We start from the raw sequence: 72,089 nt of genomic DNA, 5'->3' as shown, positions 1-72,089 counted from the left end.
ATTGGTTAAGAACTTGGGGTTTGGAATCAGGATTTGGTTTGGAGAACATGCATAAACTATTTAAAATTCTTTGTCTCATTTTCTTTGTCTTTTCCTGTGAACCTGGACCTCTTCTGGTGTGCCTTTTCTTCGTAATTACTACCATATACTAGTCAGTTGCTCAAACCAGAATCCTAGGGTTATGTATTAGCTGAGGATGTCATACCGAAATGCTATGGACTGGGTGGCTGAAATAATAGATATTTGTTTCTCACAGTTCTGGAGGCTAGAAATCTGAGCTCAAGGGCCTGGCAGCTTTGGTTTCTCCTGAAGCCTCTTTCCTTGACTTCCAAATGATTGCCTTCTCTCTGTCCTCACATGGTTGTCCTTCTGTGCACACACATGCATGGTGTCTCTTCCTCTTCTTATAAGGACACTAGTCCTTTTGGATTAGGACCCCACCCTTATGACTTCATTTAATCTTAATTACCTCTTTAAAGATCTCATCTCCAAATATAACCATACTGGGGGTAAGGGCATCAACCTATGGATTTGGGGAGGACATAATTTGGTTCAGAACAAAGTAATTATTAATATTTATTCCATGAATTTAATGGCTAATTAATTTAGTGGCTAATGAGAACTTTCTGTGTTCTGTTGTGCATCACCAAGACCTGTCCTTTGTAATGAATTAAATTTATCTTGAGTCAAATTCACTCCACATCTACCACAACCAGTTCATCCAAATTCTCACGGTCACCTTTGGCCTGAATGAATATAATCATCTCCTAAATGGTCTCCCTGCAACTACTCTCTTCCTCCTCTAATATATTCTCCAATCAGCCAGAATGATTGCTTTAAAATATGCATTTGAACAGGTCATTCTCCTCTAAAATAATTCACTGGCCTCTTATGGCCCCAAATCCTTTACACACTTGGCACATGATCTGACCCTTCCTTAACCATCCAGCCTCCATATACAACAAGCTCATGTTTATTCTTTCTGCTCCCACCACACTGGCCTACTTTCACAGTTTTCCAAAAGCTCCATGCTCCCTCCCCTACAAGCTTTTGCACATGTTATTCCCCACTCTCACTCCCTCAGGGAAGTCTTCCTTGATCTTTATGACTAGGGCAATCCCCCTAATTATACATTCTTGTAGCCATTTTTAAGACTTGTCACAGTGGCAATTTTAATTTATTTATGAGATTATTTGATTATTATCTGCTTCTCCCACCAGATTGTAAGTTCCTTCAAAGAATTGCTGTGAAGATTGAATGAGATAATGAATATAAAATACTTTATTCAGAGCCTGGCACTTAGTAAGTGCTAAATTGATTTTAGCTTTTATCATTATTATTGGAGTGTGGAGATTCTTAGCCATCGCATATATTCTATTGGTTGAGCTTAGTTTTCAACCTATTTTCATCACCTGGTTTTTATCTTTTTTGAAAAGCTACCACAGTATCTAGTATCTAGTATATGGTTAGCTCTCAAAAATTGTTTGCTAGTATTGTTATTATTATGTATTCTCTGACTCTCTTTTATGTAGTATTCTATCTTTGCCACTTACTGGTTCTGCGACCTTGGGCAATTTGCCTAACTTCCCTGATGATAACGAGGCCTACTTTAGCCAGCTGCTATAAAAATTAGCCAAGTACATTGACCTGGAGAGAATGGGTGCTGAGATATATTATTTTGCTTCTCTTATGGTCTATGTAGAGGATTTATGCCTTCCTTTTTTGTAGACCTGAAAAGCAAAACAATCTTAGAAAAAATATTTTATACTCAAATAAAACAAACCATTGCTTTTACTATAACAGAGCTGATTTCAGACTTACTTTGGGAGTCAACACAATTCTATCTTCCTCAAGTGCCAGGAGGATATTCATAAACATACTTTCTTTCAGTGATGTGGGTAAAAGGAGAGTGAATAAGCACACAGGCCCAAATGCATTCACCTCTATTTCCAGTTTGACTTTGTCTTTTCTATGGTTGACAGCTGGGCCTTCAACACAGACTGCAGATGGGGCTGCTTTAAGACAATAATATACCAAAATATCCAAATTTCAAAAACACCAATTTGGGAGTGATTAGTCCCATTACTGGATTCTGTCTTGACAAAAAGATTAACCACAGGATAACTTTAAATAGTGATCTCTCCCAGTGAATTGAAGTGTTCACTCACAGATCACTGACTGAAAAAGAGGACTTGGGGGAGAAGGTAGCCAACAGAGAGGAAAGAGCAAAATTACTCAAGTTGCAGCTTTAGGAACTATGTCATGACAAAATGATATAAATAAAAAGTAAGCAACTCTGAAATCATGAGTATGTGGAGGAATGGGAAATGACTTCCAAACCCTCCATTTGTAGACATCTTTTCAGGAGTTGCTGTAGATGCCTTCTTAGAATTAAAGAATGTCAAAGCTGAGAGGAACCACATACAGACACATACACAAACATGAACACACCACAGTGGAATTAGAAATAGATTTCTCTATCATTTGAGAACATGATTGTAACATGGCAAGTGCTCAAAGGTGGAATGTACATGGCTCCACAGGAGGGGAAACATGGAAGAATTGTGGAATCTGTCAGCTCTCAGTTGCATACCTGTTCTCTGACTTCCTCTTCACTATGTGAAGCAGCTTATGATATAGTGTAGTAGCTAGGACTACAGTTTGCCAACATTGGAATCCTTACTTACATTTTGCTTACTAGCTATGTAAACTTGGGTAAGTGATTTAACTTAATGATCTCAGTTTTCTCATCTTTAATAGGTATATAAATAGTATGTGTAGTATGCTTGCAAGGATTAAATCTATGTAAAACACTTAGTACACTACCTGGTACATAGTAGGTACTCAACAATATGTATTATTTATTAGTATTAAATACTCTGAGTATTATTAATATTAAATACTAACTTCCTGAATGTCGCCAGAGTCACAATACAAGTTAAATGCAATATGTCTATATAAAATGTCTCCAATACTGTGATTAAGTATTAAAGAAGGGCATAGTTGCAGTAGAAATTTCTTACTTCCTTGGGAAAGTTCATTTAGTAAATCAAAAGCAAAATGAATGGTAGTTACATAAAGGGAATGTTAAAATGTGAGAGAAGTGTATTCATACCGTCAAACAATGGAATACAAGGCATTATGCAAAAGGTCTGTGGAGGAATGGGAAATGATTTATCTATTGAGAAAGAATAGTTAATGATATAAAGATAAGAACAATAGATAATTAAGTAAAACAAAGGTGATAAAATAGTATGCACAGTATGATCTATCCCACATGTACATCACAGGCTGATACACAAACATTTTGTTTAATTTGGAAAAGAAGAGATACACAAAGTCATTAGCATAACTATGACTTTAAAATTTTTTAATCCATATTTTAAAAATTTCTCTGCATGGAGAAATCATCTGGTTGTTTCATTTCTGTCTCCTCAAGTGTCTGCCAAATTCTCATTGAGGATTTGAAAGAGAAAAGAGTGAACACTAATTAGATGCTTCCTATGTATCAGGCAAATATATATATGTACATATATATATATATACACACACACATATATATGGATATCTGTATATATGTACATGTGGATATTTGTGTTTATATATTTATACACATATATATCTAAATTAAATTACATAAAACTTTTCAAATTAAGAACTAGTATCTGAATTTTAAATATGTCAAGAAGTGACAGGAACAGGGACTGTGTCTCAGATTTCATATGCTAAGTTTTAGAGTCTAGCCCCAGACTGGATATTCACTGGTAGCTCATGGTAGAAATGGACTAATTAGTTTCCAAATATTATTTGAAACTTATCATAATGTAACATAGTCCATACCCACTCCATATACATGTAACAATCGATTACAAATTTCACGGAGTGAGATTTTCTTCTATTTTGAAGGATAAGTTTAAAAATTATAGAATTATGTGGAGCAAATGTAATTATGAATAGGAATGAAAATAGAGTGGGATTTCAAATTGCTTGGCCCCAATCTCCCAGAGATGAACTTCTACATCTTTCTAGATATGAGTAAAACAAAATATTGTTTCTTAGTATTTACCCAGTGAATCTTTGTTTCAATTCATGCAACCAAGACAGACTACTGTGGTTGTCAATTTGGCTCAAATATTTGTCAAAATATAAATTCATTTAATCTGATAAATGATCTGCCTGATGTTGTAATGTAAGAAACAGTTTTTTAACTAAGTTGATCAAAATAAATTCAGTCAAGTAGGTGGACATTCAGGCTGTCAGACAGCAAATAAAAAATCGATATCTATCACATAGCTTGCACTGCACAGATCTAAACCTACCACTAAGAAAATCATGTCTCTGAAATAGAATTTCCCACAATAAGAGCCCAATCATGAGTTCTCCCAGTAGGCAGCCACTATCACTACTGTGTATCTATTCATCCACATTAGTCTGCTCTGGGGCACATACTAAGGAAATAACGTGTTTCCTGCCCTCACAGAGCCTGTATGCCAACAAACTTTACTTTTAGCACTTACTGTTATTTGTGATGGTAGATTGTCACCACTTCATTTAAACATGCACTTATTGTATGCATGCATTCATGTAACCCCCATTCTTCAAAGCCTTCATTGGTTCTCGATTGCCTTCAAGAAAAATCCACATTTCCCTCAAATTCATTACAAGGCCCTTCATGACCTGCCCTTTATCTATGACTCAAGTCTTATGTGCCCCTCACTGAGCCTTAACAAAATTCTTCCAGCTTCCCAAGTATGCCTCATCATTTTTGCACATGTGTTTTTCCCTTTTTGGAAAGCCAGGTCTAGCTATAATTTCCTGACTGCTTTCCTTTTTGATTATGAAAGGTTAACTTCTTGCTAGACACATCTCCAAAGGCAAGAGGAACAAAAGCAAAAATGAACTATTGGAACTTCATCAAGATAAAAAGCTTTTGCACAGCAAAGGAAACAGTCAACAAAATTAAAAAGCAACCCATGGAATGGGAGAAGATATTTGCAAATGTCTTATCAGATAAAGGGCTAGTATCCAAAATCGATAAAGAACTTACCAACTCAGCACCCAAAAAACAAATAATCCAGTCAAGAAATGGGCAGAACACATGAATAGACATTTCTCCAAGGAAGACATACAAATGAACAACAGACCCATGAAAAAATGCTCCGCATCACTCGGCATCAGGGAAATACAAATCAAAACCACAATGAGATACCACCTCACACCAGTCAAAACGGCTACAATTAACAACTCAGGAAATGATAGATGATGGTGAGGATGTGGAGAAAGGGGAACCCTCTTACACTGTTGGTGGGAATGCAAACTGGTGCAGCCACTCTGAAAAATAATAGGGAGGTTATTTAAAAAGTTAAAAATAGAACTACCCTGTGACCCAGCAACTGAACTACTAGGTATTTATCCAAAGGGTACAAATGTAGTGATTCAAAGGGGCACCTGCACCCCAATGTTTATAGCAGCAATGTCCACAATAGCCAAACTATGGAAAGAGCCCAGATGTCCATCAACAAATGAATGGATAAAGAAGATTTGGTATATATATATATATAATGGAATATTACTGGGCCATCAAAAAGAATGAAATCTTGCCATTTGCAATGGTGTGGATGGAACTAGAGGGCATTATGCTAAGCGAAATAAGTCAGTCAGAGAAAGACAAATGCCATACGATTTTACTCATATGTGGAATTTAAGAAACAAAACAGATGAACGTATCAGAAAGGAAGGAAAAATAAAATAAGATGAAAATTGAGAGGGAGGCAAACCATAAGAGATGCTGAACTCTAGGGAACAAGCTGAGGGTTGCTGGAGGGGAGGTGAGTGTGGGGCAGCGGTAATTGGGTGATGGGCACTAAGGAGGGCAGTTGATGTAATGAGCACTGGGTGTTATATACAACTGATGAATCACTAAATTCTACCTCTAAAACTAATAAAAAAAAAAAAAGAAAGGTAAAAACAGATTATAGAGAGTAACATAGAAAATGTCTATGAATCTAAAACCTAGGGAAAAAATGTTAAAAAGAAGAGATCCTTTGTGTTCAAGTTCCTTAAACTGTTCTTCTCAGACAAGAGGCAGCCACATGTAAATTCCAGATGTATTTTTCATTCAAGACTTTATACATGTATTACATACATTAGTGTCCATAAAACTAGCTATGGAATTCTTTTGTGTGATCTAAAATTTATATAGTTAGTATAATTTGTATATATAACTCTACAACTAACCTTTTTTCACTCAACAAGTTTTAAATTTCAATTTATAGGCTAATTGGATGTAACTATGCAATATATTACAATTCATCTAATATCCTATTGATGGACATTTTAGATTTTTTCCAGTTTCTGTCTGTTACAAATAGTGCTATATTAAACATCCTTGTACACATCTCCTTCTATACATTTACAGGACACTTTCTAGGGCATCTAGAAGTAAAAATGCATGTTTTCAATTTTACTCAAATTTAACTTTATTCCATTTGTTTCCCCAGCAATTATAACAATTTCTATTTCTACCAGTGCATCTAAATGTTCCTTTTTCCCTCCACCTTTTTTCACATTTGATATTACCGGACATATCTTTTAATTTTAAATAATATTCAACATTATTCATATATCATTATTCCTTCACATTGATGGGCACTTGGTAGGTTCTTTTTTTTTTTGCCCCTTATGAATAAAGATGCTATGGAGATTCACGCATAAGTCTTTGTGTGGACATGTTTTCATTTATCTTAAGCAAATACCTAACAGTAAAATTGCTGGGTCAACTCCATGTCCAGAAATATGGAGTAGATGTACTCTCCCCTATTATTTCCACCAAGCACAACTAAAAATGTTGGACATTAATTATATATAAAACAAGCATAAGAAGTCTATAAAAGGTGGAGAGAAGAAGACAAACTAGCTGCTTATCTCAGGACACAAGGAATAACATAGTGGTCAATTATCTATTCTTTTGTTTCATGTATCCTGAGTTGGAGATGAAGAGACTGGCAATACGTTAACACCAACAGGCACAAATAAAAAATGTATCTCACCTCTCCACCCAAAGCCTGCTCTCTCTAACCAAAGGACTAGGAACAGCCTAGATGGAACACTATTGGGCAATAACCACTCTACTCCAGCCAGGTACCCCAGAGAACACTGTGCCCCCCCCACTACTGACATCAGCAAAATTTGAGTGGGAAGCCTGGATTTTTACCCTTGCTGTGATGTAACAAGATGTCCCAACACCCCTACTGGAGTGATATCAGAGAAGGTCAAGTAGAGAGCCTGGACTTTCATCCCCACCACTGGTAGTAAGCCCATTCCATGGTGTCAATGGAAACCAAGGGAGACCCTCCCACCCTTGAGTGTCAATAGAAACCAAGTGGGGAATCTAGACTTATACCTTTACCCAACAGTAATAAGGTGGCACCCATCTGTCCTATGCCAGAGCAGTGTAAAAAAAAAAAAAAAATCCAATTCAATAAAACAACTAAAGAAAAATTAAAGAATATTGGAGTCTCAAAATATAATACACAAAGAATCCAGATTTCAATTTAAAAAATCACCTATAATACCAAGAACCAGGAATATTGAAATGAATGAAAAAAGATCATTAATAGATATCAATATTGAAATGATAAAAATGTTAGAATTATATGACAAAGACTCTAAGACAGTCCTAATAAAAATACTTCATCAAACAATTATGAATATATTTGAAAAGATGAAAGATGAAGACTTTTAGTGAAGAAATAGAAAGTATCAGTAAAAAAATACAAAATATAAAGAACTTAATGAAAATTTTAGAACTGAAAAATGCAGTAACTGAAATAAAAGTCTCAGTAGAAGAAAATCTTAAGGATCTGAGCTAGGCAGAAAGTTCTTAGATTTGTCACCTAAAGCACAATTCATTAAAGGAAACATTGATAAATTGAATTTTATCAAAATTTAAAACTTTTGCCCTGTGAAAGAACCAGTTAAGAGGATGAAAACACAAGCTACAGCCTTGGAGAGTATATTATAAAACCACATATCAGACAAAGGATTAGTATCTAAAATATATAAAGAACACTCAAAAGTTAACAGTAAAAAAACAATCCAATTAGAAAATGAGCAAAGGACATGACCAAACATTTCACTGCAGAGGATGTATAGACACATAGCAAATAAACACATGGAAAGATATTCAGCATCATTAGCCAATGGGGAAGTGCAAATTAAACCTACCACAAGATCACTACACACATATAAAGAATGGATAAAATAAAAAATAGTTACAACACCAAATGCTGGCAAGGGCATAGAGAAACTGGATTCATTTCCAGTGGAAGCACAGAATGGCACAGTCACTCCAGAAAATAGCTTTTTCAGTTTCTTAAAAAACAAAATATGCAACTAACATACCACCCATCAATTACATTCCTGGACATTTATCCCCCAAAAATGAAGATTTATGTTTATGCAGAAATTTGTACACATATGTTTATCACAAACTGGAAGTAACCCAGATGACACCCAATTGGTGAATGGTTAAACAAACTGTGGTACATTCAGAATACTGCTCTACAATAAAAAGGAATAAACTATTGATACACACAACAACCTGGATTATTCTTTTTTCCTGGTTTCTAATTTTAAAGGGCATATTCTTTTTTATTGAAGTATAATTAACATACCATATCCTGTTAGTTTCAGGTGTACATCATAGTAATTCAATATTTTTACATATTATGATATGATCTCCATTATAAGTATAGTTACTGTCATCATACAAAATTATCACAATGCTATTGACTATATTCCCTGTGCTGTACATTACAGCCCCATGACTTACTTATTTTATACCTGGAAGTTTGTACTTCTTAATCCCCTTCACCTATTTTGCCTGCATCCCCCCACCACTGGTAACCAACAGTTTGTTTCATGTATCTGAGTCTGTTTCTGTTCTGTTTTGTTTGTTTTGTTTTTTAGATTTCATGTAGAAGTGAAATCATACAGTATTTGCCTTTCTTAGGTTTATTTTACTTAGCATAATACCCTCTAGGTCCATCCATGTTGCAAATGGCAATATTTCATTCTTTTTATGGCTGAGTAATATTCCACTGTGTATGTATATCATGTCTTCTTTATCTCAGCATCTATTGATAGACACTTAGGCTGGTTTCATATCTTGGCTATTGTAGATAATGCTGCAGTGGACATAGGGGTGTGTATATCTTTTTGAAGTGGTGTTTTCATTTTCTTCAGATAGATGCCCAGAAGTAGAGTTACTGGACTGTATGGTGGTTCTAGTTTTAATTTTTTGAGGAATTTCCATACTGTTTATATAATGGCTGCACCAATTGACATTCCCACTAACAGTACACAAGAGTTTCCTGTCTCCCACATCATTACCAACATTGTTATTTTTTTCTTTTTGATAAAAGTCAATCTGATAGGTGTGAGATGATATCTCATTGTGGTTTTGACTTGCATTTCCCTGATGATTAGTGATGTTGAACATCATTTTATGTACCTATTGGCCACCTGGATGTCTTCTTTGTAAAAATGTCTATTCAAACCTGGATTACTCTTAAGAGAGTAATATGGAGGGCGGGAGAGAGCATAAAAGGCTATATTCTCTATGATTTAATTTGTATAACATTTTTTATATGACAAAATTATAGAAATGAAAAATATATTAGTGACTGTCATGGGTAGAGGGATGAATGTGTGCATGCCCAAAGCTACATCTGAGAAACAACATCAAGGGTTTCAAATTGCTGGGGAATTAAACTTCATTCAAATATCTAAGTCATTAAGCAAAGAATAAAACAATGAATACAAGCCACCAAAAGTGGGGAGAAAAATGATTAGCCAGAGTTGCTATAATATATTGCCTAAAATATCCAAATTTCAACAAAAAATTACAAGACACATGAAGTCCACTTTATAATGAAAATGGGCTCACCATTTTTGCAAGGATCAGCTTCCTGAGACTAAATGAACTTCCAAAAACATGTAGGTAATTATTATAACAAACAAACAAAAAACTTGCTGTACTGGGATTGGGAAAAGCTATTAAGAGAGCCTAGTAAATTAATGCCAAGTAAATTAATATGACAACAACAAGTCTATCTTCTGGTGGCAAGTATTAAGATTTTTTATTTTAAGTCAGTGGTTCCTCAACTTTGCTACACATTGTAATGGCCTGGCTCCTACCTCGAGCTATTCTGATTTAATTAATATGGAATACATCTTGGGCATCAGGAATTTTTAAAGCTCCCTATATAATTCTCATGAGCAACAAAGTTTGAGAACCACTGTTTTATGTTATTATTATTATTTAGAATAGTAATAATACATAGTTTTTTGTGCAACTATTTCTGTCTGAGAATATAGAACTCTTTGTGTTATGCTTACTATTATAAAGCTTATTTTATAGATAAACAAAATGAGCTCAGAGTGGTTAAATGACTTTCCCAAAGTCACATCCCTAGGAAATACCAGATTCAAGACTCAAAATCAAGTATATTTAATTTGATAATGCACTATGCATAATGTACAATGCACTATATTAAGGTAGTAATGATGCAGTGATCATATTATTGAAAATTTGTATGGATATCATATCTTGGTATTGAATGAAATTTTAAATGCACCAGAGAGCCTGTTATTTATAACATCCCTGTAGTGAATACACATTCATCTTCTACATTACTTTCAGGAACATGGCTTAACAACAGTAGCTCTTGTAAAGGAGCCTTTGGGATTTAATAGACAATAACATCAGAATGATTCAGTAAATGTGATATAAACACCAAAACAAGTATTCTTAGGTTGCATTAATAAAAGTATGATATCTAGACTGGGGGAGGTGATTAACTGAGCTCTGCTGTAATCAGAACATGCTGAAGTATTATGCACAGTTTCTGGGCTTTGCCATTCTTTTTTATTATTACAAGAAAGTATTATAGGCTTACAATACCATATCTAAAACACTTAAGGCCAGATATGTTTCAAAAATTCAAAATTTTTCAGGATTTAGAAAGATAATGCAGTGCTATACACTGTATATTATTTAGCACGCCCAGTGGGTCTGGGACAGCACCCCCAAATCAAACATTAATATTTTTGGAGCAAAATCTGTGAATATACAACTACATTGCAATAATGAAGATTATTAAAAAAAAATAATGAAGATTATAAACAGCTTTACATCAGTTCAGATTTTGCTGAAGAATTACCAAATTATTCAGATTAAGTCAGGCTTAGTAGCCAAATGATATGAAAAACATTTTCTCTCTCAGAGTTTTTTGGGCTTCTGAATTATATATAAGGCACCATAGAAATGTAAATGCCCATAGTAATAAAGATTCAAACAATACAGAAAAGCTCAAAAGGAGAAAAGAACTCTCTCTTCATCCCTAGTCTCAGTTTCAGAACAGTGACTACTCTTAATCATTTCTCTTTGGGGGTTTCCTGCTGGTTATCACCACAACATAAAATACATGTTTATACCAATCTTTCTGGATTTATAAACTTTTAAAATAACATAGTAGCTTCCTGCCAATAAATAATTAGTTCATTCTCCGCCCCCACTTCCTCCCTAATCACACTGCAAACCCTGCTAGTCACATTTTTATCTTTAGATATAACAGTGTATACTATATTTAAATTTATTTTCTTAACCTTTCCATTTTAGATGGTATCTTTACCTTCCCCTTTATATAGAATGGAATACCAGGCCCTGTGCTTTTAAAAGGGAATAACCACAAGTATCACAGAGACATAAAACACCATCATATAAAAAACATAAAGCCTAAAGAAGAGGTGACCCAAGAAAAAGATGGAAGTTGTCATCAAATAGTTGAAGGACTATCATGAAGATGAAAGAACAGAGTGTTCTGTGTACCTTCAAGAGGATAGGACTAGAAATAATAGATGGAATCTACAGAACAGATTTTTGGATCAGTGTGAGCAAAATTTTACAAGGATGAACAAAGGCAATCCAGAGAAGGTATAGACAACTTCATTAGGTAATGAGTTCCTTATCACTAAAGGTGTTTACACAGGAGCTTAGTAACCTCTTGTCTGGGAAGTTATAGAGGAGTTCAAGCATCCATTGGGTAATATGGACTAGATGACATATAAGATCCTTTCCCACTCTGGGAGCCTATGATAGAGGCCCCTCCAGGGTCTCTTACAGTTTAAAAATATCTATAATCCCATTAATCTCAATAGCATTATGGCTGAAACTCATTAGCTAGTTTTCCAAAAAGTTAACAATCTGCCATATATTGAATCAGAGCCCTAAACTCAGAATTCTATACTTTTCTTTCAGGAAGTCTCACCGGATTCTTCCTGATGTGATTTTTGCCCTAGGACACAATTAGTTCTTTGGAGACACCAAAGGAATTAAAAAATGATGATAGCCATTTCTTTTATGAGCCAAAGTCAGGAGACTGGAAAAGGGAGAAAGGAGAAAGAGGAAAGAAAAAGAATCAAGGTGGGGCGAGAGTGATTTTGTTTGAGGGCTAGAGATTTGGACGTGAAGGAGAAGGAAGGTAAATTGTTAAGACCTCAAGAGGATCCTAAGAGTCCTCATTGATCCAATGTTTGCCTATTGGGAAAAAAAAAATGGTTCCAAATTTAAACCCCAGGCCTCCAATTTATTATTTTTCATTCTTGATGAGAAGACAGCTATTCACAGGAGAAACACTGTGTGCAGGGACTTTCCCTAACATGCTCAACTTTGAAAATTACAGAGATGGATGGAGATATCTCAGGAACATTTACTAGTAAAGGGAAGTTTAAAAGGGGAGAGAGATCTTAATATTTGCTGCCCAACCAGCCCCGTTAAAGAATTCTTTTCTTCCTTGTTTTCCTTATTTTTATTTTCATTAAAAAGCTTTAAGTAAAGTCTAATTTAGCCTCAAATCTCAATGAAATAGCAAATAGTGTTGTCCCTCTTATTTTTTTCTTGCAGGCTTGTTTATGGTAAAATTCAAGAGAAAATATTATTTTGCATATTCTCACCTCATCTCCCCAGTACTTAATATTATGGAATCACAGGAAGTGATGCCTACCACTGAATGACTGACTCACCCATGTATATGTATGCACTCATGAAAAGCCTCCAAATTTGTCATGAATACAAATTTATGCATACCTTCAAATGCATGAGTGAAAATTAAATATGTACAGTGAAAAATTTTCAAACTTTTTGAATAATTCCAAAGAAATAGTATATTTTCAGCAGAATAACAGAGAATCCAAAGCATTTTTCTACTTTTTTGTATTTCCCCTGAGTAACCAGAATGTTTTATTTAAATGGGGACATTTATATTAAGTTCCCCACCACCATAACTACCTCCCCACACTACATATACATGTACACACACACACACACACACACACTTCTGCTCATATTCAAAACACTTCTCCACCCACAGATTTGGAGCCAAGGAGCAAATGTACAATACATCTATTTCTGGAAGCAGGGGTGGTTATAAATTGGTTGAAGTAGGTCTAGAGAAATATATCTAAGTTGACCAAAAAAGAGCCTATTCACCAAGACAGATTAATAAGATGAACCCTAGAATTAATAAGATCAATAAACCACTGGCCAGACTTATCCAAAAGAAAAGGGAGAGGACCCAAATTAATAAAATCATGAATGAGGGGGGAGAGATCATGACTAACACCAAGGAAACAGAAACAATTATTAGAAATTATTACCAGCAACTATATGCCAACAAATTAAGCAATCTAGAAGAAATGGATGCATTCCTGGAAACTTATAAACTACCAATACTGAAACAGGAAGAAATAGACAATCTGAACAGACCAATAACCAGCAAGGAAATTGAAGCAGTAATCAAAAACCTCCCAAAAAAAAAGAGTCCAGGGCCAGATGGCTTCCCAGGGGAATTCTACCAAGCATTCAAAGAAGAAATAATACCTATTCTACTGAAGCTGTTTCAAAAACTAGAAATAGAAGGAAAACTTCCAAAGTTGTTCTATGAGGCCAGCATTACCCTGATCCCAAAACCAGACAAAGATCCCATCAAAAAGGAGAATTACAAACCATTATCCCTGATGAACATGGATGCCAAAATACTCAACAAGATTCTAGCCAATAGGATCCAACAGTACATTAAGAGGAGTATTCACCACGACTGGGTGGGATTTATTCCTGGGATGCAAGGGTGGTTCAACATTCGCAAATCAATCAATGTGATGGAGCACATTAATAAAAGAAAAGACAAGAACCACATGATCCTCTCAATCAATGCAGAGAAAGCATTTGACAAAATACACCATCCTTTCCTGATTAAAACTCTTCAAAGTACAGGGATAGAGGGAAAATACCTCAATATCATAAAAGCCATATATGAAAAGCCCACAGTGAATATCATTCTCAATGGGGAAAAACAGAGCTTTTCCCTTAAGGTCAGGAACATGACAAGATGCCCACTCTCACCGTTATTGTTCAACATAGTACTAGAAGTCCTAGCCTAAGCAATCAGACAACATAAAGAAATAAAAGGCATTCAAACTAGCAAAGAAGAAGTCAAACTCTCTCTCTTTGCAGATGACATGATACTTTATGTGGAAAACCCAAAAGACTCCACCTCCAAGTTATTAGAACTCATACAGCAATTCAACAACATGGCAGGATACAAAATCAATGCACACGAATCAGTTGTATTTCTATACACTAACAATGTAACTGAAGAAAGATAAATTAAGGAATCAATTCCATTTGTAATAGCTCCAAAAACCATAAGATACCTAGGAATAAACCTAACCAAAAAGGTAAAGGATCTATACTCTAGATACTACAGAACACTTATGAAAGAAATTGAGGAAGACACAAAGAAATGGAAAAACATTCCATGCTCGTGGATTGGAAGAATAAACATCATTAAAATGTCTGCTGCCCAAAGCAATTTACACTTTCAAAGCAATCCCTGTCAAAATACCATTGACATTTTTCAAAGAGCTGGAACAAACAATCCTAAAATTTGTATGGAACCAGAAAAGACCCTGAATCACAAGGGGAATGTTGAAAAAGAAAGCCAAACCTGGTGGCATCACAATGCCAGACTTCAAGCTATATGACAAATCTGTAGTCATCAAGACAGTATGGTACTGGCACAAAAACCAACACATTGATCAATGGAACAGAATAGAGACCCCAGAAATGGACCCTCAACTCTATGGTCAACTAATCTTCAACAAAGCAGAAAAGAACATCCAATGGAAAAAAGACAGTCTCTTCAATAAATGGTGCTGGGAAAACTGGACAACCACATGAAGAAGAATGAAACTAGACCATTCTTTTACAGCATACAGAAAGATAAACTCAAAATGGATGAAAGACATCAAGGTGAGACAGGAATCCATGAAAATCCTAGAGGAGAACATAGGCAGTAACCTCTTCGACATTGGCCACAGCAACTTCTTTCAAGACACATCTCTAAAGGCTAATGAAACAAAAGCAAAAATGAACTTTTGGAACTTCATCAAGATAAAAAGCTTTTGCACAGCAAAGGAAACAGTCAACAAAACTAAGAGGCAACCTACAGAATGGGAGAAGATATTTGCAAATGACATTTCAGATAAAGGGCTGGTATCCAAGATGTATAAAGAAATTCTCAAACTCAACACCCAAAAACAAATAATCCAGTCAAGAAATGGGCAGAAGACATGAACAGATACTTCTCCAAAGAAGACATACGGATGGCTAACAGACACATGAAAAAATGTTCAACATCATTAGCCATCAGGGAAATTCAAATCAAAACCACATTGAGACACCACCTTACACCAGTTAGAATGGCCAAAATTAACAGGACAGGAAACAAGTGTTGGTGAGGATGTGGAGAAAGGGGAACCCTCCTACACTGTTGGTGGGAATGCAAGCTGGTACAGCCACTCTTGAAAACAGTATGGAGGTTCCTCAAGATGTTAAAAATTGAACTACCCTATGACCCAGCAATTGCATTACTAGGTATTTACTCCAAAGATACAGATGTGGTGAAAATAAGGGGCACATGCACCCCAATGTTCACAGCAGCAATGTCCACAATAGCCAAACTGTGGAAGGAGCTGAGATGCCCTTCAAGAGATGAATGGATAAAGAAAATGTGGTCCATATATACAATGGAATATTACTCAGCCTTCAGAAAGGTTGAATACCCACCATTTGCATCAACATGGATGGAACTGGAGGGGATTATGCTAAGTGAAATAAGTCAAGCAGAGAAAGACAATTATCATATGGTTTCACTCATATGTGGAACATAAGGAATAAAATGGAGGACCACAGGGGAAGGGAGGGAAAACAGAAGGGGAAGAAATCAGAGAGGGAGACAAACCATGAGAGACTCTGGACTCTGGGAAACAAACTGAGGGTTACAGAAGGGAGGGGGATGGGGAAATGGGGTAACTGGGTGATGGGTATTAAGGAGGGCATGTGTTGTGATGAGCACTGGGTGTTGTAAGCAACTAATGAGTTGTTGAACACTACATCAAAAACTTATGATGTACTACATGCTGGCTAACTGAACATAATAAAAAAAATACAAAAAAAAAAAAATAGGATGAACCCTATTTAATCTAGGAAAACAAAGATTGAGAGAGTGAAGTGGTAGATAGTCCTAAATGCATAAAAGGAGATAGGGAGAATGATCTTGATTGTCAAGCTTCACAATATGGAATTAGAGGAGAGATGCACAAACGTAAATAAGAAATTTTAGAATGCTGTCACCAAGGAAAGGAATCTTGTATTACATAACAATAAGGGGCTGCTTAATAGGATTTCTTACTTTAAGAGTCTGTATCATCCTGAGTTTCAAAAATTATTTCAGTTATGCCTTAGATAACAGTCACAATGATGTGTAAGCCACTCACATGAGGTATACGTTAAGATTTCATGGAACATAATCCTCTTTGAAAACTCTCACCCTCAAGGTAGTTCTTATATTTCTGTGTGTTCTTTCCTTTATTGCTATCTCTTTATGAACTGAAGTCATAAGATAACTTAAAGATATGTAGTGGGTAGTATTAATGAAATATTAGGCGATTACATATACACTAATATTTTGGAATGCCCTATGTCATATAAGTGTTCCCAAATGCCATGTGCAAGGTGTATTAGGGGAATGAGGCAGTCAAGATGTCTTGTATCAAATAAATGTGACTAATAGCAGGAAAAAAATCAATCTACAGTTGGGGGAAACTGGATGAAAGTACATGTTATCTCTCTGTACATTTTTTGCAAATTCCTGTGAATTTCTATAATTATTTCAAAGTAAAAACTTCACAAAAAATCCACAATGAGCAAACATGTGAGCAAACATGAAGAAACTGATAGAATTTGGGAACTAAGAAACAAGGAAAATCCTAGCTTAGAGGGTGACAGAATTTACAAATCAACCACGCTGGAACTGTTTTCAATCTCTGCACAGTAGTCCCCCACTTATCCTTGGTTTTGCTTTGTACTGTTTCAGTTACTGGTGGTCAACCATAGTCAGGAAGCAGATGGTCCTCCTTCTGACGTATGGTCAGAAAGTCAATAGTAGCCTAAAACTACATCATCATGCTTATGTCATTCACCTCACTTCATCTTATCAGGCAGGCATTTTATCGTTTCACATTATCACAAGAAGGGTAAGTGCACTACAATAAGATTTTGAGAGAAAGAGACCACATTCACATGACTTTTATTACAGTATTTGCTATTCTATTTATTATTAGTTATTGTTCTTAATCTTTTACTGTGCCTAATTTATAAATTAAACTTTATCATAGGTACGTATGTATAGGAAAAAAAACCAGTATAATAGGGTTCAGTACTACCCACAGTTGCAGGCATCCACAGAGATAAGGGGAGACTACTGTACACGATCCAGAGAATGAATGGCATAATAGGAGTTTTTTCCAATTCTTAGCTCAAGAAGTAAGCAAGTATGGCAAGACTAACTGTTGTCTAAATTTCTGCTACTTAGAAGATGAGATCTGTTTTGGAGGCCCATGACAGAAGCAGAACATGGGTTGTCCCCATGCACGTACTAGTCCCTCACTCACCTCCTTCCATGACCAAACCCAACTAAGCAATTACTGTGCTCTAATGCTCTAATGTATAATGATTCCTATATACTTTCACAATAGCTAGGGGTTATGAAGAGATTCTTCCATGTGAACACCTACCCCTAAGTAGAATTATCTTGAAAGGATTTCCCAAAATCCTTTTTGCATCACAGATGATCCCATCAGTCCCACCTAGAGCCTTCCTCAGAAATAAGTGGACTATCTCCTCCCATAAAAAAAGAAAGGTGATAGGGGCGCCCGGGTGGCTCAGACAGTTGGGTGTCTGCCTTTGGCTCGGGTCGTGATTCCAAGGTCCTGGGATTGAGTCCCGCGTTGGGCTCCTTGCTTGGTGGGGGTGTGCTTCTCCCTCTGCCTGCTGCTCCCCCTGCTCGTTCTCTCTCTCTCTCTCTAATAAATACATAAATAAAAAAAAGAGAAAAGAAGGTGATATACAAAATTATTTTTCCCATGACAGTGGGCTATGCATGGCTAAATCCAACAAACTAAACAGGATGCTTCCCCTACATTCCTGGGGGCTTCTTTTTGAATGCCAATTCTTTGCACCCCCAATACTACTGATTCTTGTAAATACAAATGCATTACTTGTATGTGGGATGGAAAGGCATGTCTGTTAATATATAAGCCCTCAATATAGGCCTTGTAATTGGATCAATTTTGTAGTGAATGTTTCCAGTAGGTGTTGAGTGCTAATTTTTATTTGTTAGTGGAGATAAAAACTGCCAGGGAGAGAGGGGGTGGGATAGGGAGGCGGGGATAAAGGAGGGATGAAGCCTTCAGTCTATTGTCCTGGGCCATATTGGGATTCAGATGGTCTAATGACAAGAAGTTCGCTCCAGGTGTTAGTGAGTCACCTGAGAAGCTGGCAATCACTCCCACAGCCTCTTCAAGTCTGTTTTTCAATGAAATATTCCTTAAACCCCTCACCTCTTCTTCTCATGTCAATCGCAGCAAGATAAATGTTACATTAGATCCCACCACATACTTTCAATTAAAGAGGTTTTGGAGCATGTTCGTGTAATTTGAATGCAGGCGTTTCAGTTTTTGAAGCTGGGGAAACAATAAAACTTGTTTCTTTGGTGCCCGATGAACAGCCTGAGTCATTAACCAGGTGAATAAAGACTGAGGATGTGGATGGGCCTCCTCCTCCTCCCTATCCTTTTTAAATTTTAATTCGGGATTCAAACTAATGCCTTCTTGCAGGGAGCAATTCTGCTACTGACAGCACATTTCCTATCCCTCCTGCCTGAGTCACCAACTGACAAGGAGAAAGTTTGCCAAGTCACAGTGAATATCTTTACCATTAGCTTGTCCCGTATCTAGATTTTGGCTATGACATCAAAAGAAGTTTACAAAAAGGTCACTAAGAGGAAAAAAGGAAATTGAATTCAGAAAAGGAGCCAAGGGTAGAAAAAATTCAGTGACCAATAAAGTTCCTTTAGGGCCCTGATGGCACGAGGTTTTCGGGGTATACAGTTTGGATGGTCAAGAAGGAATCATGAATTTATACAAATATCTGAAGGCTGAAAAAATAGAGGATGGCCTTTCATGGATGCAGCATGCAAATCCAGAGAGATGTGGTTTTAAGAGGTACTCTAGAAAGCCTACTGCCCCAACCTCCTTCACACTCATTAGACAATACTCTTTTCTCCTCACTGAGAGAAAAGTTCAAATGTAGAGAGCCCCGGATGAAGCAACACATTGGCTTGAATTCTCTCAAAGGTGGCCATGCTGCCTGTTTTATTCTTAACTGCAAATCTTCCTACAAAGAAGGTCATAGTGCCTGCAGGCAGGTGAGAGATAGAGAAATCACTAAGGAATGTGCAAAAGACACTAAAGGTAAGAAGACACACTCAGCAGTGTTGCCTTAAACAAGTTCAACAGCAATTAGCCATTTATATAGAATTTCTGGGCTTTTTGTGGTCCATATTATTGAGAGAGACTGGGCTCTTATCCACATATGGATATCCAGGTTTGGAAGACTTCCTTTGCCCCTATTCCTACCAATGTCTCAGAAATCAGCCAAGTACCATCTTGCCATGGTTCAAAATAGGAAAATGCAGAAACAGGCCAGATATCTACCAATGCACCTATTAACAGCAGAACCCCACTTATAATATACTCTGAAGCACAGAATTTCTTCAAGTATCTTCACCACATTTTTGGCCTGAGTACACATATAAAGGGCTCAGGTATGGCTAAGGTCAGGCAGTGGGAAAACAAAGTCAAGTATAAGACAAAACCAGCTACATAATTTGTAGGTCCCCATTGCAAAGTTAAAATGTGAGACCCTTGTTCAAAAATTAAGAATTTCAAGACAATGACAGCAGAGCATTAAGCCAACAGTGGGATTCTTCTGAGCATATTGCCCTGTTGGATAACGTAAGACTCAGGCTCATGAAGTGGATTCTGGTGCAACATATGGGGTTTTTTTAAGTTTTTTTTTTAAGATTTTATTTATTTATTTGACAGAGAGAGAGAAAGAGGGAACACAAGCAGGGACAGTGGGGGAGGGAGAAGCAGACTCCCTGCTGAGCAGGAAGCCTGATGCGGGGCTCGATCCCAGGACCCCGGGATCATGACCTGAGCTGAAGGCAGATGCTTAACGACTGAGCCACCCAGGTGCCCCAACATATGGGTTTTTAAAGGAGATGCCTCTGAACAAGTTCATATATCAGACAAATATTTTTCTTCGGATCATCTATTTGCAGTGAATCACAGTGTGAAAGGGCCATGAGGAGGAGCAAACTACAAAGCAAAAACAAAAAAATAAAAACCCCACATTGCGTTGTCATCATTGGAGTTTTAGTATTGGTTTGGTTTTTTATTACTGTTGTTCTTCATTCCTTAAATGGTATTTTTCTGAAGAAGGTAGTGAGAAGATCAAATATTTTTGACAGGAGTAAGTTTGAACTCGGGTACCTGGCCCACAGCCACTCCTGAGAGGCGGAAAAAGCTCCATTTTTGCACATCTTGAGGATTAATCACTATACTGCATTAGCAATCCTAGATTCAACTACAGTTAAACTGCAATGCTCAAATAATTTATGGCCTTCCCATGGCATACTGAATAATTCATACCATTGTTTCTCTCAGAGGAAAAAAAAAAAGGCCTTGAGATACTGAGCTTGCCACCGGTTCCTGTGAAATCTTGGTAGAAACAGTAAAGGCTTTGGTTCTCTTTCTGAGAGGAAGCTCCCCAGTCCCAAATAGAGTCCCACATGACCTGGAAATAGTAAGCAGCCTGGTCCTACCGTGAAGACATGTCGTGCAATGTTATAGGGAGAAATAGATCTGTTGCTTAAAAGATCAAGGTCACAGATATTATCCCAGGTGTGCCCATTAACTTTGTTTTTATGTAGTCATAGAATGAATACAAACCTGGTTTCAGACTGAGCCCTGACCTTGGTGAGCCATCTTATAGCTCTAACACTAATCATAGTAAGATTTCTGAGAGGATAGATGATTCAGTATAATTTATTCTGCTGTATCTCCAGCCCAGATCTCTTTCCTGAGCTTTATAACTATCTACCCACCTGCCTGTATAACATCTCCACCTGGATTTTTCCAGGGAAACAACTGGAAACTCAACATGTCTAGTATTAAACTTCTCTCTCATTCTAGTCCTTATCCCATTCCTGCATCAGCTCTTAACCTGTTTATCCTCCTTCCATCCAGTAGTACAAGCTAAGTCCTTGGAGTTATGCTTGATTCTTCTTTTTCTCATTGCCAGTCCCTTGGGGCTAAGGTGAGACTAGTGGGAGAAGTTAGGTATTAGGGGACAAGTAATATAAGTTATTCCCCCAAAGACATGCCAATATTGAGCCAGAAAAATGACTCCAGAATGGGTTGTCAATCCATATGGTGTGTGATGTGGGTAAATCAACAGGAGAACTATAATAATGGAAGTACAGGACCAAATGTAGATCAAAGAACCTGTGACAATAAAAGCAAGAAACAGGGAATAGCATCAAAAACAGAACTGGCTTCAAATCCCAACAACACTGCCGACCAGTGTTTTTACTTTTCCTTGTTTGTTAATTAGGACAGAGGTCAGCAAAGTTTTCTTTTGTTTGTTTTGTTTTTGTAAGGGGCCACATAGCAAATATTTTAGGTTTTGCAGGCCAGTCTCTGTAGCAACTATTTAACTCTGTAACTGTAGCATGAAAGTAGTCATAGGGACATTATGTAAATGTTTGGGTGTGGCTTTACTTACAAAAACAGGTGGCCGGTCATTTTTGACCCACTGGCTGTAATTTGGCAAGCCCTGGAATAGCCTCTGTGGTAACAAATTAACTCTCTAATCTTAGAGATTGAACATAAAGATTATTTCTTGCTCATATTATACACATGATAGATGGGGATGGACTCCTCCATCTTGTACATATTGTCATATGGAATAGGTGGCCTCCAAGGTGACACAGAAGGGAAAAGGAGCCCTGAAGGATCCCATTAGTACAGGAAGTAGCTTACATATTTTTAGTGCATATCCCATTGGCCAAAACCCAGTCTCATGGCCCAAATCCACTGAAAGGGAAGCTAAATAATGTAGTGAAGCATATTAGTATTTGGTGAGCAACTCAGTCATTGCCATAGGAAGCAACAATAATTTCAGTCTTGTATAGTTATTAGGATAAAATATGTGTAAAACATTTAGCACAGTGTGTCACACATAAGCAGCACTCAATAAATATTCAATTGTTCCCAACCCTCCCTTCTAGTGCTCGCTTCGGCAGCACATATACCAACCCTCCCTTCTAATTATTCCACTCTTTGGCATGCTATGAAATGCCCTTCACACTCAGACAGACATCCACTTGCCTTTTCTTATTCTGTTTCCTCTACTCTTCCCTCTTTGTTATTTCCACCCTACTAACACATATTCACTTATCTTTCCTATTCCTGTTCAAATGACATTTGACATTTCCTTCATTTAACTTTTCCAGGCAGAGTGACTTGGGTTCCTCCCCTTGTGCCACCACACTTACTACAAACCATGAGTGATGAGCATGTTGTAATGTCCCTAATTTTATATGTTTGTCTCTTCCATCAGACTGTGAGCTCCATGAGGACAGAGCAATGTCATATTCTTATCTGTACCTTAGTATTTACCATAGAGTCTTAAATATTGACTGACAGTCCATAAGTGTTCATTAAACTCAACTGGTTAATCTTAATGGTAGGAATTTCAGGTCCTAGATAGCCTATACTCATAGTAGGAGCAACTTGAGACACATGAAGAGCTTTTCTTGTTTATGCCAGCTATAGATCCAGTGCCTTATTGGTAGCTCCACAAAATGAGGTTTGGCAGAGAAGAAGCACTTAAAACTTCGCTAAAACCTACAAAGAAGAGAAAAGCAAAAAAAGGTCACTATGTAGGACCCCAAAATCTTTATTTTTTTATGAAATCCACTCCATTGAGGGGAAGAGTTGACTAAATTCAAGCAAAACAATTGGTGTGAATAGTGTATACGTCCCAGAGCATATTCATTGTCATTTCAGAATGGGTCCATAAAGAATACTTGTGAAACTACATTGAGCCAGCCATCTGTAGCTCAGGATCAAGTGACCCTGGCACCTGGGACTTATCACTGCTGAGTGCTGAGCATTTCTATTTAGAGAGACTCCCAGAGCAGCATCAGCACCATCTATCTTGCTATGCGTCTCGATCTCAGTGGAAATCAACAAAAAAATACTGATTAAAAAAAAAAACACCTACGTATCCCTACATATCCTAGTCTGGCTTTGGTTTCTCTGCTCACCTTTTCTGAAGCCATATCAAATAATGCCTTTTATTTTTTTAAATCATTGATTGCATTCAGCACTTCTTTCTTTTTTTTTTTTTTCAGGAGTAGAATTTAGTGATTTATCGCTTACATATAACACTCAGTGCTCATCATAACAAGTGCCCTCCTTAATGCGCATCACCCATTTAACCCATCTCCCCACCCACCCCCCTCCATCAACCCTCAATTTGTGCTCTATCATTAAGAATCTCTTTCGGTTTGCCTACCCCTCTCTCCTTCTCTCTCTCTTTTTTTTCCCTTCCAAAACATTCACCTGTTTTGTTTCCTAAATTCTACATATGAGTGAAATCATATGGTATTTGTCTTTTTCTCTGACTGACTTATTTTGCTCAGCATAATACACTCTAGCTCCATCCATGTCACTGCAACTGGCAAGATTTCATTCTTTTAGATGGCTGAGTAATATTCCAGTATGTGTGTGTGTGTGTGTGTGTGTGTGTGTGTGTGTGTGTGTGTATACCACAACTTCTTTATCCATTCCTCAGTCGATGGATACTTGGGCCCTTTCCATAGTTTGGCTATTGTTGATAATGCTGCTGTAAACATCATGGTGCATATACCCCTTTGAATCTGTATTTTTGTATCCTTTGGGTAAATACCTCATAGTGCAATTGCTGGATCTTAGGGTAGTTCCATTTTTAACTTTTTGAGGAACTTCCAAACTGTTTTCCAGAGTGGCTGCACCAGTTTGCATCCCCACCAACAGTGTAAGAGGGTTCCCCACTCTCTGCATCCTCGCCAACATCTGTTGTTTCCTGAGATGTTAATTGTAGACATTCTGACTGGTGTGAGGTGGTATCTCATGGTTTTGATTTGTATTACCCTGATGATGAGTGATATTGAGCATCTTTTCATGGGTCTGTTAGCCATCTGGATGTCTTCTTTGGAAAAATGTTTTTTCACATTTCTGCCCATTTCTTAAATGATTTATTTGCTTTTTGGGTGTTGAGCTTCATAAGTTCTTTCTAGATTTTGGATATTAGCCCTTCATCAGATAGGCCATTTGCAACTAACTTCTCCCATTCCATAGGGTGCCTTTTAGTTTTGTTGATTGTTTCCTTCATTGTGCAGAAGGAAGTCCCAATAGTTCATTTTTGCTTTTGTTTCCCTTGCCTCTGGTGGAGGTTGCTGTCTGTGTTCTCTAGGATTTTGATGGTCTCCTGTCTCACATTTAGGTCTTTCATCCATTTGGAATTTATTTTTGTGTATTTTGTGTATCCAGTTTTCCCAACACCATTTGTTGAGGAGACTGTCTTTTTTCCATTGGATATTCTTTCCTGCTTTGTAGAAAATTAGTTGACCATATAGTTGTGGGCCCATTTCTGGGTTTTCTATTCTATGCCATTGATCTATTTTGTCTGATATAAATATTGCTACTCCAGCTTTCTTTTGACATCAATTTGCATGATAGATGTTTCTCCGTCCCCTCACTTTCAATCTGCAGATGTCTTTAGGTCTAAAATGAGTCTCCTGTGGGCAGCATATAAATGGGTCTTGTTTTTTTATCCATTCTGATACCCTATGTCTTTTGATTGAAGTATTTAGTCCATTTACATTCAGAGTGATTATTGAAAGATATGAATTTAGTGCCATTGTGTTACCTGTAAAGTTGGTGTTTCTGGTGATGTTCTCTGTTCCTTTCTAGTCTTTGTTGCTTTTGGTCTTTTTTTTCCCCACTCAAAGATTCCCCTTTAATATTTCTTGCAGGGCTGGTTTAGTGGTCATGGAGTACTTTGGTTTTTATTTGCCTGGGAAATGCTCTATCCTTATTTCTATTTTTTTTTAAGGTTATTTATTTATCTGAGAGAGAAAGAGAGAGAGAGCACAAGTGGGGGGAGGGGGAGGGGGAGAAGGAGAAGCAGACTCCTTGCTGAGCACAGAGCCTGATACAGGACCAGATCTCAGGACCCTGAGATCATGACCTGAGCCGAAGTCAGATGCCCAACCTACTGAGCCATCCAGGCACACCTATAGCTCCTTCTAGTCTTAATGACAGCCTTGCTGGATAGAATATTCTTGGCTGTAGATTTTTCCCATGTGGCACTTTGAATATATCATGCCACTCTTTTCTGGCTTGCAAAGTTTCTGCTGAAAAATCCCCTGCTAGCCTTATGGGTTTTCCATTATCAACGACTGTCTCCTTTTTCTTGCTTCTTTAAAACTTTTTTTCTCTATCACTAGATTTTGCAAATTTAATTACAATATGTTTTGGTGTGGATCTACTTTTGTTGATTTTTATGAGGGTTCTCTGTGCCTTCCGAATCTGGATATCTATTTCTTTCCCCAGATTAGGGATGTTTTCAGATATTATTTCTTCAAATAAATTTCCTGCCCCTTTTTCTCCCTCTTCTTCTGGGACTCCTACAATATGAATGTTATTACATTTGATGGAGCCATTGTGTTTCCTAAGTCTATTCTCATTTTGCATAATTCTTTTTTCTCTCTTTTGTTCAGCTTGATTACTTTCCATTACTCAGGCTTCTAGGTCATTATTTCTTTCCTCTGCTTCTCCCAGCCTGCTGCTGCTCATTCCATCAAGTGTGTTTCTCATTTTGTTTATTGAGCCCTTATCTCTGCTATGTTATTCTTTCTCTCTCCGTTAAGGGTCTCACTCATGTCTTCCACTCTTTTCTTAAGCCCAGTGAGTATCCTTATGATCATTACCTTAAATTTTCTATTAGGCATGTCACTTATATCTCTTTTGCTCAGATCTCTGGCTGTGGCTTTGTCCCGTACTTCCTTTTGGGATAAATTTCTCTGTCTTATTTTGTCTAAGTCTCTGTGCCTGTTTCTATGTGTTAGGAAAGTCAGCTATGACTCCTGTTCTTGAGTGTGATGGCCTTATGAAGAAGAGGTCCTGTAGTGCCCTACTGTATAGTGTCCCCTCTTCCCCCAGAGCCTGGCCCTTCTAAGATTGTCTCCAGTGTGTGTTACAAATGCTCTGCTGTTTTGTCCTGGATGCTTTATCCTTCAGGCCCGTTGTCTGCAGAGGCTCTCTTTGCCTATTGTGGGCAGTGTTTTGTCCCTGGCCTGAATGTGGCACCTTTTAACTAGGTGTGCTTTGGTCTGTTTGTGAGAAGAGACCTGTCACCATTACTGCCAGAACCAATGCTCTGAAAAACTTCTGGCTTGGGAGATGCAGTGTAGGCAGGGGAAGGGGTTTGGGCCAGTCTTCTGAGGAAGGAGGCCTGTCTTGCTGGGACTGAGGCAGGAGTGACTGGGAGTGGCAGTTCCACCAGAGCACAAGTGGGAGAGGCTTGGTGTAAACAAGTTAGGTAGCAACTGTGGGCACTGCAGTTGGCCCTGTGCTTATGCTGAGGGGCAGGGGAGGCAAATGGTGCCCACCACTTCCTTTGTTCCTGGAGGGTTTCTTCATGAATGCTGTCTCTCTGGTATGTGCTCCAAGATGAGTGAATAACCTCCCCACTGTGTACTACAGGTACTCTTCCAATCACTATTTCCATGATTTATGTCCATGGGTTGTTTGCCTGCCTTCTCTCCAAGAGCAATGCAATGCTTTCTGGGCTCTATCCAAGTCACACCCACTGACCTTTTTTTTATTTTATTTTATTATGTTAATCACCATACATTACATCATTAGTTTTTGATGTAGTGTTCCCACTGACCTTTAAAACTCTAGGCTTTAAGCCCTGCTGGTTGCAAGAACTCATGAAATTCGGCCCCTCTCTCTTTCCAAACCAATTGCTATGGTGATTCATTTTCCCCATATGCTCCCCTATGTGCTAGTCTCTCTCTCATTCTTCTTTGTGGCTGTGGCTCCCTCCCTACCACAGTAGCCATGATCTGTTTCTCTCTCAAACCGTGTCTCCATATGGCTTACCTTATTCAATGTGGATTGAATCTTCTCTACCTTTAGTTGTGGAGTTTGTTCTGCCAGTCTTCAGGTCAATTTCTGGGGTATTTAGGATTATTTCATAGTTGTCTAGTTGTATTCATGGGATGAGGTGAGCCTAGGGTCCTCCTACTACACTGCCATCTTCCCAAGATCCTTATGGTGACCTCCTCTTAGAGTGAGCTAGTATTCATTTGGGTTTCATTGAAGCAGAAGAATTCCCTGACTCTGAATGCTTACCATTTCTTTGACAAAAGCCAGGACTGAACTTGATGTTCAGCTTCTCTGTAGTGTTGAAAATTTTAAAAACATGAGAACAGTTGATTGTTCAGAGACAGAATCCATTGAATATATAACATATGCCAACTACCTCATATCTTCTCTGGCTAACTAGTACCTTCCTTGAGAATGAGCAGTAGAACAATCTCTATATAGAACCACATTTTTAGTGCAAATGGAGCAATAAGCACAAAGCAGCATCTTTACATTTCTGAGGTGCACATATAACAGCCTAAATTTGTAGTGGTGTCCCATTGGGTTGTGGGGAGGCAGAGCAGAAGGAACTGGAATGAGTTCAGCTACACTTATGTGACTCAAGATTATAAGGGATGTATATAAGAATCCAACCTCTGCTGAAAGGAATGAATGCTTAAATAAAAACTTGGCTTAAAATACCTGTTCCACCTCTGAAATCTTCACTTTCTTGTATGTAAAATGGGACAATAATTCTTACCTCACATGGCTGATATGAAGATTCACAGTAGATGCTCGATGAATGTTTCTTCATATACACATTCAACCTTCTTAGCATAGGACAAGGGAGTTAGAAAAAATTGGACAGAGAGAATTTTCAGGGACCTAGCACTGACTCTTTAATTGTTAATGTTGTTAATGGGCCACTCTTTTAAATAAAGAAGTGAAGGGTTTTCAACAATAAAGGATATATGGCTGGTTCTTGCAAGAGGTGATGAGTAAATTCTTCCCAGGAATACTATGGGGACATGAAAGTGGCAACTATTATGTATGTATAACTGGATTTTAATCATGAGAAAACATCAGGAAACCCAAATAGATGCCCATTATACAATGTAACTGGCCTGTACTCTTAAAAAATATTAAGGTCAGGAAAGACAAAGGCTTAGGAACTGTTCCAAATTAAAGCAGTCTAAAAAGATATGACATCTAAATGCAATATGTGATCTTGGAATGGAGCCTGGACTGGTAAAAATAACTACAAAGGCATTACTTAAATTATTGACAAAATTTGGTTATGGACTATGAATTAGATAATAGAATTCTATCAAAATTAAGTTTCCTAACTTTTATAATTATACTATATTTATGTAAAAGAATGTATTGTTCTTTAGAAATATATAGTAAAGTATTTATGGGTAAAAGGGAACAATGTTGGCAACTTAATCTCAAATAGCAGAGAGAGAGAGAATGGTAAAATAAATAGGGCAAAATGTAAATTAATTGGTCAATATGGGTAAAGTGTGAATCATTGCACCTTTTCTCTAAGTTTTAAACTAAATAAAATTTTAAAAAATTAAAAAAAGGATGAGAAACATAAAGAGGACAGTACAGAGCTGTAATAAGGGGTACATAACAGGGTTACCCGTTGTCTTGAATGGAAAAAAGAGTCAGAGAAGATTCAACAGAGGAACTGATGTCTAAGCTGTGATATGAAGAGTAAGTCATTTTTTTAGGTGAAGTGGTATGGTGGGTGGAAAATGTTACAAAGAGAGCAGCATATATGAAGGCCTGAAGGCAAGTAAGAGGAGTACAATGGATTTGAGTAACTGAGTATACAAACGGGACAGTGATGAGCAACAAAGCTGGACATGTAGGCTGGATTCAGATTATAGTGGGAATTCTAGGGAATAAATATTTGAGATGAGGCTTGTAAAGACCCATAGGATATGAGGGAAAATTAGTGGTTTTGTTGTCTGTGGTTTTCTGACAAAGGGTTTTTAGGAGATTTTCTGGCTAAGGATTTTTAGATTATCTGGCTATAGGGTTTTTGGGGTGAGGGGTTGGGGAGTTTTCATGTTACTTATGGATACAATTGACTAAGAAAAGAGAGTAGGGAAAATCCCAAACATTGCTTTGCACATAAACTCTAAATATTTGGAAGTGCTCTGCTACATAGCACAGTACCATATCACCAGTGACAGAAGACATCGTTCTCAAGACAAAACTCTGTTCTCAGGGAAATCACAGAACCAATATCTGGATTAGGCTGGAGAAGTCAGGGTTGGGATATATGCTCCTCAGCATAGCAAGCACTTTGGTGTACAGATTTTTGTCTTTTGGATAGAGTTTAGTACAGAGGGTAAAAATTAGAATGGCCATAGATACTGGGAAGGTTAACATATATAAGTAAAGTGGATCAGATATAAGAAAAGCAATGTGCAGTCCAGACAAGATGGCATAGACTCATCTCTCCCTGTTTTTCCATCTACATACCTTGGACAAGGTGCACACTAAGTACAGCTATAAACCTTAGAATCGATGTAAGATGGAACCCAAAGAGAAATCTGAATTGTGGAAAGAAGAAGGTGGACTGGTTGGGGACAGTAAGATTAAAGAAACAAATAGCAGCAAAATGCCTTAAGACACCATTCAACAGGGGCGCCTGGGTGGCTCAGTTGGTTAAGCTTCTGACTCTTGGCTTTGGCTCGGGTCATGGTCTCAGGGTTGTGGGATCAAGCCCTGCATCTGGCTTCATGTTTAGTGTGGAGTCTGCTTGAGATTCTTTCCCCCTCCCTCCTCCTCCCCTCTGTCCCTCCTCCTGCTCCCACTTGCTTTCTCTCTCTCTCTCTCTCTCTCTAAAATAAATAAATAAATAAACAAATAAATAAATAAAATCTTAAAAAAAAAAAAAACCAAAACACCACTCAATAGAAAAAGGCAATCCAGGTCCAGCATCTTTCAACTCTTTACCTAGAAACAGCAAGTAGTTCAAATAGGCTCATTTCTCCCCTGCATGATGGAACAGTAGTCCTAACAATAGCAGGCACTCCCACTGGTACCAGAAAGGGGGATAGATCAAGAACCCCACTGACAATAAGCATCCAGGGGAAGCACTCTCTTACCCTGCTGGGCCAGATATTCCCCTCTCTTGCACAGAGACACCTGGAAGCTGGGCAGCACAAGCAGGGGGAATCCTGCCACAACAACACCCAGGTAGGCAGTGGTCTTTGTGTAAATAAATCAGACAACTCCTTCTCCTACTGAAAAACACTGGACATCTGAGTGGCACTGGCAGTGGGGATCCCACCATAATAAGTGGTCCAGTCCATGAAGCTGTCCCTGTACCCGCTGACCCTGAGACTATCCTTCCCGACCTAGAGACTCTGAGTGATACTGACAGGGAAGTTCTCTTTATCTCTGCAGGGTGGAGATTCCCTTCAGACAAACCGAACAAACCAAAATAGCATTGCAAAGGCTCAGAAAATTAAATTGTCATTGGAACTACAACCCACAAAAGTAGGCCAGGACCTGTGCGCTAAACATAAACAGAGTGGCTTCCTGCTACAATAAAAGATTAAAATAGCACCAAGAGTCTTCTAACATAATAATCAAAATATCTAGGATACAATAGAAAATGAGCCATCATACCAAAAAACCAGGAAAATCACAAATTGAGTGAGAAAAGAAAATGAACTGATACCAACACCCAAAATGAACCAGATGCTGGAATTCTGGCAAGGATTTTAAAGCAGCCGTCATAAAAATGCTTCAAAAAGCAATTACAAATCCTCTTAAAATAAATGTTAAAATAGAAAATCTCACCCAAAAAATGGAATTTATTTTTAAAAGTGGAAATTATACCAAAAATGAAAAAATACAGTAACTGGAAGAAAAAACTCATTGGATTGGCTCAATAAAAGAGTGAAGATGACCCAGGATAAAGTCACTGATCTTATAGTCAGAATTTATCCAATCTGAACAACAGAGAGAAAATAGACTGGAGGGAAAATAAACAGATCCTCAGGGGTCTGACAGATAATGCAAGAGATTTAAAGTTCCTATTATCAGAGTTCCAAAAGGAGAGGAAAGAGTGGAGCCGAAAACTTCCTGAATTTGGCAAAATACATAAGCTTTCAGATTCAATAAGCTAAATAATATCTCAAACAAAATTTTGAAAAACAATGACACACATGTGAATATAAATTTCAAGTGATACTCTGCTGTAGTGTCAAGAGTAATAAGGAGTAGTGGGGACTGTGGTGAACTGGAGAGTACATGTATTGTCTAGAAGGGCAGCTCCTGTTCAGCACTAGTTGGTTATACGTATGGGAATTTAGACCTGATTTCTTTGTGTAATCTCTTAAGTGTAAGCAACTATTTCTTTACATTTTAAATCAGTCTGCCGGTTTTGTACTGAAGAGAAGTAGTGACTTTGGAACTAGACCTGAGTTTGAATCCTTACTCTACCACCATACAATCTTGGACAATTCCATAAACTCTCTGAGTCTCAGGGTCCTCATTTATGAAATATTTTGATAAAGAGTCTGACTTCATTTTTTGATGTTTGAGTGCTGACCCTTTCTTCCCCTTCTGTCCCACATCTGGAAAAGCTAATAAGAAAGCCAAAGTGCTCCCTCCTTTGGTGCCTTGGGAAAGTGAAACCATGCGATCCCCTGCCCATGAGTTGGAACATTGACACAAGCCCACCCCTAACCACAATAAAAATCCAAACCCCAGTCTCCTTTCCCGACTCCCAGGTGATTTTCAGACCAGCTTGGGAAGCCTGCCCTACTGTCCTTAGAAGCCTCATTATGTAACTAATAAACCTTTTCATAACCTCTTGGAATATGTGTGTCAGTCTCTACACCTGGACAGAATTTTGGGTGAGGGTTTACCCTTTATCTGTAAAATGCCACAACAAATAGAAATTGTAATATTTACACTATAAAGTTTCTGTGAGGAACAACTAATGTCTGAAAGATATCCTGGCCACAATACATGCTCAACAAATAGCAATTACCACGGTGATTAGTATTAGTGAATAGAAGCTTTCCCAGGCATCTCTCTTCTCTTTTCAAAAATGTGCCCTTTCCTTTCTTTCAAGAACAAGTGGACATTTCAATGAGTCCTGGGCCCAGGGACTGGATAAAAGCAAGACCAGCCACTAGGGATTACAACTGGTATGGTTTGCTTGCAATCCTTATATGTTTCTAATACACGCCCTCAAACTTGTTCTGGTATATTCATTCAGAATGCTTAAAGAAAACTTGAAACAAAACTGACACACAGTTGGGTTTTGTTCAGCTTACACAGTGTTTTTTAAAAATATTTTTTATTAGCCGACAATATTTTAAAATCAGGAGATGCCATATAAAAATCTGGGTTTCTAGTTCTCTTGAAAATTTGGAAGATCTGGCATCACTTATATTCCTGCTTAGCTGAATAGTAGCTGCCACCTTTAGATAGAATGTGAGCTCTCCATTCCACTTGAGTCCCCACCATTTCTTACTATTTTTATCACTAAGGCTCCAATGTCAAATGCCATTTATCATTATAATTTCACTGTTGATTTTTTCTAATAACTGAGAATTATTTATCTACACCAGTTTATAATAAAGGTAGGAAATGACAGATTGATCAGGAAAGTTACAGTTTTGAGAAAATTAGAAAAGCAGTTGAAACCATCCTGCTATACCAATGATATAGTTTTCCTGGCCCCCATTATCACATAAGGATATTTGTTTTGCTCCTTCATTTATGGATGAAGATTCTCAGATTTCATGAGGCAATTTCATACAAATTTTTATTCTCTTCTTGCACATTGAGATTTTAGGAGGAACCTGTACACTGAAATAGTTGGTGGAGCCAAAGCTGTTTTTTCCTTTTTTAATGAGAGTTATCAGAGAAACTCAAGGTTACTTTTTTTTATATAATAAGGCTATAGTTCAAATAGAAGATCCAACAGGGCATTAGTGAAATAAGGGTCTCCTCCAATATGTACTTAATTACTGTACAATCAACTGTTATGAGATGTTTCAAAGGATAAAAGGTAAATTCTTTTCATTGTTCCTTAGACACCTTATTTATGACTTAACTTTATTTAATCCATTGCTCAACACCCAAACATATATCCACTATATTTCACTGTTTCATTTTATATCAAATTTTGGGCTGAAGGAAGTTTCATATAAAAATGGGAAAATTTAAGATTCTTGGATTTCTTATCCAGAGGATATAATTTTCTAGGTGCTGCAGGGAAGCCCCAGTACAAGACCTGTCTAAAATATGACTTTCAACAGCCTGCTATAATAGATGGAATGCTGCATTTCAGCTTTTCTTTCAGATTAAAACATAGAAGTTACCTACAAAATATAAACCTAATAAGGTTAGGAATCAATGGGTATCCTTTTAGAACCATACATCCTAAATTGATATGACCTAGCACCTGTGATAGCACTAGTTGGATAGCAATTTTTATGTGAATTATGGGAAGAGCTAAGAAAAGAGATTTTAAATCTAGAATCTTACAGTTAAGAAAAACCATAAAAGGCATCTAGTCTTGCCCCATTCCTAATGCAGGTAGATTGTCCTCTACAGCATACCTAAAATGGGATCACAAAGCCTCCAGCCTCTGCTTCAACACCTCCAATGGCAGAAAGCCTACCGCTTCAAGAAGTATTCCCATTTCATTGGTCTCAATTCTAATCATCAAGTAATTTTTCTCTTTATTGAGCCAAAATACAGTTCTCTCTATGTTACATTCACTGATTCTATTTCAAAATTTTGGAAAAACAAAAAACAAGACTTATTTAAAAAAATTTTCCATATGAGAGTTTACTCCCACGTTTTTAAATAAACATGACATTAAACTGACTAGAATCACATTTATAGCAGAGTACTCCTCTCCCATTTTCATTTTCCCTGTGATTAATTTTCAAAGTATAGAAAGATATCTTTTTTCAATGAGCTTCTTAGAGAACAGAATGAGTTAGAGTCAAGTGCAAGTCAAATAATCAGACAATCAAAAAGGAAAAATTCAGGAGTTTGAACCTAAGCTATTAACAATTTCTGATTCTTGACTGGGTTACAAGTGGTGATAATTATTTCTCCATGAACAAATCTGAGGATTGAGCAAGACTGCTGAGATTAGGAAATGGGAAATTCTCACAGCGATTATTATTTCATCATGATTAACGAAAAACTAATGGGTTTGGTTTTTAAGTAGCACTTGGGTTTTTCTTTTGTAATTTCCTACTTAATTATAAGGATTACTGTGAAAGCATACCTGTGAGTTATGGCTTCAGCCTACTGGAAATGCTTACACACATCCAATACTGAGAACCCTGAGCTTCCATGAAGCATCCTGCCAAGAGCTGCTGACAGTATTTTCCAGTAGACCTCTTTGGATCACGCCACCAATTTCATGCTCTGCATAAATCTCATGTTGCTTAAACCTTCTGGATAATCAGAATAAAATGACAAATCTGTTTCCATTAATTAAACATATTACCTAAATGTTGCATTAAGAATGCAATATATTTTCCCTCTTTTTCTTTTATAAGTCATAACAAGGTAAGAGAATTAAAAGGAGGGAATTGGCATATGGGAATGAATTTCTCCACTGAGTGATTTTAAATAAATCTTTGACTCAATTTTCATTTACTGTGTGAACAAGTTATTATTGACAAAAGGAAATAAATGACAATTGTACACACACCCCAAACTACTTTCAGTGACAAAATTTTCAAAATTTGTTAATGAGTAGTATAAACAATTTCTATATCCACCTGTATAATAATCCTGAAGTCATTAATGTCTGATTTCTATAGAAAAATTTACCAAAGATTAATTCATTAGTAAGGAATAACAAAGCAGTTGGGATTTGATGAGAAGGATAGCTGATTTTAGTGCATGGGTAAATTTCTTATACTTCTCACATAATGGAATTTTTTTTTTTTTTTTTTTTTTGGTTATAAGTCTTTTTCTTCTTTGTAGGCTTTAAAAACACAAGCTTGCCAAATGAACACAAACCTGATTTCCTGGCCATCCCCTAGATGATTTTTTTATACACATGTTAAGTTGAAACTGTAATATTTGGCTCAGAAAAAAAACATGGGTTAGCCATAGGTAAAATGGTGGCCAGACATCAAAAGACCAGGTCCTAGACTTAGCTGAGTTGGGTGATCTTGGGCGGGTCATTCAGTCTCTTCAGATCCTTCCAGTTCACCAGCTTTAAAATGAGTGGAGAGTCTCTAAGGTGCCTTCCATTTGAATATTTATTTAAGGTCTTTATCTGATATATTGAACATGTCTCAGCCACTAGCTAATGTCTACCTATTATTCCATAATGGTTAGCAAATCACTTTTGATTGTACTGACTAATCTTTGAAATGCCTAACCAAATAGTTTTGAAAATTAGCAACTAGCCTTGAAACTAAATAGTAAATTTATTTTATCAGCTTTATGGGCCTTAGAAAAAAGCACCTTTTGGGGTTGCATCTATAAATGCAAAACCAGAACTATCTGGATGTAAAAGAGGGAAAGAATGGAGCACTTTGAAGATGACCAAACTGTTTTGAAAGAAAATTAAAGTTACAAACATGGTTAAGATAGTTATCCTCACCCCTAAATCCCCTTAGGGTTATGCTCCTAAATTTGCTATCTTATTGGCTAGGGGCTGGAACTGATTGATAGGTATGCCAAAGCTACAGGGGAAGCTTTCTATAAAGGGAATTACTGGCTTTGAAAACACAGCTATTAACCTTGAGCATCTTTAATCGCCCACCAATTAAGAATAAGCACCCTTAAGCTCCCAGTGATTAACCTTTATTACCCCAAGTTGCTCCCACAGGCTCTCCTACTTACTTAAATACAAAATAGCAGAATGACAGACTGTAATACTGTGAACTTTTTCATAGTGTATTCTGATTCTACTGATGTAAAAAAAAAAATACATTATTGCCCTTAAAAATGTGTTGGTTGCCACAGTGAAGAAAAATGTCCTAAGATCTCTAAAATATTTGAGTTAGGGCTCTGGGCAAAACTAGCTTTAGAGGAAGCAGTCTCTTGGCTGATGTAACTAGAAAAGCCATAAGCAATAGACTAAAAGTCAGGAGACCTAGATTTTAGATCCAATTCAGTAAGAACATAATGCCTAAGGAGTCACCAAAATTCTCTGGGCCTTAGTTTCCTCAGATAAAACTGAGGACAGTTGTGTTAGATAATCCCTAACGTCCTCTTCAGCTGTAATATTCTGAGTCTAATCTGTGCTTCTGCGGTGAGCTAACAGGCACAAATTCAGACAAGCTATTTTATTTGGGTACAGAATGATGATGATAGGTATGCTCAATTACTCTTCGGATTGCATTTGGACATTAGCCAGTTCCAAGAATATACACTGAGGTGTATATCCTCAGAAGTTAAAGCACAGGACTTAAGCAACATAACAGTAATGCAGCTTTTGAGAATTTCAGAGGCCCTCACAGAATTTTTAATATTTGCTATCCATTTAAGGTTTGGATTTATAGATCTAGAACTTTTGAGGCAATTTCTCTGTAGCTACCATGCATGCCATTTAGGAAAGTGCTACCAGGCAGACATTGGTACCAGAGGAGTTCATGGCCTTCCCATGGAGAAGTAAGGCTAAGATCTCCCATGGCTGGGGAGAAGATGAATGCATCATAGATCATATTATAATATTCTTCCCAGTAATCCTTTTTCTATAATAGATAAAACTTTTTTCATAGCAAATAATAGCATTTATTACCATATTGATGAGTGTTTACTAATTACCATATTGATAAGAGTAACAGATTCTTAAAAATATGATTCTAAGCCAGAGATAAAATACCTTGAAAAGGCTGGTTGTAAAAGGATAAGCCTGAAATAGGCCCTGTACCTATGGCAGTATTTGTTCTGAATGAGACAATGGGAAATATTGTCTGTATATTTACTCTTGAGAGGAAAGGATAAACAGTCCTGAGAGGGCAGAGGAAGTAGAAGGAATAAGAAACAAGATAAGAAGCTGAAGCCAGAGCTATTTGAAAAAGCCAAGGAACTTATTTTTTTTTTAAAGAGTTATCAATTACTCAATTTAAAATCCCTTGCATTGCTAACTGGTACAGCCCTCTGGAGGCTCCTCAAAAAGTTAAAAATAGAACTACCCTATGACCCAGCAATTGCATTACTAGGTATTTATCCAAAGAATACAAAAATACTGATTTGAAGGGATACATGCACCCCATGTGTATAGCAGCATTATCAACAATAGCCAAATTATGGAAAGAGCCCAAATTTCCATCAACTGATGAATGGTTAAAGAAGATGTGGTGTATATATATGTGTGTGTGTGTGTGTGTGTGTATGTGTATATACATATATATACCACATATATATAATACCATATATATTAATATATAATGGAATATATATATATAAAATGGAACATATATATATAAAATGAAATATATATATGTGTGTGTATATATATATATATATATATATATATATATATATATATAATGGAATATTACCCAGCCATAAAAAAGAACGAGATCTTGCCATTTGCAACAATGTGGATGGAACTAGAGAATATTATACTAAACAAAATAAGTCAGTCAGAGAAAGATAAATACCACATGATTTCACTCATATGTGGAATTTAAGAAATAAAACAGAAGAACATGGGGGGGGGGAAGAAAGAGGCAAACCATGAAACAGATTCTTAACTATAGAGAACAAACTAAGGGTTACTGGAGGGAAGGTGGGGGGGATGAGTTAAATAGGTGATGGGGGGGCACTTGTGATTAGCACTGGGTGTTGTATGTAGGTGATGAAACACTAAATTCTATACTTGAAACTAATATTGCATTGTATGTTAATTAACTAGAATTTAAATAAAAATTTGGAGAGAGAAAAAAAATCCTTTACATTGCTGAAATGAGACACCCCTTAATCTCTACAATCCTTCAGAAAATTTTGCTACAAAGAGCCCATGTGTATCTTGTCTGTTTAGAAATCAAGGAAAGGGAACTGAACTTCAGATCTGAGCCAGCATGGAGATGGCTTAAGAAAGAAATACAAGATATAGAAAACAAAATCTAGACAGAAGCCAGAAATCAGAGGCAGAAAAAAACAGAAAAAGTAAGGTCATTTTTTCTTTTTAAGTATCCCTTCTCAGATTCTGGTAGCCTAACTCCACCTTCCTTTGGGGGAATTGCCCTTCCCCAATTTCTTGTGGTACTTTTGATTTGGTCATATTATCCCACTCCATTCCCCATGGCCACAGTGGTGGTCTGTGACCCAGGCTAGGCCAATCACAATTTCCCTTTCCCTTTCCCTTGGCTGCAGATTCTGGTCCATGGGGTGGCCAGCATGATGCCAGGTAGAGACCTTCCCATTAAGAAATTTCAGATGGCAGAGGGACTTAAAGAAGCAGACTCCTTGCTGAGCAGGGAGCCCAACACAGGGCTCAATCCCAGGACCCTGAGATCATGACCTGAGCCAGAGGCAGATGCTTAACCGACTGAGCCACCCAGGCATCCCCCCTTTTTTTAAAAAGATTTTATTTATTTATTTGAGAGAGTTCTCTATTTCTTAAAAAAAAAGTGATTTTAAAAGGAATTGCATTGAATCTGTAGATTGTATTAGGTAGTATTGACATCTTAACAATATTAAGTCTTTGATTGCATGAATATGGGATGTCTTTCCATGTATTTATGTCTTCTTTAATTTCTTCCAGCAAATATTTTGTAGTGGTCAGTGTACAAGTTTTTCATCTCCTCAGTGATTTTTATTCTTTTTTTAAAAAAAGATTTATTTATTTTTATTTTAGAGAGAGAAAGAGAGTGGGTGGGAGGAGGGGCAACAGGAAAGGGAGAGAGAAACCTCAAGCAGACACCTCACTGAGCGCAAAGCCCAACACAGTGCTCAATCCCACAACCCTGAGATCATGACCTGAGATGAAATCAAGAGTCAGATGCCTAACCGACTGAGCCACGCAGGCGCCCCAGTGATGTTTATTCTTTTTTTTTTTTTTTTAAGATTTTATTTATTTATTTGAGAGAGAGAATGAGAGACAGAGAGCATGAGAGGGAGGAGGGTCAGAGGGAGAAGCAGACTCCCTGCCAAGCAGGGAGCCCAATGCGGGACTCGATCCCGGGACTCCAGGATCATGACCTGAGCCGAAGGCAGTCGCTTAACCAACTGAGCCACCCAGACGCCCCCAGTGATGTTTATTCTTAAGTATTTTATTCCTTTTGATGCAGCTATAAATGGAGTTGTTTTTAAATTTCCTTTTAAATTTGTTCATTGTTAATGTATAGAAACACAACTGAATTTTGTGCGTTAATTTTATATCTTGAAATTTTTCTAAAATTGTTTATTAGTTCAGACAGTTTTTGTGTGGAATCTTTAGAGTTTTCTACATATGAAATCATATCATCTGCAAACAGTGATAATTTTACTTTTTCCTTTCCAAATTAGATGCCTTTTATTTACTCTTCTTGATTAATTATTGCAGATAAAACTTCCAACACTCTGTTAAACAGAATTGATAAAAGCAGACATTCTTGTCTTATTTCTCATGTTAGGGAAAAGACGCAGTAACTGTGCAGTTTTCATATATGGCTTTTAATATGTTGGGAAGATTTCTGTCTATTCCTAGTTTGTTGAATGTTTTTATCATGAAATGCAATGTATATTATCAAATACTTTCTCTGCATCAGTTGAGATGACTCTATCATTTTTTTTCATTGTGTTAATGTTACATTGCTGATTTTCATATGCCAAACCGTCCTTGCACTCCAGGAATATATCCCACTTATCTTGCTGTATAATCCTTCGAATATGCTGCTGAATTCAGTGTGTTAGTATTTTGTTGAAACTTTTTGCATCAGTATTCATAGGGGATATTAGTTTATAGTTTTCTTGTAGTTTTTCTCTCTGGCTTTGGTATCAGAATAATGTTAACCTAACTGAGTAAGGAAGTCTTCTCACCTCTTCAGTTGTTTGGAAGAGTTTCAGAAACATTGTTGTTAATTATTATTCTATTTATTTATTTATTTAACAGAGAGAGACACAGTGAGAGAGGGAACACAAGCAGACGGAGTGGGAGAGGGAGAAGCAGGCTTCCCGCAGAGCAGGGAGCCTGATGCAGGGCTCAATCCCAGGATCCTGGAATCATGACCTGAGCCGAAGGCAGATGTTTAATGACTGAGCCACCCAGGCGCCCCTGTTAATTATTTTTAAATTTTGGGTAGAATTCACTAATGAATCCATCTAGTCCAAGACATTACTTTGTCAAGAGATTTTTGATTACTGATTCAATCTTCTTAATAGTTATAGGTGTATTCAGATTTTCTGTTTCTTCATAATTCAGTCTTGGTAGGTTATGTGTTTCTAGGAATTATCCATTTCATTAAACTTATTCAATTTATTGGAGTGTAATTATTCATAGTACTTCTCATAATCTTTATTTCTGTAGAATCAGTAGTAATGTCCCCACTTTGATTTCTAATTCCTAGTAACGAGTTCTCTCTCTTTTCTTAGTCAATCTAGCTTAAAACTTGTCAATTTGTTCAATCTTTTCAAAGAACCAACTCTTGGTTTTTGTTGAATTTCTCTATTTTTTTTATTTTTTATTTTTCTTCACTCTCCTTTATTATTTCCTTCCTTCTGTAGTTGTAGACTTTTGACTGCTTTCCATAGTAGTTCCTATAAGCTAATTTTAGCTATCTTTGCTGGTTTCTTTTCTTTATTTTTTTTATGTTTCTTTGGGAAAATTAAGGTATGAAGCTTCCTAGTCCACTGATATTATTCCTTTCTTGCCTAGATCTTAAAGAACAAAGACCATAACTAGCATCTGATTTTGATAAAACTGCTATATATACAACTTGAACCAATATTTAATATTGAAAGTACAATTAGTTAACTAATTTATCAAGGATTTATTCTTTTGAATTGTAGCTTATTATAATTCTGCTATTTACAAGCTTGGGTAGAAGATTTATAATCCTAACCACCCTAAAGTGCTGTCTTTGAGCCCTCTATTTCTGGGTGAAATGAAAGCACCAGGCATTTGCTGAAATGAAGGGCGGATGACAGATGATATTAGGAATAAGGTCTATAAAAATCACTGGAAGAGGAATAGAGTCATCAAGTTATCACCTACTTCACAATTTTTCTTTTCAGGAGGTTTACTCCTTTTCCACAACCTTCCAATACTACAGAAAATGGCCAAGGGATTCCTGGAAATGATCATTTAGTATCTCAAACAAGTAAAAGTAAATAGCCTTTAATTTTTTATCATGGCCCTTTCTTTCATTTTTACTCTATGAAGACAAACCAGCCAGAATTAATTTGTCAAGCTTTAAGGCCCCTCTTAGATCTAAAGTTCTAAAATTCTAAGGCTTGCATATTGTAAATATGAGTATAATAGGGAAGAATAACAATGGAATATTTAAGACTTCTTACAATGAAGGAATATTATTTCTTTGCTAGCTAGATTCCTAGGCCATTGTGGTGCAGAGCAAGTTAATGGATGAATGAAAGTACTAAAACCAGACTGATTAACTTACCAAATTGTTAAATGAGCTGAACGTTTCCTGTGGAAGAGAAAAGAATAAGTGGAAAAGAGGAAAGCAGGGTGAGATATTATGGAAAAGACTAATGCCAGTTACTGGTTTTGAGAAAAAAAAAACTTAAGTTATTTATGAAGAAAAGTGGAAGGATTATGGTCATCTGCTTTGCTGAGATAAGTGGGCTTTTTGTTCATAGATGGCTGAAGAGGATTTGTTAAAAGTTTACTGGGTGTTATGAATGGCAACTCTCTTTAGAATGTTCTGAGAGACTTCAGTAAAGATGTGTTGGATGTTAGGCATGTGTTCTATAGCATGAAAAATCATATGGATCCTCAGGCCACAAGTAAGCCACATATCAACTAGTATGTTTCTAATTTTCAGTTCTATGTATAAAAATCATCAGTTTACCCCTTTATTTTCTGGAAATTTCTGCATCGGTTTATGCATTCTGTTCTAAGCAACTGAAAACCCAAGGTGGTGTAAGCCCTTAGGAGAATTTATTGGTTAATGGATCTGCAAGACCAAAAGAAAGAGACAACAGGATTATCTGATTCAGTGTCTCAATAATGTGAAGCATCTGGTTTCTTTCTGCCTCTCCATTCTGCCATAATCTTAGTATGATGCTAAAGCTGGTTTCTATCATGGGTGTAATATTGTTGTACTAGATGAGACTTTAAATCCACATACAGTACCACTCAAGATAAAAAAGTATTTATACTTAGAATTTCAAGGAAGAATATTGAAATTCATCCTGAATGACCCACTTAGATGACAGGCCAAACCCAGAACCAATGATTTGGCAAAGTCAGGATAATGAAATGTGTTAATTGGCTTAAGCTACTCCTAGTGCTCAGGTCAGCTTCTCCCTGGAGTACATCAAGGGGAAAGGATGATGAATGAAAATGCAGATACTGTAAGCAAGGGAGAATGAGTGCAGATACTAGGTAGGCAATTATCAACACCTACTACAGTTACAGCTCATAGTCAGATTTGTCTGATGTCTTCAACAATGTCATGCAATTTGCAAATTCATCAATTAATTTCTCATTCTTGAAATTCTATAATCAACAAGAAATACTTATTCTTTTTTAAGCCCATACATGACTAAGTCTTTAACTTTTTTTAAAAAAATCATTAAGGCAATATATGACAGTGAAATTTCTTAAGGTCAGAAACCTGAGTTAAATTCATAGATCTATATTTTCTTAAGTCTGTAAGCTTGAGTGACTCACTAAACTTCTCTGATTCACAAATTTCTCATTTGTGCATCATAAAGATCATCAGAATTCTTTTTCTTCGGAGCAGAGGTTTATCAGCACCTTGCTACAAGATACCTAATAATAGAAGTTGGCATTCTGGGTAGAAGAGAAGAGCTAGAAACGTATATGATGAAGTTTTCACTAAAATATATTCTATATTCCCCAGTATTAGAAGGGAATACTATTCCCCATTTTTCCTATTTCCATGTGGCAAGATCACCACAAGAGTAATTCTGTCCTCTTGCTTGTGTTACTTCCTTTACTACTTCACGTGGATGAGAATTTTACATGGTTGGTGGGCAACAGCCATTTATCCTTTTTTGATTGTGAAGAATTAATCTAAAAGTTTACAAAATCAACTCCATGTATCAGTGAAAATATAAAGTAGGAAGCTCTAAGGTCTTCTACAGAAACAGTGAAAATGAGCAAAAGAACTCTGAAAATGAACTTTTATGAGAACTCTGGAAAGTAGTTTAAGGTTACAGCAACCAAGCAAATGTCAAATCAAGACAAAGGACGACTTAAACATGGTAAGAGAGCATTGTGGCTTTTTAACATATCCTCACCCCACACACTTTTCCAGTTTGATGACAGTCTTGAAGATGGCATCCCAAATTCCCCATATGTGTGTCTGGTTCTGGAGGGAGCAGAGTAGACCTTGCTCTAATTGTGCTTTTCTGTTTTGACCTGTCTGGGGACTCCCTGAAGGACTGATGCAAGGCACTTGCCTTTGTTTTATCTAACTCAGAACTTTCTCAGGGTGGAAAAGTGACTAAGCAGAGGGTATTCCTTAAAAACTTTGAAAGGCAAAAGAACAAGCCACTGCCACTTCCCCCTGAAAGAACAGTCATCAAGAGTTAGCATGTTCTTCACAATTTTTCTTTTGCCCAGGTTTCTTCCTTTCCTATAGTTTTTCAATACTATAGAAACTGTCAAAGAGACCCCTGAGAATGGTCATTTGGTTACATAAGCAAATGAAATACGTAGCCTCTAATATTTTTTATTGTGACCTCTTATTTCATTTTTACTCTATGGAGACCTGGGGCAACATATTATATTTGGGGCAAATAACAGACACACAGAAATCCTGGGAAGAAAATCTGGAGAGAGATACTTTGGGAGATAAGGGCTTTGAAAATCTTTTACATATACCAGGGATTCTAGAAAGCCAAATACATAGTGAGGACAAGATGCAAGCTGGAAAAGACCTGATAAGAACCTGTGCTTTCACTACCAGCTGAGCTTTCAGCTCAGTGAAACCAGTAAGTGAAAGCTAAAAGCATTGATATAAAATGACCTGGATAAGCTTTGGAGGGCCCAACACAGAACTAATCAGCAAAGACTATGTAAGCATTTTTGTGCCTTGCCTTGCCTTGCCTTGCCTTGCTTTGCCCTGCCCTTCCCTGCCGTGCCCTTCCTTTCCCTTCCCTTCCCTTCCCTTCCCTTCCCTTCCCTTCCCTTCCCTTCCCTTCCCCTCCTTCCCTTTTTCTTCTTTCTCTTCCCCTTCCCTTCCCTTCTTTTCCTTCCCTTTTATCTTTCCCTCCCTTCTCTCCTTCCCTCTCCTCCCTTTCCTTTTCCTTCCCTTTCCCTCCCCTCCTTTCCCTTCCTTTCTTTTGCTTCTCCTCCCTCCCCTCCCCTCTTCTCTTCTCCTCTCCTCTCTTTTCCAATTTCCAGTTTAAAAAAATAAACTATGGAGACCAGAAGGCAGTGGAATGATATATTTAACGTGCCAAAAGGAAAAAAAAAAAAGATTAATATTTCTAAATCTTGCAAAACCATCCTTCAAAAAAACAAGAGAGAAATTAAGATATTCCCAGATAAACTGAAGCTGAGAGACTTTGTAGCTCGAAGACCTGCCCAACATGATCATAGTTTTTGATCCATTCTATATGTTGCTTTACTCAGCTTGTTAATGCTTTATTGAAGATTTTTGCATTTATATTCATAAATGATATGTCTGTGGTTTTCTTATGTTGTCTTTATCTTTATCTGGCTTTGATATCATGGGAATACTGGCCTCAGATTGAGCTAGGAAGTGTTCCCTCCTATTCTTTTTAAAAAAGAGTTTGAGGTACAGATCTGTGATTCAACAGTCTTGCACAATTCACAGCGATCGGAGGGGGAGACGAACCATGAGAGACGATGGACTCTGAGAAACAAACTGAGGGTTCTAGAGGGGAGGGAGGTGGGAGGATGGGTTAGCCTGGTGATGGGTATTAAAGAGGGCACGTTCTGCATGGAGCACTGGGTGTTATACACAAGCAGTGAATCATGGAACACTACATCAAAACTAATGATATAATGTATGGTGATTAACATAACAATAAAAAACTAAAAAAAAGAGTTTGAGAAGAACTGATATCAGTTCTATAAGATTTTGTAAAATATTTTATTTATTTGTTTATTATTTATTTATTTATTTAGCGTGTGTGTGAACAAGAGGAGGGGCAGAGGGAGAAGAAGAGAGAGAATCTCAAGCAGACTCCACACTGTGTGGAGCCTGACGTGGGGCTCCATCTCTCTACCCTGAGATCATGACCTTAGCCAAAATCAAGCATCAGACACTTAACCAGCTGAGCCACCCAGGCACCACTTAGTTCTTTAAATGTTTGGTAGAATTCACTAGTAGAGCCATCTGGTCCTGGATTTTCTTCATAGTAAATTCTTTCATTACTGATTCAATGTCTTTACTTATATGTGTATTCTAATATTCTATTTCTTCTTGCATCAGATTCAGTAGTTTGAATCTTTCTAGGAATTTGTCAATTTCATCTAGGTTATCTAATGTGTTGTTATACAATTTTTCATAGTATCCCTTTATACTACCTTTAAAAAAATTCTGTAAGTCCTGGAGTAATGTCCCTTTTTCATTTCTGATTTTCAGTCGTTTGAGTCTTCTCTCTCTTTTTTTTTCCCTTGATCAGTCTTGTTAAACCGTTGTCAATATTGTTGATACTTTCAAGAAAGGAACTTTTAGTGTTGTTGTCTCTATTGTTTTCCCTATTCTCTATTTCATTTGTTTCTTCTATAACTTTATTATTTCTTTTCTTTTGCTTAATTTGTGTTTATTTTGCTTGTGTTTTTGTTCCTTACATCGTAAACCTATGTTATCAATTTGAGATCTTACTTCTTTTTTAATATAGGTCTTTATTCTATAAATTTCCCTCTAAGCACTGCTTTCATCACCTTCCATGAGATTTGATATGCTGTGTTTTCATTTTCATTTATTTCAAAGTGTTGCCCAATATTCCTTGTGATTTTTTCTCTAACCCTTGGTTATTTGTGATTGCATTTTTTAAATTTACACATATATGTGAATTTACCAAATTTCCTTTTTCTGTTGATTTCAATTTCTGTTCCATTGTTGTTGAAAAACATACTTCATATGATCTAATTCTTTTTAAATGTATTGAGACTTGTTTAATGGCCTAACATACAGTCTGTTTTCAAGAATGTTCCATGTGCACTTGAAAAAAAAATGTATGTTCTGTTTTTGTTGGGTGGAGTGATCTTAAGTTGTCTGTTTAGGTCTACTTGATTCATTGTGTTGTACAAATCTTATGTTTACTTTTGATCTTCTGCCTAGTTGTTCTATCCATTATTTAAAGTAGGGTATTGAAGTCCTCATCTACTATAGTTAACCTATTTTCCCTTCAATTCTGTTTTTGTTTCATGTATTTGGGGGCTTTGTTGTTAGGTGCACACGTTTATAATTGTAATATCTAACTGATGGATTGACATTTGTCTCATTCTAAAATATTCTTCTTTGTCTCTATTAACTTTTTTTCTAAAGTAAGTTTTGTCTACATTAATATAACCACTCGAGCTCTTTTCTAGTTACTGTTTGCATAGTATATCTTTTTCTGTCCTTTTACCTTAATCTATTTGTATTTTTGAATCTGAAGTGTATCACTCATAGACCACATAGTTGAATCAGGTTTCTTGCCCATTCTGCCAATGTCTGCCTTTTAATTGGAGTTTTAATTCATATTCATATAATGTAATTATTGATGAGTTAGGAGTTACATCTGCCATTTTGCTGTGTTTTCTGTTAGTCTTAGATACTCTTTTCTCTTTTCCTCTATTTTAATTGCCACTTTTTGTAATAAATATATATTTACTAGTGTGCCATTTTAATTCCCTTGTTTCTTATATATATATATATATATATATATATATAATTATATACTATATATATGTTTATAATACAATTTTATAAAAGTTTATATATGCAAGTTTATATATAAATTCCTTTCTTAGTGGTTACCCTAGGGATTTATAATTACCATCTTAATGATACCAATCTACTTCAGATTAATACCAACTTAATTATATATGAAAACTTTAAACCAAAAAACAGACTCTTAACTATAGAAAACAAACAGATGGTTACCAGTGGGCAGGTGGGTGGGGGGATGGGTAAAATAAATGAAGGGTATTTGGAGTGCACTTCTCTTGATGAGCACTGAGTAATGTATGGAACTGTTGGATTACTACATTGTACACCTGAAACTAATATAGCACTGTATGTTAACTATGCTGGAGTTAGAATTTTTAAAAAAAAGAAAGAAAAAAAGCTTTATTTCTGTCCTTTGTGCTGTTATTGTCATACACATTATATCTTGATACATTGTTTCCCCATCAATACAGATTTATAATTGTTGCTTTATGTAGTTGTGTTTTAAATTCGAAGAAAAAAGTTCTAAAAAATCCATTTTTCTATAATTTATATTTACCCAGATAGTTACCTCTACTGGTATCTTTATTTCTTCATGCAGATTTTACTGACTAAAGCCCTTCCGTTTCAGCCTGAACAATTTATTTTAGTATTTCTCAGAGGGTAGGTTTTCTAGCCACAAATTCTCTCAGGTTTGTTTATCTGAGAATGTCTTAATTTTTCTTTTACTTTTGAAGAATAGTTTTGTTAAACATGAAACTCCTGGTTAGTCTTTTTTCTTTGAGCCCTTTGAAAAGATATCATCTTGCTGCCTTTTGGCTTACACGGTTTATGATGAGAAATCAGCTGTTAATATATTGAGGGTCTTCTTTATGGAATGAGTTGTTTCTTTCTTGATGCTATCAAGATTGTCTTTGTATTTGTGTTTTGACAGTATGATTGTCATGTGTGTAGGTATGGATCTTTGAGTTTACTCTTTTGTAAATTCATTAATCTTCTTGGATGTATAGATTAATGTTTTTCACCACATTTGGGAAGTTTTCATCCGGTTTTTCTTTAAATATTCTTTTTTCCCCTTTCATTCTCTCATCTCCATTTGGACTTACATTATACCTATGTTGTTATACTTTATGGTGTCTCACAGGTCACTCAGGCATTTTTCATTTTTATTCATTCTTATTTCTTTCTGTTCCTCAGACTGGATAATCTCAGTTGACCTATCTCAGCTTTTCTGACTGTTCTGTCTTCTCAGATCTGCTGTTGAGCTTCTCTAGTGAATTTTTTATTTCAGCTACTGTTACTTTTCAACTCTGAAAATTCTATCAGGTTCTCTTTTTTTTTCCTAATTTATATCTGCCTATTGGTATTCTGGTGAGACATTGTTCTCATATTTTTCTTTAGTTCTTTAAATATGATTTCCTGTAATTCTTTTTTTTAAGATTTATTTATTTATTTGAGAAAGACAGAGAGCATGAGCGGGGGTGGGGGAGACAGAGGGCAGAGGAAGAAGCAGACTCCCTGCTGAGCAGGGAGCCTGATGCTGGGCTCAATCCCAGGACCCCAGGATCATGACCTGAGTTGAAGGCAGATGCTTAACTGACTGAGCCACCCAGGAGCCCCTGATTTCCTGTATTTCTCTGAACATATTTAAAATTGCTGATTTAAAGTGTTTTTGTAGTAATCCCAAGTTCAGGAACGAATTCTATTGACTGCTTTCTTCCTGTGTATAGGCTATTCTTTCTTGTTTCTTTGCATGTCTTGTAATGTTTTGTTGAAAACTGGGCACTTTGGGGCACCTGGGTGGCTCAGTCGTTAAGCGTCTGCCTTCGGCTCAGGTCATGATCCCAGGGTCCTGGGATCGAGCCCCGCATCGGGCTCCCTGCTCCGCGGGAAGCCTGCTTCTCCCTCTCCCACTCCCCCTGCTTGTGTTCCCTCTCTCGCTGTGTCTCTATCAAATAAATAAATAAATAAAATCTTTAAAAAAAAAAAAAAGAAAGAAAACTGGGCACTTTGAATATTGTAATATGGCAACTCTAGACATCAGATTATCCCTTCCCAAGGGTTTTGTTTTTGTAGCTGTTTTGTTGTTTATTTTCTTCTGACTTTTCTGAACTAATTCTGTAAATTCTGTATTCTTAGTTATATGTGGCAGCTGAAACTACTGCTCAGTTAGCTAGGTGGTCAAATAATGATTATACAAAGATTTCCTCAAAAGCCTGTAACTAACTTGTCTCCCAGTCTTTGCTGAGGGACTCTGTGTGCATATTTGGGCTCATTTTCAACACAGATCCAGGCAGCTTACAATTCCGCCTTTGTCTTCACTTCCTCCTTATGCAAAGCCCCATGATCAGCCAGAGATAAGAGCTTAGATCCTTTTTGGTTTTATCATAGGCATGTTTGCAGCTCTACACATGCCTGTAAACTTCTAGACTCCCAGGAATATGTTAAGAGATTTTTAAAGCTTCTTATAAACATCTCATTTTCCAGCTTTTCCTTTTAAGCTTTTTGATTAACATATTGTTTGACACAGCTGTTAACCAGTGCCTCGGGAAGCCATGATGTTCAAAAATTGCTTCTGATTGTTTTCCACAAATATGCTGGGTAAAAGATTGTTTTTATTGGGAAAGGCCTGAGTCAGATCATATAAAGTCAGCCTTGTGAGTGGAATCTACCAGGGAGCCTCCAGACAAATGAAATAATGTTAATTTTTTGGAAATGAGGTTTTGGAGAAGCTCTAATCCTATTCTGTTCTCTCAAGTGGCAACTAAGCTGCTAGTTTTCACTGTGATTACAAGCCATTTGTCTTCAAAACTACCACAGAGTTGGAGAGGATGGGATGGGAATAGGGTATATTAAAATGCCACAGGGCACCTGGGTGGCTCAGTTGGTTAAGCAACTGCCTTCGGCTCAGGTCATGATCCTGGAGTCCCGGGATCGAGTCCCGCATCGGGCTCCCTGCTCAGCGAGGAGCCTGCTTCTCCCTCTGACCCTCCCCCCTCTCATGTACTCTCTCTCATTCTTGCTCTCTCAAATAAATAAATAAATCTTTAAAAAAATAAATAAATAAAATAAAATAAAATAAAATAAAATAAAATAAAATGCCACAAAGCCCATTGTTCTTGTGGAGATTTAGCCATTTTCCTGAGTAAATGCCCCCTGGACTACTGAATGCCTTTGATTAATTCTCAGAGTTTAGCAAAAGTTGATTCTGACAATGTTTGTCAGTGTTGGTTTTTTTTTTAGGATTATTTATTTTAGAGACAGCATGCACAAGCAAGGCGGGGAGGGGAAGAGGGAGAGGAAGAGAGGGAATCTCAAGCAGACTCCCTGCTAAATACAAAGCCCCATGTGGGGCTCAGTCTCACAACCCTGAGGTCATGACCTGAGCTGAAATCAAGAGTCAGATGTGATTAACTGACTAAGCCACCCAGGTACCCCAATGTTTGTCAGTGTTCTTATTAATTTTATGGAGGAGAGAATTTTTGGAGATCATCACTCCACTACTTTTGCTGACATCATTGAAGATTTAGATATTAGAAACCCCTATGTCCTTGACAGAGATTTATGCAGCCTCTGTAAAGCCTCATTCATTTTTTGCATTTATTGTGATTTCAGGCACTGTATAGTCTTTGTAAGCACTCCCAGTCATTCCAGCTAGCAAAGCTAGAACTACTAGCTTTCTTTCTTTACTATTTATTTATTACAGTTTGTTAACTGAAAGGCCATCAAGTAGATGTAGCTAAAGAAAGATGGTGATGAAAATAAAGTAACAAGTTGCTGAGTACCTCTTGATCCTACAAAAGTTTGGGCATCTATATATTTTAATGCCTCCCAAAGTGCCGGCTGCCAGTAGTCATCCATCATAAAAGTTACCGGAGGAATGTAAGAAACAATCTACATAGGCATTGTTGGTAACAGAGAATGATAGATCTATTGACAAAATAATTTTGCTGGCATACAGAATATAGTCAATGGTATTGTAATAGCATTGTATGGTGACAGATGGTAGCTACACTTGTGGTGAGCAGAGCATAATGTATAAATCACTATGTTGTACATCTGAAACTAATGTAACATTGTGTGTCAACTATATTCAGATTAAAAAAAATAACTTTGCTAGGTCTTCCTTTGAACATGCAGGATGATTAACAGTATTCACATGTGCTTCCTTTATCTGCGCTTCTTCTGCAGAGTGGTATAACTTTGAACATGCTGTTTGCAGATGATCTATAGCTACTCAAGTACTCAAAATCTTAGCAAGCAAATACACAATACAATACTCTTGGCCACTGATTTTCTTTCTCCTTCCCACCCTCCCTCCCTGCTTGCTTATTCCCTTGCTTTCTTACCCAAGTTCTTGGGTGATAGCTGAGGAGCTGCAATGATATTGAATAAGCTAAACACCTCTACCCCACCAATGGAGGTAATCTTAAAATGCCCACAATGGTATATTACCACTAAATGGTGCTTGAACTAAACCTCCTAGTTCACTTCCTACTCGGAAAGAATAGTGGGGAGAATGCATTAATAATGATATATTTCAGTAATCACTTATTAGATATACCTGCCTGCAGATACAGGGAATTTTACAGGGCTGATGTTTATAACAGTTAACAATTGACAATTTCATCCCATGTGGTCCCAATTAACAAGACTAGTCTGGGCAATCATTTGCTCGTACGTAGTAAGATGTCAGCCTTTATTCATGGCATTTGAAAGCCATGAGTAAGTGATAATGTCACACATTTCAGAGGGAGAACCTACACCCCAGTAAAACTTTCTCATCAACACATATCAGAAAGAATTCAACTTGATCTAAGAAATTATTTTCCTTCTTATTGGAAATACAAACAGAACCTAGGTTAATGTACTTTGTAATCGGATTTTCTTTGCTTGGAAATATTAGATGCTGTTTGGCTTATAACTAATTTAATTAATGAATCTGTTATTTTTCAATATGCTCATTTGGAGGGTGAAACAGGAAAAATAATGCTGGCAAGTTAATAGAATAGAATCAAATGATTTTAATTGACAACATGGACACCCCATAAGTAAACTATTTGGAGTTGACTGTACTTGAAATGTCCTTATAAAAAGCTACTACTTTGAATAGCTCTTGATTTTCTCTTTAAACAAGAAAGAATTCAAGAAGGGGCTTGAGGAGATTGGAAGAGAAATGTGTGTTGACAGATGGGCGAGCCTTCCAGTGCTCTGCTGCCAGGTAAAATGAGTCCACTGGAGTTGCGATCCGTTTCTTCCACAGCTGTGAGGCGGCTGGAGGCACATTTCACTACTTGTTAGTGCAGACCTAGTCCATTTGGAAACTGTCATGGGAAATAACAATTTGACGTTTAATAATTCATTCGTTGCTAAAGCCAATATTTTGGGATGGTATGTGAGGCATCCCACATTTAATAGCAAGAGCTTGAGCTATTGCTGGCAAGGTCATAACAACTTACTAGTTTTTGAGGCTTGGAATTCGGTAGTACTAAAAGAAAAAGGATGGCTCTTTATATACACATGACAATGCATGGAAATTTTTGCTCTTTTAATTTTGCAAAAAGGTAAACACTTCATTTTAAAAATTAGCAATGTGTTGGTGAAATACGCAGAGTTTATGGGATACTCCTTTCCTAGTAGAGCATACTTAGAAAAGGTTAAACTTACTCATGTGATGAAGATGGGAAGGGGGGGGTGCCTAGGTGGCTCAGATGGTTAAGCGTCTGCCTTCGGCTCAGGCCATGATCCCAGGGTCCTGGGATCGAGTCCCGCATGGGACTCCCTGCTAGGCGGGGAGCCGGCTTCTCCCTCTGCCTCTGCCTCTCTCTCTGACTCTCATGAATAAATAAATAAAAAATTTAAAAAAAAAAAAAAAAGATGGGAAGGGGGGGACATTTAAATATTCACTGTGCCAAGAACTTTATATTTATTATATCATTTAATCCTCAAAACAAACTTGTGATATTGGTATCACTCCCATTTCACAAGTAAAGAAAATGAGGTTATAAAAACACTAATTTAGTTGCAAAAGATGACACAATTAGTGAATTAACTGTATTTAAAGGCAGGTTTGTCCAATTCCAAAGCCTGTATAACTTTTATTATATTCTATTCCTCAAACATTGTAGGCTTATATTATAGAAGGTTAATGGTCTTTGGGAAAGTTTTGACGGTTAAAAAAGAAAAAAGTTTTTAAAAAGGATAAAAGATAAGAATACTATTTCAACCCCGAGAGGAGTGCTAAAAATCTACCCTTATGAATTTATTTTTTCTTTTAATGCTTTATACCAGTTAAAAAGAAAAAAAAGAAACCTTGAAGAACACACTATGTGGGCCAGAATTCTCTAAATTTTGGTCCATAAACATTAATACTGAGGGATTTTTTTTCAAGGATTGTCATCTGACAAAAGGGTTAAATTAGTTTGGCAAGATGCTGTGTGAAGCAAAGTTAAACAGATTTCTTCACTATTGAACTTTTCCAAGCTTTTGATGTGTTAAAATGCACGGCGAAGTTCCAAGAGGTACTATGGAAACACAGGTTTGCTAAATGTATCGTTCCACAGGAACTTTAGCAAATTTGTTCCACAGAACACCAGCTTGAGAAACACTCATCTGTGTTGTTTCAGTGACTGACCGCTAGGGTGAAGGAAGAGAAGCAGGTTTGCTAAGGAAATGAGGGGCAAGTGCTCAAGCCCCTGAGAGCGAAAGAGATGTCTCCAAAAATGGCGTTCAGGGAGTCTAGAGCCTCCTCTGACAAACTCTCTACATTATAATTTTGCATAGGGTTGACTGTACTTAAAGAAATACCAAGGAAGCAGCACTTTTGAGTTCTGATCACCCAGGACAGTTTTATTTTTCTACACTAATATGCAATGACTAGTTGCAAATTGGGGTAATGAATTTGTTTCCATGGTCATTTCAGTGTGACCAGTGACAATTCAATATCAACTTTCTCCGTTGGTTCAGCACATGACAACAGCTCTCAATAAACCAAATGCAGGTGTCCAAGCCATAGAGCATGCTGATGGCATGATGCCAACGTAAACCAAACTGAATGAGTAGAGCTGCCATTCATTTACCAGTATTAGCCTTATGTATAATTAGAGTAGGTGGTTATTCAAATGTCATGATTTGGGCCATCCTGCCCCCAAATATTTTCTCCCCTATACCCCCAAGAAATCAAAATGCCTGGAATTCTTTCATTGAAGATATATTCTTGGGGTAAGTATTGCTCCCTCTAGATATCCATTTAGAAATGAAAATACCTCCAGAAGAATAATATGAAATTCCGTATCACAATTTATTTATGAGATACTTTTCTGTGATAAGAGGAATGGGGTCCCATGTATGGAAATGGGATAATGCGTTGTTGTAGGACACCAGAGAAAAACTTTAACTACTTCTCAATTTGATCATAGGCACTAAGCCAAACAAAAAATGCCTCCCTCAACCCTTTCTTTTTCCCCTTCTCTAATAGCCAGTGACCTCTATGGCTGTGGATAGAAAATTAACAATCTTGACATTCTAGTGTCATGGCCAATGTAGGAGGAGGCATAAATCACAGTGTTGATAAAAGCTTTGCCATAATTGTCATTTGGAAAGCCTCCCAAATACATATTTGTGGAGAGAATTAAGATCCATGGTATAACTAAGGGCTATAATATGTGATACTAACTATAAAGATAATAAGATTTTCTAAGAAAAAAAAAATGAGTGTGGACTGGAACAATCAGGAAAACTGACTGGAAGAGGGAAGACTCGAGCTGACTTTTTGAATCCCCAAACCCAGAATGAGATACAGGAGTTATAGTTGTTTCATAGGATCAAGCAGAGTTAGCAAATTGGTTTCATCTCTTGTGCTAATTCCAAAAAATAGATAGTGGCTGCTGGCTGCCTAGAGCACTGTGTTGAGAAGGATGCTGAAACTGCTTCCAGGCTTGGCATAAAAGAGTGCCATGATCAATTAAGTGATATCTGCCATGGGCTACAAACATCTTATCTGGTATGGAAGCAAAAGCTCTCCAAGGACAATTTTGAACTGATAGTGTTAAGATCAAACATCTGAACCCCACCTGAGCTAAAATAAAGCAATAGAATATTTTCTCTACCACTGGGAAATTCTTATTCCCTACATTTACTGAATTTTAAATGGGGAATCTCCATAACCATCTTTCAGCATTACCTTTTTTAACAGGTAGGCAGGTGCCACTTTTTAACATGGAAAATTTTAATTTTCAGTTTAGTTGAGTTCAACGCAGGTTTAATGGTTTAAAAAATAATTAACATGGATGGGCTCAGATAGAAAAATTATGTATGCAGCGAGAATGTTAAAACACAGCCTGTTTAAATGTCTACCTCCATTTGGTGCCAATTTCTGGTTCCACACCAGATGGGCCTACTAATGGCTGTGGTTCTGTGGGTTCTAAAAGGAATTGGAGACAAAGAAGTTCTTAATACTTCTCACTACCCTCAACATGGCTCTTCTCATAATTACATCCCCTCAAAATCAGAGAACTCAAGTCCTTTTCAGTATATCCTTGGTATTTATGAATCTAAGATTATATTTAAATATATTATGTTGGGTGAATTTTGCTTTAATCCCCAAGAAATTGTCATGTTTCCCTTTAAGAGAACACTTTGCATTCTGTTGTCATAGCAACAAAATGTGCCAGTGGGCTGAAAAACTGACATTTCCCCCTGATGTTTATTATTCAGGATGCAGACACCTTTTCCCCCATCACCTACATCAGCACTAAAGGGTCTCTCCATTTAAATGTAAATTGACCATAAAAAGATAAAAGCCTCCAATTTTACTGGCCATGAAAAGTGTTTGTCTTCACCATGCCTTTTTTTAAAATTATTTCTATGGTGCTACTGATTCAATACTTTTTCAAAGGAGATGCTCTTTTAAAAATTTGAAGGGACATTTACCATTCTACCAAAATCTGGGACTTTTCTTATGCACATAATATGTCAAAAGAGAGGGAAAATTGTTCTTACCAAAAGAAGGAATAACTGTGACTAACATTTATACACATAAATTTACACTTTCAAAGTATTTGCACAAACATCTCAACCAACTCTCTCTTGTGGACTCTAGGCAGGCTCAAAATGCAATGCCTCTCAACAGTCTTTCAAAACAAGGACACACACAGCCAGCCTGCTTCTAGTTTAGAAATAAGACATTCACACTTCTGGAGAATTCATAAAAAGGTGGTTTTCTGTGCAGATAGGTCTCTGTGAGACAAGAAAAGAAAGGTAGGCTTCTAATTAGCCTCATACAACCACTCTTTCCTCAAACAACCTGTTCAGCATGTTTCCTTCTTTCCAGAATATAGGATCCAAAGAAGGTAAGAGCATTAGCCCATTCTATAGTTGTATGATGTAAAACCTGAAAGCAAATACATTCAGTGAATTTCTCTTTGTTCATTTATATTTTTAGATCTCTTAAGTAAACAAAGAATAATCCTTTTACTTTTCAGTATTTGTGAAATCTAATAAATCGATCTGAGAATTTGAACATAAATATATATTTATCAAAAGACTAAATAATTGCATGAACTTGAAGAATGTTTTCTTGAAAGCTTTGGATATTTTTTCCAAGGTTAACCCCAATTCCAAGTCATTAAAATTTCAAAATACTTTCACATCAGTAGAGTGATCCTACAAATAATCAGAAGGCTGTGGATAGGAAATAGAAATTACCTTCATTTCTCCTAATTGTGGTAAGGAATTTTCTAAATTCATAGGTGCACATGTCTGCCTCAATAAGTAGAGACTAAAAAAAGTGATTGCCTTTCTTTCTCTCTTTCTTTCTTTCTTTCTTCTTTCTTTCTTTTTTTGTTGTTAATGCTCATGTAAGACCTTAAGTTTTATACTGGGAGCATCAATGATTATTATACAGTGGCAAGACCATGTGGCAATATAGTTAGGTGCTCAAGCAATACAATTAGACACACTTGTTTTGAGTTCTTGCTATGTTACTCACTAGCTATGTGATCCTGGGAAGATAAACTTAACCTCTCTGGGCTTTAGGTTTCTCATCAGTAAAATATATCTTATATTAGTGTTAATTTCATTTATCCTTGTGAACATTAAATGATATAATTAATATTAAGTGCTTACCTAATATTTGGCATACAGTAAGTATTTACTGAATGTCAGCTAATTTTATTAATATTAGAGCAGGAGATAAGCATGGATATCCCCTGGAATGTCATTTCAACCAAGTCCTTGATATGGATTTATTTATTGATATTTGCCTCTTTGATTTTCTCAAAAAAGGGGGATGGAGAGGCCATTCCAGGACAACCAAATCATTAAATCTGTCAGTAAATGATTTTCACGACAGCCCCAATAGCTTCATAGAATCAAAGTAGGAGAGCACTTAAGAGTCACCTAGTTAGAAATTTTCAGGTATATGCAGCAATCTTGATCTTAAAAATCATTAGTAGGGGCATCTGGGTGGCTCACTTGGTTAAGTGTCTGCCTTTGGCTCAGGTCATGATCCCAGGGTCCTGGGATTAAGCCCCACATCAGGCTCTCTGCTCAGCAGGGAGCCTGCTTCTCCCTCTCCCTCTCCCTCTGTTTGCCGCTCTGCCTATTTGTGCTCTCTCTGTGTCAAATAAATAAATAAAATCTTTTTAAAAAAATCGTTAGCAAAGAATTCTATATTCAAACAGCCCTTTCTTGGATCTAATTGAAAACCCTCTGGCTAATATTTAAAATAATTTCCTCTTCTTTATTCTTTGATGATGAAGAATCACTGATCTCCATGATTGTTTTAATAATCCTTAACAGAACCAGAATTTAATCCCAGAATTATGAGTATCAGATTTGGAAATGGTATTACAGATTTGCTAGTCTGAAGAATTTATGATAAAGATGAAAAAAAAAAAAAAAACCCACTGAGGCTGTCATGAGAATTGACATGTCCAAGGTCATGAAGTTAGTGAATGGTGGACTGAGCTTGAAACACAAACCTCTTGGCTCTCAATCCATTCCATGAAGCATTAGCTCTGTGGTAGACATTCTTAGTTGTCTTAATTTGGGTTATCCTGATAGGGAAGCCTAAGGCAAGAACAAGGTACATATACCTTATGTGGGAAGTGATCCTAAGAAGCCAATAAAGTGTGAGCTATTGAGTTGGTTACCCTATGAACAAAGGGGAGTCAATCCCTTTAGAGACCTTGTGAGAAGCTATTTAGAAAGCACCTCAGAATTTTCCCTCCAAAGGGCTGGATGGTTGGAATTTCTGTCCTTTGACCTCCAATACCCCATTTGTTAAGGGTTAGCCTCAAGCACTTTAACTTCATCTCCTTCCCAGGCTATACTTTTGTGTGAGTTGAACAGCCTTCCAACATTTCAGAGATACCTCCAAGGTGCAAAGTGGAGAAGCTCTGTAGCGTGCTTGGAATGAGATAAACTATTATAGCTGTGCTGAAATCAGGTGGGCTGTGGGGATGTTATATGGGACAATGCAAGTATCTGTTATACTACTGATCACCATTATCTAGTTATCTTCTCTTTCTGAACAGAGAAGGGAAAGACTGTATTTCTCAGCTGTTATGTAATAGGGTAGAGTCATGTGAAAATAAAATATGAGCAGTAATACCCTATCACTTCTGGTCTCAAGCAATTAAAAATCATCTGTAATTCTCTAGTACTTCTTCCCTGCCATAACACTCATGAAGGAGGCCTTGAGAAGGCAAGGCCAAAAGACCAAAGCACCTGAATTGCAGTCATCATATGGGGGACAAATACCTTTAGGAATCATCTAGGACCCATAGTGGATTCTGTCTAAATAAGAAATAAACTTTTGTTGTATTAAGCCACTGATATTTGTGATCTTGCTTATTACCACAACATACTTAGCCTATCCTAATATAGGCTCTCTCATCTGCAAGTCATATATCTTTTTTTTTTTTAAGATTTTATTTATTTATTTGACAGAGAGAGAAAGCACAAGCAGGGGAAGCAGCAGGCAGAAGAAGAGGGAGAAGCAGGCTCCTGGCTGAGCAGGGAGCCCAATGCAGGGCTCAATGCCAAGACCCTGGGATCATGACCTGAGCCTAAGGCAGATGCTTAACCAATTGAGCCACCCAGGCAACCCTGCAAGACATATATCTTAAGATATTTCTGAAGTTGTAAGAATATGCCATTGTGAAGCATCTCATGTTATCTAAACTCTTCTCCATTATGAGCTCAGTATATTTGTCCGGAGGCTGGTCGAGATTAGGGCTGAAATCTGTGACCAGCATAAAAAGTAAAGCTTATGTGGAGATATATATTCTGGACTCATTATCATTATACTCTAACCATTAAGATAAGCCTCAAACTATAGATTGACTGATAAAACTGCTCTACTGTGGTTGCAATACTTATACCCAATGCCATTACTTCAATACAGTAATAAAGAAAACCATTCCAACATTAGTTCATTTGTCTATCCATTAAAAACCTCTGCTTTTTTGACATCATGATAGGCTATGCCTTTTTGAAACCACTTTCCTCATGAGAACATTTACTATGTCTTTATTAGCCAAGATTCAAGCTGTTCAAAGACACTGTTAGATTACAGAAATGCTAGTTATTATCCCACTGAGTTCCTTTATATCATTCTCCTTTTTCCTTTTATTGAACGAAAACACACTTCCAAGGATTGAGAATCATGCCTTCAAGGCTTTCTGGAGAGGTACTCATAGCAGAGAAGCCTGTCTCTCAAACTTCTGGTTTGGATTTACTTCTTGTAACACCTGTGTATTTACTCATGGACTGCCAACTCAACCACAATGGTTTCTGTTCCTATTGTGGTTTATGACTCTGACCAAACCCATGAAGTTACTTTTTCCTCACAGGTCAGGTTTTATTTACCTGTTTCTCTCAGACCCACTTTTTACTTTCCTACTTCTACTCAGCACTGACACCAATGCAGCAAACTCAACTAATGAGACAGAGATAAAATACTCATTGAGGATTTTACTTCCTTCAGGGCATCTGGAGGCTTCCCAGATAGATGAATATTATACCCCTTCCCCACAGTTTTGATGCTTCAGGCAGTTTTGGTAAGGAAATTCCAACGCACATTTGCAAATGTCATGCAAAAGTATCCCAGAGTCCCAAACTGGAAGATGAATGTGCCAGGATGCATTTCTTTTTTCTCCCATTTACTCTCAGGAGCAAATTGGCCCATTATTATAGCACTTAACCTACGTGAGCATAACCATTCCCACTGGGCAAAGCAAAGGAAGGGTGTTCAATGCTCAGATTTCCTTCCAAATGTTTCAACATATTTGGGCCTAATGGTGGTATTTAAGTTATGTTCTTTCTTATGCTGTAATTAAATTAACTTTAATTAGTTTCTCTTCTACCCCACCCCCATCCTCAACGCTTCATGTAATTGCTGTGCTTTGAGTTTCCATTTATTCTAAAAATCTGAGTCATCTCATAAAGGAACTACTAACATCGTTGTTAAAATAACACTGAATGACACTGTATAATGAATAAATGGCAGAGGTCAGGGAGAGAGGAGGAGGAATCATGAAGTTATTTTTGGTTTGAATTCTTTAATTTCTTATTTATTCACTGGATGTCTATTACATGTGACACAGTTCTAGGCATAGTCAGTGATACAGAATCATATGAAGAAAATATACTCATAGTTCTCCAGGAAAAAGAATATATATATATATATATATATATATATATATATATATATATATTGAAATGACAGGAAAGAATCCAGAAAAGTTTCCAAATTTCCATTCAAACTAGGTCTTGAAGGAAAAATAGTATTTCATCTGGTCTTCATCTCGTCTAGATAGGACAGTGGTGAAATATTTCAGGCAAAGGGAAAAATAGCATGAAGAAAAGTATCAAGGTGGCAAATGAAAGTGAATACTTCAGGTTGCCTAGGGAATGTGATCCATGAAGAAGAGGGTTAGTTGGTAAGACTACAAAGGCAGACTCAGAACCAGATCACAGAGTTTTCTGAATGACAGACTGAAGAATTTTGACTTAATACAGTAAGTTATGGTGTGCCACTGATGATTTTTGAACTGGAAAGTCATATGATGAGACTGTGCTTTGGGATGGTTAACCTGGCAGCAGTGTGTATAATGGATTAGAGTTGAGAAGAAATACGTGGGAAAGGGGGAGAAATCACTGTAAACTGAAGTGGAGGCACATCACACACACACACAGACACACATGCACGTGCACATGCACACACATGCCTACCTATACATATTTAATTATATACAGTCAATAGAAAAAGGAAAATAACATTTTTAAAACATTGTGATATTTTTGTACACCTTTTGACTCAAGAAATTTATACCCCGGAGTGAGCATGAGATGGGAGGATGAGTAAGCTGTTTCCTTGGCAGATCTCTCAGTTCTTCTGGGACTCTCATATTATGAGTATCTTACCATGCTGAGCATGATTCTATAATTAAAACATATGCATTTTGTTTTGGTGTAACATTGCTCCTAAACTCAAGACAATTACTTTATCTAGTGCTCAAAATAGGAGTGAGCCATTCCAATCCTAGAGCAACTCTTGGCTGCACCGGATCATTTGCAACATGATGTCAGTTTCCAAAGTGATGCGTTCCTAAAAGTTTTCAAGTGTTTGTCTTATGCACTGACTTTTATAACCTAGACTATAAAATTTGTGATTCCAGAATCTTGTGATTATTTAAATGATATATAATGGGGCCCTGAGTGAACCTGATGGTAATGGGAATAGAAAAGGAGAGATCAAAATGATTTCTATATCAGAAATATAATCTATAGTAGTTGTTCAGCTGACTGATAACTTCTAAATTTGAGGCCTGGGTAACATATAGAAATATAGAATTTGAGAGAAATAGCAGATTGTGGAGGGAGAGGTAATGAGATGAATCTTGGAAAAGTTTAATTTAAAGAGCCATCCAGATTTCTAACAGAAAGTTGTAAGTAGGTACCTGGACCTAGGTCAGTGGTTCCCAAACTTCACCACACTGGAATCACTTGAGGCATCACTTAAAATAATGATGTTTGGTTATTATCATTTAATTAGTATAGTATACAACCTTGGCATTAAGAGTTTTAGAAGATTTCTAGGTGATTCTAATGAGCACCAACTTTTGGGAACCACTGACATAGGCAGAGAAATAGGTAAAGATGAAAACTTATGATTAATGCACAGAAAGATAATGATGGAAACTATAAGAGTGTTGGTAATTGCTTAGCAGATATAGTAAGAGAATAATAGAGGGCAAAATCTTGGAGGATTCCTTTCTCCTTATTGGCTATGAGAAATTAATAAATGATGGACAGCTAGGGTTAAGGATGCAGCCTCTGGCCACAGACAGAATAAAACTACCAAAGTAATATCCAGGACCCCATCTCACCAACATTAATAATTATAATAACTTCTATGTGCCAAGCACTACACCTATTACTTTACATCATTATAATCATCCCCATCATAAGCATCATCATCATCATCAATATTATCAAACAGTCATTGATTAGTATGTGGCAACTTACACACATTATTTCATTTAATCTTCACAACAATCCTATGAGGTCCTATTTTATAAATAATGAAAATGAGGCTTAGAGAGATTGAATAACTTGCCCAAATTCTGCCTATTGGCAGAACTAGGCCTTGAATTCATCAATATCTGACTACTGAGCCTGAGATGCATTCATTATGTTCCTACCAGTCTAGGTGAGTACCTTTAGTAATAACAGAAAATAAGTTAGCATTAATTTTCCAAAGCACTTTCATATCCTTTCTCTCACTTGATTCATTCAGAGAGGGTATTACTGGCCTACTTTTACCAATGAGAAAACTGACACACACAGAGGTTGCATGATTTCCTTAAGGTCACACAATTTTATTGGTGGGGCTTGAATTAGGTTGGTGCAGATTCATAGATTTTATAAAATTTCTCACTGAAAGATTTCTGTAACACACCATCTCTCTTTCACTAGATCAAATGCCTGTCTTCTGTGTTCCCAAGGCACTCTGTGTTTTTCCTTATTAGAGTACTTACCATACTGCATCATAATTGGTTACTTACCTGTCTCTGTCACTAGACTGTGAGCTTAGTGAAGGCAAGATTCTTCTATTATTCAGTCTTGTGTCTAAAGCCTTAAAACTGTACCTAGCATCTAGTGGGTACTCAATAAATATGGGTTGAAGTGAATTTGAATTTACTGAAGCCCTTCTAGGTGATCTGTAAGAAATAGATGAGGCCAGCAGTCCCTGTCCTCTATCTAGACAAGCTTTAAAATGATGGCATTACTTACTCTATGCGTCATAATAGTCTTCAAAAAGTTGCAAGAGAGAATGGGACTATTGTTTACAGCCACAAAATTTTCTAGCTTCTGCCTCATGAAACCCGGAAGCTTCCTCTCCATTTTTAAGCCCCAGGCTAGTGTGACTGGGCAGCACAAATAGATAAAACAAAGGCTCAGTAATGAAGCCAAAGTAAGCCTTAGTTTCCCAAGTGGGAAATTGACTTCATTCTCTATCAACTACTATAGATGCAGGAAAGGAAAAGGAACATGGTGTCAAATAGGGTGTTACTATGAATTGAGCCTAAAACAGAAATGGAGGGTTTCACATTTTTGAGTTTGCCTAAATCCCTGATGTGAACTAGTTTTCTAATAATATGATTCTTTCTTCTCAAAGCAGAGGGCACATTTATAAGAAAGTGAGAAAGTGAGATAGCAAATATCCTATTCAATTTGCCTCCAGTTTGTATTGTGTGTGGGGATGCAAAATGTGGGCAACATGGCCCTGTCCTTGGGGAGAATTCCAGCTGAGATAAAGAAATTGGTTTGATATGAAACCACCTAAACAAGCCACTTAAGGATGATATGAGAATAATTGCATAAATATGCCAAATGTATACATAAATGTAGTAGTGGAGTTAAGTATCAGAAACAGCAGAGAAGGGACTAAGGAAAAAACCATGTATGTGGGCAGAATCACAAGAGAAGAAAGTAGATTGAGCTAGAGACCTGACTTGGGGCTTACTGAAGCTACAGCATGCAGAATCATCCACCCTGAATCATACTGACATCTACTTTCAGGAAGAAGTAAGGAAGAGTTTTATTATGGCCTCAACTGGGGAAACAAGTTTTAGCCTCAAGAGGAAATTAGTAAAATTAATGAAATGGTAAGCCAGGACATTAGCACTTGTGGTCTTGTGAAACAAAAAGATTTTAGAGTTCAAGTTCTGTGACTTGGTCTGCTGGCTCAGAGAAATGTCTCTGAATGCCAAATCCTATACTTTATTGCCAGAACGCCCACCAGTCTGCAGTGGGTTTGGTTTATGCTAAGCAAAGGAAGAAAATGAATTCCCGGAAATTCTGCAGGAACCATTTTAATGCTGTAATTTTACACGTTGTGATAAATTTTTTAAAATAACAGGAATTTGTAATGATGTAATGTATGGGGATTAACATAACAATAAAAAAAATTAAAAAAAAAATAAAATAAAATAACAGGAATTTGTGCCACCGTTTTTCAATTTTTGCAAAACAGGCCAATTTGGGGAATGAAAGAGCAAGAAGTCAGTCATGAAGGAACAGAAAGATTTGGAACATAGATTTTAAAGGACCCAGAGTAGGAAATCAGGCAGATGACTCATTGTGTCAGGGTTTTCATAGGAAATTATAAATTGGAACAATCTTCTGTATAATCTGAAGTATGCTGCAGAAGGTATCTGGTCCAGGCACCTAGGAACAAAGATACTTGCTGCCACACACTTAAATCAAATGTAAAAAGACTGGCAGGCAAAATGTAAATTGCCAAGGGCATCGTTCACCACCCATAAAGGGACAATTTTGGGGCTCTGATTTTCCCTTTGCTAGAGAACAAGAAACTTAATCTTCTCCATTCTATTTCAGCCACCCATTCCCTGTCACATTTTAGAACTACCTTGTTGTCATAAGAATCTGCATCCTCTTTGAAATCACTAATTCAGACATCCCACTCTCCAACACAACTTCCTGTTCTTCCAGTTCACTTGCTCACATAGTTTTGCTGAAACAGGTCTTCTATTTCATTAAGATCTCCGTTGACCTCTTCCTTTTCTCTCTTTCAGTTCCCTCCTACCTCACTTTCTCCCTACTCATAATATATCTGACAGTTCATCACTACTACTGGCCTTTTGAAAATGTGTTAATGCTCTTTTCTTTCCCTTCTTTTTTAGCACCAGTAAAATAAAACACTGGATGAAGCCTACCACTCGCATGATGTGTGACTGCAACTGAAAGGTTGATAGAGAAAATTTCAGAGCCATAAAAGTTGGGCATTGCTTATAAATTTATGACAAATTATCAACTTGGTGTTAAACACTGCAAAAGTCTTATTATGTTTCTCTAGTAAGTTTGCTCTCTTTCTGCAAGAACTAGTTTTATTTTTTTTCCTTTCTTCTAACTCACCAAACTTACCTTCTACCACTGCTTAATTGCCTTCTCTTGAGGATGATCTTATTTCATATCTCATATCAAAAATAGCCTTCAGACAGACATTACCCCATCTTACAACTCTGATTATCTTCTTCCTCTTCCCTTTAATTATAATGGAAAATAGCCCTCATGCTAACAAAGATCAGATCCTTTGCACATGCTCTGCTTCCCATCTCTTCCCACCTCACCAGAGGACCTTTATAATCAGTGTTAGAAGATACTTTATTAACTCCCATCTAAAATAAATTTTTTTCTTGCTCCCACCTTTTTTCCTGTTATCGATCTCTGTCTATTCTCAACAAAGTCAAGTTTCCCCAAAGAGCTATCTATACACTAACTCCACTTTCTCACTTCCCGTTCATTTTTCCATGGCTTCAATCCTCATCACTCCACTGAAATATCTCTTGCTTAAGTAGTCCCTATTGACTTCCATGTTAATCTAGTAGATGCTTTACTGTTACCATCTTACTTGACTTTTTGACATTGATATTTGACTGAGTTGACCACTCTGTACATTTGAAAATCCCTAGTTTTCCTTCTAACTTTGTGGCTCTTCCTTCTCAGGTTCTTCCCCGCCCCCCCGCTCCCCACGTTGTTACAACCTCTGCTTTGAGCTCCAAATTTGTACAGAATATTTATATGCTTACTTGGCATTTGATTTCTTGTAGGTGTATTGAACTCAACATGTCTAGAATTGGACTTAATCTTTTTATCCCACCAAAAGAGATCTGCCCCTTTTCCAATGTTTCTGGTCTTTGTAAATAGTACCACCTATTCCTCATTAACTTAAAAGAAAATGCAAAAGGTGTACCAAGGCCCTGAATTACCAACCACAGATAACCTCTCCAGCTACATCTCTGGTCAGCACTCTTTCCTACTCACTAAGATCCAGCCCTACCAGATTCCTTTCAGTTCTTCAAACAATAGATCTCAAGGCTTTGGTGTATACTATTCTTCTGTTTGGAATGCTTTTTTCTTAACTAACTCCTGTATATTCTTTAGGACTCACCGTACATGTTTTTTATTTACAATAGATTTTCCTGATATCTAGTTTAAATTAGATCACCTCAGAATTTACTATAAATTTATTTTCATGAGTGTTTAACATTCATATCACCTTGAGACTATTCATTCCATGAGGGCAGGGACTACTTTTTTATTCACCATATGCACAGCACCTATTACAGTGCTATTACATGGTAGGTAATTAAAAATAGTTAATGAAGGAATGAATGCATGACTGAATAATAATAAAACATTAGTGGAATTCTCAATGTTAATAAAAGGGTGTCCTTTGTTACCACAAATTTTAATATGCCCCTAAAATTTTTGTCCAACTCCAGAGGACACAATAAAAGATACAAGGGCTTTAATAATTGGAAAAGAGCTGACAAAATTCTCAGTATTGGCTCACTGCTGACCTAGAAAAACAGTGAGTTTCCAGTGAAAAATTAATAGAACCCTTAAATGGTTTAATAAGGTATCTAGTTTCACATTAAATATATAAAGTAAATATTTTTCTATCAGAAATAGCCAGTTATAAAGTAGACTATGGAAAAGATTTATTACAAATAGTAAGAAAAAATATTTAGCAATCAGGTATAAATAACATGAGGTTACAGATGTCAAAGCAAAGGTAACTTGGTCAGGTGCTCTTCTCTGAAACCAGCTGAAAACAATGAGGAAAGGGATAAATAGAGAAAAAAATTATATTCTCAATAAAATTAAAATACATGCAAATTTCAGATCATAATATATGAGTAAAGTTGTCCAATGCAGAGAAAATTTGAACTGGTTGAATGAGAAAACCAAGAGTAGAACACAAGTCTCAGCACATCTTTGGTAAAATGGAAGATTCTATAAAAAACGATGCACCTTCTTATAGTCCAAACCAATAGTTTCTTAAAAATAGTCAGTGTGTCCTTGAGCTCTGTTAAATCTGTGGAATGGCAGAGGAATAAGGGTTGAATGAGGGAATGTAGGATGGGGGAAAAGGTCATTGGTGGTCAGCTCTGCAATATAATTACACAAAAAACGTAACACACAAGCTTCCTTGCTAGCCAGTCAGTATTCTAAGGATTCTCAGCTGGGTATAGTATAACCTTCCACTCCTTAGAACAGGGTTTCTCAATCTCAACACTACTGATATTTTTGTACCACATAATTCCTTGTTGTGGGGGCTATCCTGTGCACTGCAGTATGTTTAGTAGTGTCCTTGGCCTCCACAGGTGGGATAATCAAAAACGTCTCTAGATATTAACAAATGTCACTTAAAGAACTAAACCATTTGGGTTGAAAATACTCACTGCCAGAGGACATTTATAAATGTGTGGGGGGGTTTTAGAGTGTCACAATGATTGGAGTGGGAGTGTTGCTGGCATTTAGTGAGTGCTAATATATATATTTTAACCTTTCATTCATTCTCTCTGCCCCATCCAGAAGCAGTAGAGTGACCCCTTTCCTAAAGCAAATTTCCAAGCTTGGTCAGGGCTTGAACTGAAGATAGAAAGTTTTAAGCTGGATATAAGACAGAACTTTTATTTAGATTAGATTGAGTCTTTTCAAAATCAGAGAGGGAGACAAACCTTTAAAAGACTCTTAACTATCTTTTTATACATAAAAATTATGTTTATATTAATGCCTGAAAATCACCAAAAAGTTATTATATCTGCCCAAAATGTTACTCAGGGGCAAGAAAGAAATGTCCAACAAAGCATGCTTGAAAACAGTGGTGAAAGATAAATAAAATCGATTATTATATTCACTAAGTCCAGCCCATTTGATAATTTAGTTATAAAAAGAAGAACTGAGTATACAGATTGAATGGGCCCATGGTGTTCCAAAGAAAGACTGATATAGAAATATTAACCAGGTAAATCTTTGTAAAATTACCTAACTTCAAAATCAAACAAAGAATTTTATTGACATTCATGCAAAACAATCACTTATAAATGGAAATAAGAGCTTATAAATGGAAATAAGGTCTCAAGCTTCCTGCTAAAGTATAGTAGAATAATATTTTATTTTATTTATTTTTATATTTTTATTAACATATAATGTATAATTTTTTCAGAGGTACAGGTCTGTGATTCATCAGTCTTACACAATTCACAGCACTCACCATAGCACATACCCTCCCCAATGTCCATCACTCAGCTACCCCATCCCTCCCACCCTCCTCCACTCCAGCAACCCTCAGTTTGTTTCCTGTGATTAAGCAAAACACAAATGGAAGAAAAACTTCCAAACTCATTTTATGAGGCCAGCATTAACTTGATCCCAAAACCAAAGACCCCATCAAAAAGGAGAACTACAGAACAATATCCCTGATGAACATGGATGCAAAAATTCTCACCAAAATACTAGCCAATAGGATCCAACAGTACATTAAAAGGATTATTCACCACGACCAAGTGGGATTTATCCCTGGGCTGCAAGGTTGGTTCAACATCTGCAAATCAATCAATATGATACAATACATTAATAAAAGAAAGAACAAGAACCATATGATCCTCTCAATAGATGCAGAAAAAGCATTTGACAAAGTACAGCATCCTTTCTTGATCAAAACTCTTCACAGTGTAGAGATAGAGGGTACATACTTCAATATCATAAAAGCCATCTGTGAAAAACCCACAGCAAATATCATTTTCAATGGGGAAAAACTGAGAGCTTTTCCCCTAAGGTGAGGAACACGGCAGGGATGTCCACTATCAACACTGCTATTCAACATAGTACTAGAAGTCCTAGCCTCAGCAATCAGACAACAAAAAGAAATAAAAGGCATCCGAATTGGCAAAGAAGTGAAACTCACTTTTTGCAGATGATATGATACTTTGTGTGGAAAACCCAAAAGACTCCACCCCAAAACTCCTAGAACTCATACAGGAATTCAGTGAAGTGGCAGGATATAAAATCAATGCACAGAAATCAATGGCATTTCTATACATCAACAACAAGACAGAAGAAAGAGAAATTAAGGAGTCAATCCCATTTACAATCGCACCCAAAACCATAAGATACCTAGGAATAAATCTAACCAAAGAGGCAAAGAATCTGTACTCAGAAAACTATAGAATGCTCATGAAAGAAGTTGAGGAACACACAAAGAAATGGAAAAACGTTCCATGCTCATGGATTGGAAGAGCAAATATTGTGAAAATGTCTATGCTACCTAGAGCAATCTACACATTTAATGCAATCCTTATCAAAATACCATCAATTTTTTTCAAAGAAATGGAACAAATAATCCTAAAATTCGTATGGAACCAGAAAAGACTCCGAATAGCCAGAGGAATATCGAAAAAGAAAAGCAAAGCTGGTGGCATCACAATTCTGGACTTCAAGCTCTATTACAAAGCCGTAATCATCAAGACAGTATGGTACTGGCACAAAAACAGACACCTAGATAAATGGAACAGAATAGAGAGCTGAGAAATGGACCCTCAACTCTATGGTCAACTAATCTTCGACAAAGCAGGAAAGAATATCCAATAGAAAAAAGACAGTCTCTTCAACAAATGGTGTTGGGAAAATTGGACAGCCACATGCAGAAGAATGAAACTGGACCATTTCCTTACACCACACACAAAAATAGACTCAAAATGGATGAAAGACCTAAATGTGAGACAGGAATCCATCAAAATCCTTGAGGAGAACACAGGCAGCAACCTCTTTGACCTCAGCCACAGCAACTTCTTCCTGGACACATCACCAAAGGCAAGGGAAACAAGGGCAAAAACGAACTACTGGGACTTCATCAAGGTGAAAAGCTTTTGCACAGCAAAGGAAACAGTCAACAAAACCAAAACACAACCAACAGAATGGGAGAAGATATTTGCAAAAGACGTATTAGATAAAGGGCTAGTATCCAAAATCTATAAAGAACTTATCAAACTCAACACCCAAAGAACAAATGATCCAATCAAGAAATGGGCAGAAGACATGAACATTTTTCCAAAGAAGACATCCAAATGGCCAACAGACACATGAAAAAGTGCTCCACATCACTCGGCATCAGGGAAATACAAGTCAAAACCTCAATGAGATACCACCTCACACCAGTCAGAATGGCTAAAATTAACAAGTCAGGAAATGAGAGATGTTGGTGAGGATGTGGAAAAAGGGGAACCTTCCTATACTGTTGGTGGGAATACAAGCTGGTGCAGCCACTCTGGAAAACAGTATAGAGGTTCCTCAAAAAGTTGAAAATAGAGCTACCCTATGACCCAGCAATTGCACTACTGTGTATTTACCCCAAAGATACAAATGTAGTGATCCAAAGGGGCACATGCACCCCAATGTTTATAGAAGCAATGTCCACAATAGCCAAACTATGGAAAAAGCCTAGATGTGCATCAACAGATGAATGGATAAAGAAGATTTGGTATATATATACAATGGAATATTATGCAGCCATCAAAAAATTAAAATCTTGCCATTTGCAACAATGTGGATGGAACTAGAGGGTATTATGCTAAGCAAAATAAGTCAATCAGAGAAAGACACGTATCATATGATCCCACTGATATAAGGAATTTGAGAAACAAGACCAAGGATCATAGGGGAAGGGAGGGAAAAATGAAACAAGACAAAACCGGAGAGGGAGACAAACCATAAGAGACTCTTAATCTTAGAATAATATTTTAAAAAGTCTTCAGGGAAAGATAATGTGACTCAAGAATGTTATGCCCATGCAAGCTATCTTTCAAACATAAAGGTAACTGCAAACAATTCCTAACATATAAGAACACAGGAAATAGAGTAGACATGAGCAATTCTGAAAAATACTTGAAATCAAAATCAAAGCAAACTAGAAAAGCATGGGAAAAAACAATGTAAAAGGAGATAGTGAGCATTAAGTCTGCT

The sequence above is a fragment of the Phoca vitulina genome, unplaced genomic scaffold, assembly GCF_004348235.1.
Source record: "Phoca vitulina isolate PV1807 unplaced genomic scaffold, GSC_HSeal_1.0 scaffold62, whole genome shotgun sequence".
NCBI lineage: Eukaryota > Metazoa > Chordata > Mammalia > Carnivora > Phocidae > Phoca > Phoca vitulina.
Note: the sequence above shows the minus strand (reverse complement) of the source record.